We start from the raw sequence: 72089 nt of genomic DNA, 5'->3' as shown, positions 1-72089 counted from the left end.
TGAGGAACCCTGCAGAGCATTTCACCCTGACCGCCTCACGCCTCCCGTCCCTCTCTCTGATCTGCTCTCTGTACGTCTTATATCCAATGACTGTTATCCGTTATACGCACCTATGGTCCTGCATGATGCCTGGTTTACATGCACGCAGGGGAGGGCAATGAATTCTTTTTGTTACCCCCCCCTTCCCGCTAATCTGGTGGGGGGGGGGGGTAGAGGGAGGAGCAATTCAATACGAGGCGGAAACATTTCCTAGGGGAGAGATGGACAGCTGTCCCTTTAATACGCATCCCCCATCCTGGGCCTTTCATATACACCACAGTTCTATATATAGTATAGTTATATATATATATATATATATATATATATATATATCTCCAATGACACCAATCTGTTATGGATGCGGACTAAAAATTCTAGCATGCCAAACAGCCAAGTCACCCATGCTTGTAATAAAATGCATTGCCCTCCTGGCTACGGTAACCAATCAAAACTATGAATTCTATTGGTGCATTGAAGGCTGAAAGTCACAAAGCCTCACTCGCCGGTTCTACAATAGGCATGCAATTGCCATGTTTACACATTGTATCTAGTTTGCATTATTTGTTGGCACACATCCTTGCCTGCGGCTAGCGGCAATATTGCTTGAGTGCCAATTTACTTGAAGGTCAACTCCATTCCAAATCTCTATAAAAGGAGAACTCCAACCAAAAATCTTTAGCTTTGATACAGAAGGATCTAACCCTCCACCACCCCCTCCGCCCAAAACAAGTATTTTTTGCTGTCTGTGTCTCCTTTGGCGAGATTTTCTCTCCAGGTCAAATGTTGTTCTTCATACAGGGTAGACCTAATGGGGAAAATACTGCATTATGGCCACTAGATGGAGCTGGTGATACTTATTTAGTATGATCACCAGCTCCATCTAGTGCCCATAATGTGGTATTTGTGGTATTTTCCTGACTAGGCGAAAATACTGCCTTATGGTTACTAGATGAAGCTGGTGATCGTAAAAAAAAAAAAAAGAAAAATAATAATTATTTGCAGTGATTATCCGCTCTATCTAGTGGTCATAATGTAGTATTTTCCTGACTAGGGAAAAAATATTGCATTATGGTCACTAGATGAAGCTGGTGGTCACAAAAATAAAAATAAAAATACTTATTTACAGTGATCATCAGCTCCATCTAGTGGTCATAATGTAGTATGTTCCTGACAAGGAGAAAATACTGCGTTATGGTCACTAGATGGAGCTGGTGATCATAAAATAATAATAATTATTATTATTTGCAGTGATCATCAACTCTATCTAGTGGTCATTGTGGTATTTTCCTGACTAGGGGAAAATATTACATTATGGTCACTAGTTGGAGCTGGTGATCGTAAAAAAAAAATAATAATAATTATTTGCAGCGATCATCTGCTCTATCTAGTGGTCATAATTTGGTATTATATACTAGGGGAAAATATTGCATTATGGTCAACAGATTGCGCTGGTGATTGTGAAAAAAAAAAAAAAAAAAAAAAACTTTTATACAATGATCACCAGCTCCAGCTAGTGGTCATAATGTGGTATTTTCCTGACTAGGAGAAAATACCGCATTATGGGCTCTAGTTGGAGCTGGTGATCGAAAAAATATATATATACTTATTTACTATGATCATCAGCTCCATCTAGAGCCCATAATGCGGTATTTTCCTAACTCTGTAAAATACCGCATTATGGGCACTAGATAGAGCTGATGATCATAAAAAAAAAAAATTTAAAGGGATCATCAGCCCCACCTAGTGGTCATAATGCAGCATTTTCCTGATTCAGTCTACAGTACTCTGTATGAAGAATAACATTGGAGAGAAAGTAGCCTAGTACAATTCAATTTTGCCCCATTCACACAGAATAAATGTACATGCAATTTCACAGAACAAATAGCTCTAATTTTTTTTCTCTAAAACTAGAAATAATAAAGACTGCACACTAGGTCAAAATGCTATGTGGTGGAACGCCAGCCATATATGTTTAGCTTGGATAGAGAATGTTAGTCCTCCCCCATCAAGTATTTTTTTGCTGTGTCTTTGTCTTATTCTTATCTATTGGTCTTGGTCTTCACTCCATCTAGTGGCCGTAATGTGGTATTTTCTCGATTCATTCTGTATGAAGAGTAACATTCGACCTAGAGAGAAAAAGAAGATGTCGGAAGCCTAAGATACTTGATGGGGGGTCTAACACTTCTCTACACAAGTTAAACATATTCGCCTGGAGTTAGGCCATATTGCACCTCAAGCTGGTGTGTGATCTTTAATATGTACAATTATTAGAGACAGTTAAAATTAACTTTAACACTAAGGGAAGTATTATTAAAAAACGAATTAGCAGAGCTATGCGTCCTGTGAAACTGCTTGTATATTCACTCTGTGCGAATCAAGGCAAAAAATGAATGTTAGTAGGCTATTTTCTTTCCAAGTCAAATGTTCATTCATTTATTTAAAATAGTCTGGTTTAGAAAAATATTGCATTATTACCACTAGATGGCGCTGACGATCATAGTACATAAGAATTAATTTCTTACAGTTACCAGCGCCATCCAATGGACATAATGTAGTATTTTCCTGATTCACTCTGCTTTGTATGAGGAATCACTCCAGGCTGATTTTTCTTCATTCCCTTCACTAGATGGCGCTGACGATCATAGTACATAAGGATTAATTTCTTACAATTACCAGCGCCATCCAATGGACTTTTGTAGTATTTTCCTGATTCACTCTGCTTTGCATGAGGAATCACTCCAGGTTGATTTTTCTTCATTCCGTTCACTAGATGGCGCTGACGATCATAGTATATAAGGATTAATTTCTTACAATTACCAGCGCCATCCAATGGACTTTTGTAGTATTTTCCTGATTCACTCTGCTTTGTATGAGGAATCACTCCAGGTTGATTTTTCTTCATCCCATCCACTAGATGGCGCTGACGATCATAGTACATAAGAATCAATTTCTTACAATTACCAGCGCCATCAAATGGACATAATGTAGTATTTTCCTGATTCACTCTGCTTTATATGAGGAATCACTCACGCTTGATTTTTCTTCATTCCATCCACTATATGGCACTGACGATCATAGTACAAAATAATTAATTTCTTACAGTTACCAGCGCCATCCAATGGACATAATGTAGTATTTTCCTGATTCACTCTGCTTTGTATGAGGAATCACTCCAGGTTGATTTTTCTTCACTTCATCCACTAGATGGCGCTGACGATCATAGCACATAAGGATTAATTTCTTACAATTACCAGCGCCATCCAATGGACATAATGTAGTATGTTCCTGATTCACTCTGCTTTGTATGAGGAATCACTCCTGGTTGATTTTTCTTCGTTCCATCCACTAGATGACGCTGACGATCATAGTACATAAGAATTTATTTCTTACAGTTACCAGCGCCATCCAATGGACATAATGTAGTATGTTCCTGATTCACTCTGCTTTGTATGAGGAATAACTCCAGGTTGATTTTTCTTCATTCTGTCCACTAGATGGCGCTGACAATCATAGTACATAAGAATTCATTTCTTACAATTACCAGCGCCATCCAATGGACATAATGTAGTATGTTCCTGATTCACTCTGCTTTGCATGAGGAATCACTCAAGGTTGATTTTTCTTCACTTCATCCATTAGATGGCGCTGATCATCATACTCAATAAATATTTAATTTCATGTGATCATCTGCTCCATCTAGTGGCCATAATGCGTTACTGTATTCTGTATGAATGAATAACATTTGACCTGGAGAGAAACTATTCTAATAACATTCAATTTGCACAGAACAAAAATCTTTGCTTTTTTTATTTTTTATAAATACAACTTTTTTCATGGGATTCAATGGGGGGCTGTGGCATAGATCCGCCACACCTATTCAGTGCAGTTTTTCAATATTCCGCTAACGCTTTCTGGCCCCTTTGGAACCAGGATCCCCTCCCCCAGCTGCCTGTCTCTTCTGGCCTCGAATTTCTTCTTTGTATACTATTTGTTGTGGGGTGGGCTTCAGGGGTTATTGAGAATGTATTTTTATTACACTATGTTCCTTCAGGGAAAAAAAAGAAAAGAAAAAAAAAAAGACAACGACTAATTAATAAAAGGAGCATGTCATGTGAACCAGCGATGTTTGTATACTCAACACTTTTTTTGTATGAAATGAGCATGAAATGAAATAAAATATTTATGCATGAACTGGCGGTCTCCTGTAATGTATAGCGCCGGCGTTTGTCTGTACTTTTGAAGCTTTCTCAGGCTGGGAAAGATGAATAAAACATGAACGCCGCGGGCTCCGGAATCCTCAGAGACGGCGAGATGTAAAGGGGCCGTAGACTGCGCCGCGCCGCTGATTACAGTCATGTTGGGAAATAATGGTACGCCGAGTGACATTTTGTAATCTCGACAGGCAGCTACTTGGGCAGAAAAGAGCCGATCGCCACAGGTATATACATCAATCTGCTTCCAAATAAACATATATGGCATCAGATATACCTTTTTATTATGTTAGGTCCCTGCAGGCTAAGCAATGTGTAACACTTCCAGGTAATCATTTACTTTCACAGAGATCACAGTATTCCCCCTGACACATGCCATCATCTGCTTTTCTCTCTAGAAGCACAGCACCATCTTTGTTCAGGCATCATCCAGGGTAGGGGCGTAACTACAGTGGTTGCAGGGGTTGCAATTGAAACCGGGCCCCATGCTCCAGGGGGCCTGTGCGGCTCTCCTGTACACCTGGATAGGAGGAGCGGCGGGGGCAGCAGAGAAATCACTGTCCTCCAGTGTTGGCCCGTCCATTGGGGGCACAGGGGTGCCACCCCCCCCCCCATCCATGCGTTCGGCCCCCTAATCTACATGCAGGGTGCCCGACACATGGATTCCAATGGGGTTTTTTTTTTTTTTTTTTAAGCACGTGATTAGAGCCAGAGGCTCTAATTGGCTTCAAAAAAGGGTAAGCTCAGGGTGCAGAGCACTGCCCCCTGAGCCCCCCCCCTGTTGTGTGACAATAGCGAAAGAATATTCGCTATTGTCACACTGATTCTCCACCCAGCCAATCAAGAAGCTGGTCCTGAGACCCGTTTCCCAATTGACCGAAAGGAGAAGCCATGCTATTGGCCAAGGAGGAGGAGGGAGGAGACACAGGGGAAGCAACTGCCGCCGTGGGAAGCTGCCGCGGCCCCTGCTGCCTGCCCTCAATGTCAGTCCAGGGTAAGTGAGTCGGTGATGGAGAGGGGCGGGGTGATATGGTGTGCGGGCTGTAGCTGGGGTGGTCCGGGGGGAGGGGGGGGTTTGGTGTTGTCCGTCTGCCGCCCCCCCCCCCCCCGGCCCATGGAGCACCAGCCGCCACTGCTGTCCTCCTTTTTCCTCCTATAGCTGCGGGAGGAAAATGGAGGAGATTGGTTCCTATGTATGCTGCCCCCGCCACCCCTCCTATCCAGTTCACTTGTGTTCTGATGTCTCTGGGCCCCTGTGTGCTCTCCTGCCCCCCCTACTGTGCTGCCCCCCCCAACTTTGCTCCCTCCCCTCTCCTGCCGGCTGCTGCAGGAGATGGGTCACAATAGAGAACCAGGAAGGGGTCAGTAAATATGTAATTTACCAGCTCCTTCATTTTCTGAATGGACAGAGTCATAGTCAGTGACATTGTAAAAAAATTAAATAAAATGATAAAAAATAATACAATTAAAATACCAAAAAATAAAAACTACTGACACCAGTGGGGGAACTTCCAGGATCGCAAAGGTCACACTTGCGACCGGGCCGTGGCATTCCACCACCATGGGGAGGCCCCAAGATGGCAGGAAGGGGGCCCACTGCAGAACTTGTGAAAGGGTCCAGCTGCGGGACTGTAATAAAGAGCCCCCCACAACGAGAATAAAGGGCCCCAGGATCAGTGGGAAGAGCCCCAGGCTTGAAGGGAAGGGCCCCCGGCCAGGGGTCTGGGGGGGGCCTTCAGGTAACGGGGCCTGAAGGTTCTAGTTACGCCTTTGATCCAGGGTCATCAAGACTGAGATGCGGGCTCAGAGACGACACAATCATGTAGAGTCCGGAAAGTATTCACAGCACTTCACTTTTTCCACATTTTGTTATGTTACAGACTTATTCCAGAATGGATTACGTTCATTATTTTCCTCACAATTCTACAAACAATACCCCATAATGACAATGTGGAAAAAGTTTGAAATCTTTGAAAATATATTTAAAATAAAAAACAAAACAAAATCCCATGTACATAAGTATTCATAGCCTTTGCCATGACACTCAAAATTGAGCTCAGGTGCATCCTCTTTCCACTGATCATCCTTGAGATGCTTCTACAATTGGAGTCCACCGGTGGTAAAGTCAGTTGATTGGACATGATTTGGAAAGGCAAACATCTGTCTATATAAGGTCCCACAGTTAACAGTGGATGTCATAGCACAAACCAAGACATGAAGTCCAAGGAATTGTCTTTAGACCTCCGGGACAAGATTGTATAGAGGCACAGATCTGGGGAAGGGTACAGAAACCTTTCTACGGCATTGTAGGTCCCAATGAGTACAGTGGCCTCCATCATCCGTAAATGGAAGAAGTGTGGAACCACCAGGACTCTTCCTAGGGTGGGCAACCCGGCCAAACTGAGCAATGTGAGGAGAAGGGCCTTAGTCAGGGAGGTGACCAAGAACCCGATGGTCACTCTTACAGAACTCCAGCGTTTCTCTGTGGAGAGAGGAGAACCTTTCAGAAGAACAACCATCTATGCAGCACTCCACCAATCAGGCTTGTATGGTAAAGTGGCCAGATGGAAGCCACTCCTCGTAAAAGGCACATGACAGTCTGCCTGGATTTTGCCAAAAGGCACCTGAAGGATACTCAGACCATGAGAAACAAAATTCTATGGTCTGATGAAACAAAGATTGAACTTTTTGGCCTGAATGGCAAGCGTCATGTCTGGAGGAAACCAGGCACCACTCATCACCTGGCCAATACCATCCCTACAGTGAAGCATGGTGGTGGCAGTATCCTGCTGTGGGGATGTTTTTCAGCAGCAGGAACTAGGAGACTAGTCAGGATTGAGGGACAGATGAATGCAGCAATACAGAAGGATGCATCTTTTACACCCACCAGTGACCCCTGTCCCAGGTGCCAACTACACAGACATTTTTTTTTTTAATTCTTTATTTAGGAAAACAGGAAGGCATACAATAAGGCAACAGTAGGTATGAAAAAGTAACAACAGTCCAACAATACCATAGTACAAACAGTATAAACAGCGATTCTAAAGTCCAACAATCATCACCAACATGACAGTGTAGGAGATCGTCGAGAGGAGATAGACCATCGTTTGGACCCCAATGGTGGAAGGCACTATAGCTTGAAAAAATAAAAACGATCAGGGAGCCCAGAGGACCTAGCTAGGGAGATCCCCGCATCCACCGGTATCTATCTCATGGTCAGCTACTGGGAATTGGGAGAGAAATCCCCAGAGTCCCAGGTAAACATGGTAGTCACCGAGGGGCCTAGCGCAGGTATGCCCCCTAGGGGGAAGAGCACGATGCAGGCCTGGGAAACAAGCTAAACGTTGTAGAAAAGAGCTGGTAAACTGGTTAAATGGGGGTGATGGTGCGCTTCAAGGGTGTAATAAATTAAGTAATAAATTAGGTAGGAGTGTTTACAGGTGTTTGTGTTACAGTTTTTTCTTTGGGCTTGATTTAACTCTAATAGGTGATTAAGTGAATTTCATATTCTTAAAATACAATTTTACTCCAATACATAAATGTCATTAAAAATCATTAAAAAAACACGTGATAAAATTAAAGTGCTCAGTGCTTCCAGTGATGTGTCGCCTTAAAATAAACCAAAATCCAACAAAATGCTGACAGGTGTGTGATTATTAAAAACCTACATAAATAAATGTCCAAAAAAAAAATTGTCCAATAAACAGGTGTATCTTCAGTCCAAATAAAGATGATTCAAAAGTGCATTTGTGAAAGTAAATGGTGTGACTTATTTCCTCCACCTTGTGCCACTTCCAGGTGCACTAAATTCTCACCTCAAGTAAAAGGATAAAACGCCTGTGTTATATGCCTTTTCTCTAGCGTAGTATCTTATGGCTCCTGGGTCCTTCCTAGGGGATCCTGTGTGTGTTCCCGGTCACTGGTTTAACTCTGGGGCTCCTTACATAGGGTTCCTTGTAATGCGGGCTCTTTCTTTAATACCTCCACCTCAGGGGCTCATTAAATAGAAAGGGCCATCATGGTGCAGTATTACAAACTCTTTTTATTAAAGATAAAGTAATGCACTTACAATTTTCGTTCTTGTTTTCAACATAAAACCTGCATAAACAGCGCCATGGGGACACCGTCCCGTCCGACACGTCACTTCCGGTTTTTTGGGTACCTCCTACGCGTTGCGTCACGGGATCACGTGACTTCCTCAGGGAGCTGGTAAACTGTTGGCAAACTCCCAGGTCAAGCGAAAGAGGGGGAAGAAGTAGAAAGAGGAAAGATGTATAGAGCTGAAAGAAAGAAAAAGATAGGGGAGGGAGGCAGAGAAGGGGAAGGAGGAAGAAGAAAGGAGGAGGGAGGCGGCCTACCCCACCGCCGCAGCCCCCATCAGGCAATCAAATCTTTTACACAGACATTTTGAGCGATACCCAATTGAGCGCTGATCCTATAGATCTGATCTTCTCACATTGTACACTTGACCTTCTTTAACCCAAAGGCAAAAAGGGGAGACACCGCAATTACTTTGTGGGTCCTTGCGCACCCTGGTTCCAGGCCCATTCACTTAGAGGGTTCCTGCCGCTTGGTGGGATGTGCCTCATGCAAGGCCACCCTGCCTATGGAACCTCCATCATTGGCCACCACCACTCCCAAACGGGCTGCGCTTCCTACTTATCACTCCTTACTTCATAATCCAAAGGGTTGACTTGTAGTTGTACTCTTCATTTTCCAATTCACCCATACACTGTAGTAGTAGTAGTCCATTCTCACTCAAGTAAATCAGACCAGACGTTGTTACTTAACCAGAACTTCTTTTACTGAAGTCATTTCAGATGTATGTTCAGTTCTTTAGTAGTTTGTAATAAAGACACACAGAAGGGTATAATCTTCAGATAACAGTTCAATTTCCATTTTCCCCTTTTTTGTTAAGTATGGTGGCTGGTGTGTGCTGTGGTGTCCATACCTTAAGCTGTGCTTCCTCCCACTAAGTTAGTCCATAGTCCCATACCAGGGTACCGCTCCAGGGTGGCCCAAGACTTGAAATAACGAGCAAATCTCATGTGTTTGGTCTCACTCACAACTTCTCACTGGTTAGAAGACCACAAGGTCCAACCTGCTCCTGTGTATATCCCTCCTGAATGGGAAGTGACAGGTGCAGGGGGAAGTTACACCGCAGCACATAGCTAACCCGTGAATCACTAAACATTAACCCTTGGTACACAATACAAATAACATTTTTGGCACGTGCCTACAGGAGCAATGCCCTTCTTCACTGCTACATTCATTTTTGAACTCAAAGGATAACCCTAATACCCTTTAACCACTTCTGGACCGGAAGGATTTGCCCCCTTAATGAACAGGCCATTTTTTTGCGATTCGGCACTGCGTTACTTTAACGGACAATTGCACAGTCGTGCGATGCTGTACCCAAATAAAATTGATGTCCTTTTTTTTTAAATAAAGCTTTCTTTTGGTGGCATTTGATCACCTCTGTGATTTTTATTTTTTGCTCTATAAACAAAAAAGAGCAACAATTCTGGAAAAAAAAAAAAAAAAACAATATTTTTCACATTCTACTGTATATAACATTCCCAAAAAAAAAAAAAAGTTTTTAACATTTTAGGCCAATTTGTTTTCTGCTACATACTGTGTTTTTGATAAAAAAAAAAAAAAAAATTGCAATAAGCGTATTTTGATTTGTTTGCGCAAAAGTTATCGTGTCTACTAACTACTGGAAAAGATTTATGTCATTTTTATTGTTTTTTTTATTTTTTATTAGTAATGGCGGCGATCTGCGATTTTTAGCGGGACTGCGACATTGCGCCGGACAGATCGGACCCCGAACTGACATTTTTGACACTTTTGGGGGGACCAGTGACATCACTACAGTAATCAGTGCTAACAATATGCACTGTTACTGTAATAATGACACTGGCAGGGAAGGGGTTAACATTGTGGGTGATCAAGGGGTTAAATGTGAGCCTAGGGGAGTGTTTCTAACTGTTGGGGGAGGGGCTTTTAAAATGATCACAGAGACATGTGATCCTATAAAGAAGGATCACAGGCGCTCTGTGATCATTCCAGGGAGAAGAACGGTCAGCTGTGTTTTAGCTGACTGTCCTTCTCTCTCAGCGGGGAGCGATCGCGGGTGTCAGGCGGCAATCGGAGCCACCGACCCCGTGCATCGGAATCCCCGCTGCCGAGTGGGGGGGGGCGCCCTGCCACAGTAAGTTAAGGGCGGTCCTTAAGTGGTTAACTAAAGATAACTGTTATATCTACAGCTGGCCATACATGGATCAAAATGCGGCCGGTTCAGCAGGGACCGCCCAAATTTTGATCCATGCATGGGCAGGCTGGTTGTACACAAGTCAATCAATTGACTTTTGTATAACCAGCCTGTTGGAAGATGTTACCACAGAATAAATGAATATGCATAGATGGGAAGATAGTGGAATTGACCCGCAATAGCAGAATTTAGCCCTAATTTCCAGGTCATTATCATAATGATTACTTCCCCAGAATTTCTATTCTGAAGATATAAACAATGCACAATGATGACAAGTGATGTCATTTCTCTGTGTCACACAAGGTAAGCCCTGCATTTACTGGCTGCCTACCAGGGGGGGGGGGGGGGGGGAATAAGAGCTTTGCAGGGGCAAAGTGGAAGAACTTGGGGTGAGCAGTCCTCATTGGTTTTCCACCAGCAGGAACTGGGACACAGGGAACTAAAGTTGCAACACCACCAGAGAGGTAAGTGTTTGATTGATATGTATATGTATGTATGTGTATGTAATGTGTAGGTATAAATTTAATTTTGAGGCGCTGTGTAGTAGTGTAATAAATATACAAACCCAATTCCAAAAAAGTTGGGACACTGTACAAATCGTGAGTAAAAAAGGAATGGACTCATTTACAAATCTCATAAACTTATATTTTATTCACAATATAATATAGATAACATATCAAATGTTGAAAGTGAGACATTTTGAAATGTCATGCCAAATATTGGCTCATTTTGGATTTCATGAGAGCTACACATTCCAAAAAAGTTGGGACAGGTAGCAATAAGAGGCCGGAAAGTTAAATGTACATATAAGGAACAGCTGGAGGACCAATTTGCAACTTATTAGGTCAATTGGCAACATGATTGGGTATAAAAAGAGCCTCTCAGTGTGGCAGTGTCTCTCAGAATTCAAGATGGGCAGAGGATCACCAATTCCCCCAATGCTGCGGCGAAAAATAGTGGAGCAATATCAGAAAGGAGTTTCTCAGAGAACAATTGCAAAGAGTTTGAAGTTATCATCATCTACAGTACATAATATCATCCAAAGATTCAGAGAATCTGGAACAATCTCTGTGAGTAAGGGTCAAGACTGGAAAACCATACTGGGTGGCGGTGATATTCAGACCCTTAGACGGCACTGCATCACATACAGGAATGCTACTGTAATGGAAATCACAACATGGGCTCAGGAATACTTCCAGAAAACATTGTCGGTGAACACAATCCACCGTGCCATTCACCATTGCCAACTAAATCTCTATAGGCCAAAAAAGAAGTCATATCTAAACATGACCCAGAAGCGCAGGCGTTTTCTCTGGGCCAAGGCTCATTTAAAATGGTCTGTGGCAAAGTTGAAAACTGTTCTGTGGTCAGACGAATCAAAATTTGAAGTTCTTTTTGGAAAACTGGGACGCCATGTCATCCGGACTAAAGAGGACAAGGACAACCCAAGTTATTATCAGCGCTCAGTTCAGAAGCCTGCATCTCTGATGGTATGGGGTTGCATGAGTGCCTGTGGCATGGGCAGCTTACACATCTGGAAAGGCGCCATCAATGCTGAAAGGTATATCCAAGTTCTAGAACAACATATACTCCCATCCAGACGTCGTCTCTTTCAGGGAAGACCTTGCATTTTCCAACATGACAATGCCAGACCACATACTGCATCAATTACAACATCATGGCTGTGTAGAAGAAGGATCCGGGTACTGAAATGGCCAGCCTGCAGTCCAGATCTTTCACCCATAGAAAACATTTGGCGCATCATAAAGAGGAAGATGTGACATAGAAGACCTAAGGCAGTTGAGCAACTAGAAGCCTGTATTAGACAAGAATGGGACAACATTCCTATTCCTAAACTTGGGCAAATTGTCTCCTCAGAAGAGGGGATGCCACACAGTGGTAAACATGGCCTTGTCCCAATTTTTTTGAGATGTGTTGATGCCATAACATTTAAAATCAATTTATTTTTCCCTTAAAATGATACATTTTCTCAGTTCAAACATTTGATATGTCATCTATGTTGTATTCTGAATACAATATGGAAATGTGAAACTTCCACATCATTGCATTCTGTTTTTATTCACAATTTGTACATTGTCCCAACTTTTTTGGAATCGGGTTTGTAAATGTAAATCAAAAGGTGCTGAGAGCTAGAAAGGAAATTGTGTATATGAATAAAAACAAAGGTGCAATCAAAATAATCAAAAACAATAAAAATCAATTAATAAAAATCAATTGATAAAAGTCCATAACAATATTCGGATCAACAAATCACCCAAAAAATGCCAAGTGCTCAGTATTCATGCTTGTGCTTGGTGCTTCTCCACCCATTGATAAAAAGGGGCCACTCACCAGAAAGCTACACATAACGCTCATGACACGTAATGCTCATAAATCTGGGGGGGGGGGGGGGGGGTTGCAGATTGGCATTTTCGCCCTGGGTGAATATGTTTCGGCACTAATGGCAAGGATGCAAAAAAAAAAAAGGAATGTCTCCAGGTAGGCTGTCATTCAGCACCTCTGCCTCTGATGCAATGCAATTTATGAAGAGTAAACCTGGGCTCGGGAATAAGAAACAATTCGCAGGGTGCAATTCCACCTGGGAAGGGTTGTGCATTTGTAATACAACCACAAGATGGCAGCAAAGCACAACTAATATCTTCATGAGCTATAGCAGTGGTGGGCAACTTGGAAAAAAAAAAAAAAAAAGAGAGGGCTTCCAGTACGGCCCAGTCACTTCAAGAAGACCGCACAATAGCAGTGCATTTTTGTGAAATGAGGTGCATTGCATCAAGTTAGGCAGTGTATTCAAAACGAATGGGCTAGAACACACTTCAATGACCAAAAATGATTTTTTTTGCAACATATCACAATGCAAAGTGAAGAAGTTGTACTACAATAACCCCAGCATGGGTATCAGTGCAAGATTAACCCCTAGCATTGGTGTCAGCAAGTATATTGTTAACCGCGAGCATTGGTGTCAGTGGATGCAGTGATAACCCCCAGCATTGGTGTCAGTGGATGCAGTGATAACCCCCAGCATTGGTGTCAGTGGATGCAAATATAACCACCAGCTTTAATATCAGTGAGTTCAATAATAACCCCCAGCATTAATATCAGTGAGTACAATAATAACCCCCAGCATTAATATCAGTGAGTACAATAATAACCCCCAGCATTAATATCAGTGAGTACAATAATAACCCCCAGAATTGATATCAGTGAGTACAATAATAACCCCCAGCATTAATATCAGTGAGTACAATAATAACCCCCAGCATTAATATCAGTGAGTACAATAATAACCCCCAGAATTGATATCAGTGAGTACAATGATAACCCCCAGCATTAATATCAGTGAGTACAATAATAACCCCCAGCATTAATATCAGTGAGTACAATAATAACCCCAGCATTGATGTCAGTGAGTGCAATAATAGGCTGTAAAATTATTGCCGATGGATGCAATAATAATCCTTAGCATTGGTGTCAGTGGGTGCAATAACCCCCAACACTTGTGTCAATGAATGCAATAATAACTCCCATCATTAGTGTCAGTGAGTGCAATAATAATCCCAAACACTGGTGTCAGTGGGCTTAATATTAACACCCAACACTGTCTCAAGCACTGGTGTTAGTGCTATTAACCCCCCCCCCCCCCCCCCCCCCCCCCAGAAAATGAGCCTCCCATCCCCCTCATTGGTGATCACTTGCCTTTCTTTCAGTGCCAGGTGCTGGAAAACTCTACTGCCAAAATAGCTGACAGCAACACGCAAATGGCCAGTGGGCCACACACACAGCCTGCATTTCATATGTTAGCTATCAGGATCTAGAGGGAGAAAAGAGGTTAGGGGGTCATTTTGGGTAATGTTTAAACATACACTCTAATTTATAAGAATGTTATCATAGTTATATTGTAGCTTACCACTGCCTAGATGTGAGGGCAGCATTTGTTTTCTTTTTTTTTTCAGGCTTTTTTCTTTTGATCCAGTAACACACTTCCTGTCCTAGATTGATGACACTTCAATCCCACGTCTGTATCAGGACAGCAGAAACAAGATGGGACTACAGATCCCCACCCGTCCACTGTTGACTGTAATAAAGAGGGAGCATGGCTTTTGTGGTCTTCAGAGCTGACTAAGAACAATGAAACTAGTAAGAGTGCAGCACACACAGAGAGCACAGCAAGTTATCAACTCACAGGATTTCTGGCAGGATCAACAGCTATTTAGCTGAACCTACCAGACAGGTATAACAAAACACTTTTACTTCCATTTATACTGTATATCAGACCAAAAATGAGCAAATAAGAGAACATCGTTGTTAGAGTTTAGATACCCTTTAAGAACTGTTTATTGGATACAGCCTATTAAGATAATTATAGATGCTCAAAAAACACAAAAACGGAAACATAGGGGTGGGGACAGTAGAGGGGCCAATTTGGGAGCTGTCCTGTGGGGGGCACAGATGGGCGGGTAGTTGTTAGTTTACCATCTTGGCCCTTTTCTGAGTTCATTTATAAATGAAAGCCTTAATTGTAGAGAAGTTCTGTTGCCTTAACACACTTCCTGTCCACAGGTGACAACGCATTTACAAATATACAGTGCAGTGAGTGAGTGTTGTCACCATAGGATAGTACTGTGGAGCACCCCCACCCCCTCCCCCTTCATCTCCATAACATAGGGGGAAATACCTGGGATGAAAATAACTGATATGGATGCAGCACAGGAAGCTACCAGCTCACTGATTTTCTAGTAGGATTAACGGGTATTTATTATTATTTTTTTTATAAATTTCTTTATTGAAAGCAAAGTACCAAAAAACAGGTAGAAACATTGCCACATGAAACCTCTGGAATAGTCAACAGTCAATAGTAAGAGGCAGCTTAGTGTAAATACAGAGATTCGACCAGCAGTGTCAGGTGAGCAATGGCACACAACACATAAACCAGGTACAATGCAGACATAAGTTATAAAAGAAAAAAGATGCAGTCGGTGCAGATGCAGCGCTCGGAGAAAAACTAGAGCATGTCATCTGAGTAGCACCAAGTGCATCTAACATTCCGTCTCCCAGGGACGGATCCTGATATACTAAAAAGATATAGACAAGTGAACAATGCACAGTAGAGTGACTCTTTAACCACTTAAGCCCCGGAGGATTTTCCTGCTAAACGACCAGGGGGTATTTTGCGATTCGGCACTGCGTGACTTTAACGGACAATTGCGCGGTCGTGCAATGCTGTACCTAAACGAATTTGACGTCCTTTTTTTCCCACAAACAGAGCTTTCTTTTGGTGGTATTTGATCACCCATGCGATTTTTACTTTTTGCGCTATAAACAAAAAAAGAGCGTACATTTTGCAAAAATAACAATATTTTTCACATTTTTTTATATGAAATTCCCCCCAAAAAAATGTAAAAATCAAAATTTTTTAACATTTTCGGCCAATTTGTTTTATGCTACATATGTTTGGTAAAAAAAATCGCAAAAAGCGTATTTTGATTGGTTTGCGCAAAAGTTATCGCGTTTACTAACAAAGGGAAAGATTTTTGTTGTTTTTTTTTTTAACGCGTAATGGCAGCGATCTGCGATTTTTTTGCGGTACTGCGACATTGCGGCGGACAGATCGGACCCTTGACTGACATTTTTGACACTTTTGGGGTTACCAGTGACATTTCTACAGTAATCAGTGCTATACATATGCACTGTTACTGTAAAAATACACTGGTAGTGAAGGGGTTAACTTTATTTGGGAGGGAGGGGCTGTGTGTATCCCTAGGGGCGTGCTTTCTACTGTGATTGGCTGTGGCTTGAGCTGTAAGGACACTGATCAACGGATCTACATACTAGATCCGAGTGATCAGTGTCTTTACAGCGAGGAGAATGACAGGTGGCTTGTTTACACAAGCTGCCTGACTTTCTCCCTCTCCCCCGCCGATCGCCGAGTGACCGGCGGACATCGGGTCCACTGGTCACAAGCGCGGGGGGGTCCGTGACCGTGCGGGAGCGGGAGCGCGCCTCTGCGGGCGCGCGCTCGCTCCCCAGAGCCTCACAGGCGAGCGACGTAGACCTACGTCACTCTGCCTGTGAGGGGCTGACTGCCGCAGTAAATATACTGTGAGCAGTCAGCAAGCGGTTAAAGTAGAGGAAAGAGGGAATAAGGTGGAGTTGGGGCGAATAGGAAAGGGATAGGGGAAAGCAGGGAAAGGTAAAAGAAGAGGGGAGTGGGGGGGGGGGGGGCAGATCGGGGACGCCAGGGTGCAGGCCCTGCGGGTGCTAAAAATCCCAGACCAACTCAGCCCATAGCCTGTAGGTAAGCCTCCGTACCTGTGAAAAATGTCCAGGGTCTCCAGCAGTCCCAGGTTTGCTCCTCGGTGTTAGTCAGTTTAGCAGTCAACTTCTCCATGCGGTGAATTTCATTTATTTTGGAAAACATGGAAAACCATAACTTCCGAGTGGGGGGTTTGGTCTGCCTCCACATGGCCTGGATGCAGGCCTTCGCAGCGTTGAGAAGCTGGATTGTCAGGGACTTCCTATATTTCCGAATTGGCCTCCTCGAAAGGTGAAGTAAGCACAGTGCAGGATCGTCTCCCACCTCGACCGCGGTGAGTTGTTTAACGACCGATGCAACCCCATTCCAAAAGTCCCTCAGTGAGGGGCAAGCCCAAATGATATGCAAGATCGTCCCTCCCTCAGAGCCGCACCTCCAACACCGGTCTGGGCAATTTTTGTCAATTTTGTGGAGGACCGCAGGGACCGTATACCACCTTGTGAGAATTTTGTAGATGACCTCCTGAAACTTGCTGGCCAGCGAAGCCTTGTGGGCCAGGGTCAGTATTTTTTCTGTTTGCTGAGGTGTGAAAGTGACATCAAAATCGCGCTCCCATTAGCGCAGGAATCAACGGGTATTTTTTTTGTTTTTGCATTTATTGAGGAGATAGAACAAAAAAAAATAGATTTTTGACTTACCGTAAAATCCCCTTCTCTGATGTTCATTGACGGACACAGCTTCTGATCTTCTTAACCATTGGGTTATACTGCCCCCTACAGGAGTAGGACACTAGGCAGAAAAAAAGTCTGGCTACGCCTATGGGCAATCCCAGGTGGTATATTCCCTCTCTCTGCTATAGGTACTCCATTTTATGTTGCCTAGTCAGGAGTAAGGACCTAGTTCCTTGCTGGGATCTCTGGTCCTGGCAATTTTTTCTTTTTAGAAAGATTTTTTCTCCTGTTTTTTTTTCCTCTACAATCAACTGCCGGGCTGGGCAACATGCTGGATAATCTAGATAAAAGTCTGGCTACGCCTATAGGCAGTCCCAGGGGGTATACTCCCTCTCTCTGCTATAGGTACTCAGTTCAGTTACAAGCAGTGTCAGAAGAATTACAACTCCACAGAGGGGTGGGTGCTGTGTCCGTCAATGATTCAATGAACATCAATGTACGGTAAGTCAAATATTCCATTTACTCTTTTGCTCATTGACGGACGCAGCTCCTGATCTTCTTAACCATTGGGACGTCCCAAAGCAATGTTAAACATGAGGGGGGAAAACAGCTAAAAAGAAATGCCCAAGGCTAACTATAGCCAACCAAGTAAACAGGAGCTCAACCAAAACAACTGGAGCTCACCTGAAAAAAAACAATACACCCTCAAAGAGGACCAAGTCCTCTAAACAGCAGCCTGCAAAAACCTTGTGGCCAAAGGAAGCATCCACACATGCCAACACATCCACTTTATAGAACTTTGTGAAAGTGTGCACCGACCACTAGGTTGCCGCCTTGCAAACCTGCGTCACTGACGCCTGATGACGGAAGGCCCAGGAGGCACTGAGCACCCGAGTAGAATGCGCTTTGACAGGTAAAGGAGGAACCTGACCCTTGATGGAATAGACCTGAAGAACCCCTGTCTGTCTGATCCATATGGAAATGGTCGCAGAGGAAGCGGACAACCCTTTGAGGCCCATCCCTGAGCACAAATAGTGAGTCTGACTTCCTAAAGGACTCCGTAGCTGCCAGGCATACTAAGCAATTTCCACATCCAAGGCATGCAAGGCAATTTCCTTCAGATCTTTTGGCCTGAGACACAGAGAAGGCAACCCAATGTCTTCATTCAAATGAAAATCAGAGACAACCTGACAGATGATGAGGTGAAGAACCACCTTATCTCTGTGAACCACCAAGTAAGGTTAACGACAAGATAACGCCGCCAATTCTGACACCCTGCACTCAGAGGTGATAGCCACCAAAAAGGCCACCTTCTGGGACAGTGTAAGCAGGGGAATCTCCTGAAAGTTCTCAAAAGGAGGCTTCTGGAAGACTGAGAGCACCAAATTGAGGTCTCAAGGCGGCAACAGAGACCGCACTGGAAGGGTCAAGTGCCTAACTCCCTGATGAAAGGTTTGTACCAGGAAGTATGTGGCCAAGGGTCGTTGAAAGAAGAGCACTAAGGCTGACCCTTGATAGTACTCAAGGCCAGTTTCTACTCAAGCCCCCCCGTTGAAGGAAGGTCAAGATCCGAGCCACCGAAAAAGAGCGAGGATGAACCCCAAGAGACTCACACCATGCAATGTACGTCTTCTACATACAACGGTAGATTTTCCTAACTTTTAATAGCGTTGGAATCACTGACTCAGACAAACCTCTATCTATCAGCACCTGGCGTTCAACAGTCAATCTGTCAAAGCCAGCAACTGTAAAGAAGATGATAAATTGGTCCTTGGGACAGCAGATCCTCCCTGAGAGGAAGCTTCCAAGGAACGTCGGTGACCAGCTGCATTCGATCGGCGTACCAAGCCCAGCGAGGGCAGTCCGGGTCACTAAGATGACCGTAATCCTTTCTGCCTCGATCCTGCATAGAAGGCTTGGCAGAAGCTTGAGAGGAGGGAAGGCGTAAATCAGACGATACTGACCCCACGGGGCCACCAATGCATCTGTGGCCTCCGCCAGAGGATCCCGTGACTGAGCCATGAACCTCTGCACTTTTCTGTTGAGCTGGAATGCCAACAGATCCACCTCGGAGATGCCCCACCGGAGACACAACTGATGAAACACCTCAGGATGAAGGAACCCCTTGGTTCAACGCCTGCCGACTGAGGTAATCCACCTGCCTGTTTTCCACCCCCGGAATGTGTACAGCAGAGTGGGCTGGAACAAACCGTTCTGTCCATCTTAGAATGCCGGCTACCTCTAGAGCCACCAGGACACTTCTTGTGCCCCCCTGGTGATTGACATAAGCCACGGCCATGGCATTGTCCGATTGAATGCGTACTGGACATCCCTGAAGATGATCCATCCAATGTTCCAGGCACAGTCTGATTGCTCGGAGTTCCAAGACATTGATCAGTAGTCTGGACTCTTCCAGTGTCCAGATCCCCTGAAAATAATTTTGCTGAGGACGCCTCCCCAGCTGGAAATGCTATCATCTGTGGTGACTACTGTCCACTACAAGGGGAGGAAGGATTTTTCCAGCTGAAGTGCTGAAGAACGAAGCCACCATATCAGGGACTCTTTTGTTCCCCCGGCTCAGCAAGATCTGATTGTCCAGAGACTGCGGATTCTTGTCCCATTTGGCCAGAATCTTCCTTGCCGGGACCTAGTATGGAACTGTGCAAACAGAACTGCTTCAAAGGTAGACACCATCAGGCCCAGCACCCGCAAGTCTGGAGGGATGACCAGCTTGCAGCCTGCAGTTTCTGGAGTTTGTCTAGAGGAAGGAGCACTCTGGCTAAGGCCAGAGTCAGATCCAGATAGTCCAGCTTTGTGGACGGAACCAGAGCAGACTTCTGAAAATTCAGAATCCAGCCTAACTCCCTTAGGCTCGTATGGTGATTTCCAGGTCTTCAACCAGAGCAGTAGAAGACTTCGCTCGCAGAAGGAAGTTGTCCAAGTAGCCCAGTACAGCTATCCCCCATTGGCGTAACAATGCTAGCACCGGGGCCAACACTTTTATGAAGACCTGAGGAGGCGAGACCAAAGAGCAACGCCACAAACTGATAATGCTCCTCGGCAAAGCGAAGGAAGCGCTGGAGACCGACACATATTGGAATGTGAAGGTAAGCATCCTTGATGTCGATGGAGGCAAGAACAATCCCCCTGATGCAGTGCAGCCACCAGGATGCAAAAAAACTCCATTCTGAACTTCTGCTCCCGCACAAAGTAGTTCAGCGCCTTGAGGTCCAGAATAGGACGCACCTTGCCTTCCTTCCTGGGAACTGTAAACAGGTATGAGTAAAACCCCTTTAAGCGTTCCGAAGATGGAACCGGGACCATCCCCCTTTAAAGTAAAAGCTCCAGGTAGTTCCCATTTGACCAGATAGGGCTATACTCTATGTATCCCGTAACCCCCTGAAGATATTTAGCCTTATTCCACACATTTTGAATAAGATTGTACGTTGGGTATAATTTATGTGGTTTAGCCAGCGCCTGAGCTTCCAGAGCCAGGGAGAGAGACCTCGACTGCACCGTATGTAGCATCATATAGTGCGATGACTGGTTCGTTTCAAAGTAAGGGAATGCCCTCTGCTCTCAGAGGCCCTGTCCTGGGTGGAGGCACTGCCAAATTTATTATCAAACCCACTCTTCCACTTAGCAAAGGTTCTGGTTCTCTTATTTACCTGCAGGTTTAGCACAATATACTGTTTGGGGAGGGCCATTGGTCATAACCCCCCCAAAAGAGGGCTACACAGGCTAGCTCTTATAATCCATTGCCTGAGAGATCACACGTCACTTGCTCTCATGTATGACCATACTTATAAAGTCCTGATCCCCTTTTTCACTCTCATCCATTCCAGTCTGTGATCCAGCATGGTTCCTACTCCACAGATTTAGCTCCCAACTATATATGCACCAGGGGGTGGGCTTTCCTATGTTATCCCTTATCGTGCACTGCAGGGTCCACATCATTGCAGCTGCCATCCGGACACCCGGGAGCAGGAGAATTACCTTTTTTTTTTTAAGTTATACCTTTTTTTTTTAAATAATGTTTACTTATGTGTAACTTTGTAATTTTTTATGCACTACCCACCTAGGGGTATTAAATAAAAATGAACACATTGGTTTTTGATTCCTCTATAGAACACACAGATCTGAAGAGACTGTCCTCTACTAAAGCCTCGTACACACGCACTGATTGTCGGCCGAACGATCGGCCGTCTTTTGTCCAGTGCTGTCCTGTTGGTTGAAAAGTGCTCAAGACTGCACATGAATTTTGTCGGCCAACAATAACCAACTGCAGAAGTGATGTCATGTGATGGTTAACTTTCCGTGTGTATTATATCTTTTCTGAGCATGCCCAGTCTTGCTCATCTGGCTTTTGTTGGCCGAAATCTGTACTGACTGAGGAACAATCGGCCGTTCTGGTGTTGGCCTACAAAAATTTTATAGCCTGCACACCAGATTTTGTTCGGCCGAAAAGTCGCAGTCGGTTGTCGGAAGCATCATACTAACAAGCCGACAATCGGCCGATCGGACGTTGGCCAAATATTTACGGCCGACAATCGGTACGTGTGTACGGGGCTTTACTCTATAATTGGTATTTCCTGATTTAGTTAACTTTTAACTGCTAGCAAGATGTGTGTGTGTTCTGTGATGTCTGTGTGTCAGTTTGCTGGAGAGCAAAATCTACTAACTGGAAGTGTCAGGAAAAAAGTTTCTCACAAGAGTGTAATCTGAGTGGTGGCAGCTTGGATATTAGTGTATGTGTGGGAAAAAAGAGGGGACCTTTACCACATCCGGATATAACCGTATAGTACAAAATGTTTGCAAAACCACATCCTGCTTATGGTGGATTTTAAAGGCACTCGCATGAGACATATATCTTTTCTAAAAAATCATTTTATTTAAACATCATATAAAACATAATAGGCGCCTAAGGTGACTATATTAAAAAACACACATATACACATGTACATAGTGGTAAAAATTCTGTTGCATAGATATAAACACCTCTATACAATCAATGTCATGATTGAGGTATCCATTTGACGTTGCAGGTCAACGCGTTTCGCTTTGTGCTTCCTCAAGACCAACCACAGGTGTGCCACAGTCTACTAATTTCAAAACGGATAAAATGCTAGTTGTCGCCACCTTGGAGGTGGCCATGTTTTTGGTTACTAGCGGGCGGACTAACAATCTTCACTAATTATAGAATCTACTGGAGTGTAAAGGCTGCTGGTGTTCTGTGAAAACACCAAGGGGTCGAAATCTCCAAGTATTCCTGCTGTACGCTCACCGGAACTAACGTAGTTGGAGCTCTCGGGGCTGATGACCTCCCAGCTCTTTCTCTTCCTTAGTGTGGGATTAATTAATTTTCTGTTAGTGTGGGATTGCCACCCTTCTTGCAAAAAGGCACAGAAACACTTTAAAACGTTTTAAACAAAAGGGCCAGTTCACTGCCCTTTAGACCAGGGGTCTCAAACTGGCGGTCCTCCAGCTGTTGCGGAACTACAAGTCCCATCATGCCTCTGCCTATGGGAGCCATGCTTCTAACTGTCAGTCTTGCAATGCCTCATGGGAATTGCAGTTCTGCAACAGCTGGAGGGCCACCAGCTTGAGACCCCTGCTTTAGACATTAGGGGGGGCTGGGCTGTGGCAGTAGAAAATGGAATATAGAATTATATAATAATGGCCCAAAGGAAATAGTGTCCCAAGGGCCGGATAAAGGCTAGCAAAGGTCCAGAACCGCCCCCCCCCCCCCGGGCCGCAGTTTAGAGACCACCGGTATAAAGAATCCAGATCTTTACTATATAAAAAAGTTTCTATACACACGAGCATCATACTAAAACAGCATTTTCTGAGCCCGTGTCATGGTTGGTAATACCTTGCACACTGTCTGCCCTTCCTGTAATCCTCTATACCCTGATCTGTGACAGTAAGGAATAATCTAATGAAGGGGTGTCAAACTAAATTTCATCAAGGGGCCACAGCATGGTTGTCTTTAAAGGGCCGGTTGTATTTCAGGTGCGCTACGTACAGAGTTCAGGAGTGCATCATGTCCAAAGTGCAGAGTTCAGGAGTGCGCTAAGGGCAGGGTTCAGGAGTGTGCTACGGGCAGGGTTCAGGAGTGCGCTAAGGGCAGGGTTCAGGAGTGTGCTACGGGCAGGGTTCAGGAGTGTGCTACGGGCAGGGTTCAGGAGTGCGCTAAGGGCAGGGTTCAGGAGTGTGCTACGGGCAGGGTTCAGGAGTGCGCTAAGGGCAGGGTTCAGGAGTGTGCTATGGGCAGGGTTCAGGAGTGCGCTAAGGGCAGGGTTCAGGAGTGTGCTACGGGCAGGGTTCAGGAGTGTGCTACGGGCAAGGTTCAGGACTGTGCTACGGGCAGGGTTCAGGAGTGTGCTACGGGCAGGGTTCAGGAGTGTGCTACGGGCAGGGTTCAGGAATGTGCTACGGGCAGGGTTCAGGAGTGTGCTACGGGCAGGGTTCAGGAATGTGCTACGGGTAGGGTTCAGGAGTGTGCTACGGGCAGGGTTCAGGAGTGTGCTACGGGCAGGGTTCAGGAATGTGCTACGGGTAGGGTTCAGGAGTGTGCTACGGGCAGGGTTCAGGAGTGTGCTACGGGCAGGGTTCAGGAGTGTGCTACGGGCAGGGTTCAGGAATGTGCTACGGGTAGGGTTCAGAAGTGTGCTATGAGCAGGGTTCAGAAATGTGTTATGTACAAAATGCAACCCAACCCTCCCTAAAGCTTTCTCGCATCTCTCTTTCCTACCTGGCTCTAGTACCTCCCTGTATAGGTGGCTCTGCCTTGCCTTGCAAAGAGATCGTTCTCTCTCTCAAATTCTGGAGATCTGTCCCTGCTGTCAATGTGTGTAGGGATCTGTTTGTTCAAGGAGCCGCTGTGTCTGCAAGTGACAGCAGGGAGTGGGGGCTGAAGATCAGAGCTGGAGGTGGTGGAACTGGGTGCAAGGGCCTCTTGACAAGGCCTGGAGGGCATCCCTTTAATACACGCACATTTCCCCATGTTTTATACCTTAAACTAGTTTTAGACTTGCTGCATAAGCCCCAAAACACATCATCATTGTATACAGGGTGGGTGTAGCAGGTCCAAATTCTCTGCCTTGCTTCTGGGACCCACATCCTATAGTATACTGGAATTGTCAGCTTTGATTAATCATAGCATATCATTACTCAGAGGTGAAGTTGGCAGCTGCAGTGTTTACAAACAACACTGCTAATACTGTATAAGTTACATATTATTACTTTTGTATCTTTCTGTTCATTCATCTGCAGATCAAAGGGATGTACTTAGATCTGCAGATCATGTCAGTAAAAGCAACCTGACAAGTAAAAAAAAAAATATATATATATTTTTAAATAAAATTTTGCTCTGTTTAACCCCTTTTTAACTCTTAGTGTACTCTAATGAGCCCTAATTAACTCCTTATGCCTGTTATACACAGACTGAATATATTCAACAGAAAACAGCCGACATTCAGCCCATGTATACAGCAGCCCGTCCAACAAAAGCCAGGCGAACCTCTGGTTTCTGTCGACTGGCATGCCAGAAAAACATCTGACAATCGGCATCCAATCAGCACTCCCAGCCAGTGTCATCTAGTGCCCAAGGAGAAGATGACAAACTGTGCCCACTGATGTGTGAGCATCATAACCCTCCCTCTCAAAAAAAAAACAAAACAACACTGATCAGCATGCTTACCTCTTAAGCGTAAATTCCCTCTGAAAGCCAAAATTCTTCCCAAACAGAAATGCAAAAATTCCCCCTCCTAGCACAAATCTTTTCTCCCCAATACCACCTCCCAGCTCAAATCCTCACAATTACACCCTCCTAGCACAGATCACCCCCACCCAAAAAACCCCCTTCCTTGCACATATCCTTCCCCCCCCCCCCCACCTCAATTCCTCCGCCTAGCACAAATCCTATCACCAGAGTATAAATCCCCCCTTCTAACACAAATCTCCCCAAGTCCCTCCTCCTAGCACAACCCTCTCCAAATGACCTTTCCCAGCACAAATCTTCCCTCCCTACCCAAAACCCCCCTCCTAGCACAAATCCACCCAGCCCCATCTCTTATCCCAAAATCCCCCATCAAATCCCCCCGAATCCCCCCCCCCCAGGAATCCCCCATAGCACAAATTCCCCAAATACCTTCTCCCAACACAACCCCCCCCCCCCCCTCCCAAGCCCCCCTCCTATCACAAATTCTCCAAATCCTTCCTCCTAGCACATCCTCCTCCAAATTACCCTTCCCAGCACAAATCTTCCCTCCCTATCCAAATCTCCCCTCCTAGCACAAATCCCTTCTAACCCCCCATCTTATCCCAAATTCCCCACAATTGAAATCCAGGAGTGGGCATCCCTCCCTAGCACCCCCTAGATAAAGCCATGCCCCCGCCACCTCTAAGGCTGAGAGCCAAAGTATCAAAGACTACTGATCACTCCGTTTTTGGTCTTCACCAGTGACTGTCAGCCACCGCTTTCTGCTCTGCTCACTCCAGCGCTCACTGGAGTGGCTAGCTCAGGCACTCAGCAGCATGCTGAAAGGCTGAGCCAATTGCTGGTCTAGGCACCTGGGTGGATCCTGACATTAAAGTCTGATCCCTCCAGAGTCTGGACTGGCTGAGTGACGGCAGCTGAGAGCAGACTTAAAGTAGAACTACAGGCACATTTAGCGGAGGGTTATAACCGCTGTCAGATTTTTTTTCCCCTATCTGTGTCCCATTGTGGAGCTTTCCCTTCACTTCCTGTCCCATAGCCTAACAGGAAATGAGAGGAAATCCCTGCAAATGAGGGAAATTCCTTGGGGACCCCCAAAACTAGTGTCTCCACTGGAAGATTTTGCCTCTATTACTTTTCTGGGGACAACTCAAAATTTGGGATTTTCTTTTCAATGATAATGGTAAACAGGAAGAGATCGTGAACGGGGACACAGACCCCGAAAAATAAAAACTGACAGGGGTTCTAATTAGGGATAGACCGATATGTTTTTTTCAGGGCCGATACCGATATTTTGGTCACAACATATCGGTATCGGCCGATATGGGCCGATATTTTGTACATTTTATAGTTTTGAAAAATGAAGACCATTTTTGACACAAATCTGGTACTGAACATGTTAATTTTTGCTTAATGGCTGGCTTGCTGGCACCCTGTGGTGGGTGGCTGGCTTGCTGGCACCCTGTGGTGGGTGGCTGGCTGGCACCCTGTGGTGGGCGGCTGGCTGGCACAGGGGCTGTGGGCGGCTGGCTGTCTGGCACCCTGTCTGTGGGCGGCTGGCTGTCTGGCACCCTGTCTGTGGGCGGCTGGCTGTCTGGCACCCTGTCTACGGACGGCTGGCTGTCTGGCACCCTGTCTATGGAGGGCTGGCTGGCTGGCACCCTGACCACCTGTGGTGGGTGGCTGGCTGGCTGGCACAGGGGCTGTGGGTGGCTGGTACAGGGCCTGTGGATGTGGGTGTATGGTTGTGATACACTCCCGCGAGACTAGTCCCGACTCCAGACAAGGCTGTCCAAGGCGAGGGAGGCGGCCTAAGAAGGCGGAATGACGTCACCAAAATATCGGCTAGTTCCGGGACCGATAATGATATATCGGGAAAAGTGCATATCGGCCACTGATATATCGGCCTTGCCGATAATCGGTCTATCCCTAGTTCTAATCTCTCTCCACTCTATCCAAAATGGAAAAAAAGTTTTGCCTTTAATTATCCTGCTGTTGGCTGAATACGGGTCACAGGAGTGCAGAACGAAGTGCATTTCTGTGTCTAAAGCCCCGTACACACGTACCGATTGTCGGCTGAACGATCGGCCGTCTTTTGTCCGGTGATGTCCTGTCGGTTGAAAACTGCTAAAGACTGCACACGAATTTTGTCGGCCAACAACAGCCGACTGCAGAAGTGATGTCATGTGATGGTTAACTTTCCGTGTGTTTTTTCTTTTCTGAGCATGCCCAGTCTTGCTAATCTGCTGTTTGTCGGCCGAATTCTGTACTGACTGGCGAACAATCGGCCGCTCTGGTGACGGCCAACAAAAATTTTAAAGTCTGCACGCCAGATTCTGTTCAGCCGAAAAGTCTCAGTCGGTTGTCGGAAGCATCATACTAACAAGCCGACAATCGGCCGATCGAACGGTGGCCGAATATTTACGGCCGACAATCGCTACGTGTGTACGGGCCTTTAAAGGACAAGCAGAACCAGGAGAGCTTTGGCCATACTTCTCATTTAAACTACAACATAATTACTCATAATCAATTGCATTCATACTGACTTTTTGGGTGTCAGAATTAGTGCACCATCACTACAGAATTATAGTGGCATTAAACCAAAAAAAACTAAAAAAGTAATAGATTGCACCTTAAAAACCCTAAAATGTGATGGCTGCATTCATTTTCTTTTTATGTTGGCTGTTTGACCTTAATTTTGGATCTGGTGATCCAGCTAGTAACACACTTCCTGTCTAAGGGTATCTCTGGATGGAGGAGCAATGGAGACACAGCATTGTCAATATGGAGGGAGGGGAGTGTTTGATACCCTAGAATAGTGATGGTGAACCTTGGCACCCCAGATGTTAAAGCGGAGTTCCAGCCATTTACTCACCTGTCCAACGGTCCAGCGATGCGGCCGCCGGAAGCCTCGATCCTCTCCCACGGCGCCGGCATCACTGCTGTGGGCACCCGGCTGTTACAGTTTGCGGCTTCACAGCCGGGTGCCCACTGTGCATGCGCGAGTCGCGCTGCGCGCCGTGATTGGCCGGCAATCTTCTGGGACCTCTGACGTGTCCCAGAAGATTGCAGGGAGGGAGGGGGAGAGGAGAACTTCCGCTCAGGGCGCCGCGGCGCTCCGAGCGGAAGTGGGAGCGGGTACCTGTCAAAACTAGGTACCCGCTCCCCCCCCCAAAAAATGACATGCCAAATGTGGCATGTCGGGGGGTCAGGACTCCCTAAAGCGGAAGTTCCACTTTTGGGTGGAACTCCGCTTTAAGGTTTAGATAGACTCGGCTAATAAATTGAGACTGAACTAAAGCAAGCACTTTATAAGCAGTTACAGCAACAGCTTTTTTTTTTTTCTTTTGGGATAAAGGTTTTATATGAATGAACAAAAGCTGGCCATTTTAAGCACCCCTGTCAGTGTTAAATGAATTGTCCCAACCCTCTAACTGCCACTTTGTCTGGAAAGCTTGGTCTATTGAAAAAGCAGACTGGCTGGCAGGATCAACAGATGAAAATAAAGGGAAAAAAAAGCACCAAAAAAGTAAACTAATGAGGCCACCATACCTAGAAATCGGTAAGCTACCATATATTATTTTGGTTGTTGGGTTTAATACCAGTTTAAGGTCATAATAAAATGTTTTTATTGAACATCTATAAAAGAAAAAGGTTTAGATATAAAAAAAAAGATAAAGGTTCCTTAACCACTTCAGCCCCGGAAGGTTTTACCCCCTTAATGACCAGGCCGTTTTTTACGAGTCGGCACTGCGTTGCTTTAAATGACAATTGCGCGGTCGTGCGACGCTGTACCTAAATACAATTGATGTCCTGTTTTTCCCACAAATAGAGTTTTCTTTTGGTGGTATTTGATCACCTCTCCGTTTTTTTCACTTTTGCGCTATAAACAAAGAAAGAGCGTCAATATTGAAAAAAAAAACAATATTTTCTACTTTCTGCATTAAAACATTCCCAATAAAATTTAAAAAAAAATCTATTTTTTTTATCAGTTTAGGCCAATTTGTATTCTGCTACATATTTTTGGTAAAAAAAAAAAATCCCAAAAAGCGTATAATAATTGGTTTGCGCAAAAGCTAGAGCGTTTACAAACTACAAGATAGATTTATGGACTTTTAATTTATTTTTTTTATTAGTAATGGCGGCGATCAGCAATTTTTATCTGGATTGCGGCGGACAAATCTGACACTAAGTGACACTTTTTGGGGACCAGTGACATTAATACAGTAATCAGTGCTAAATAATATGCACTGTTACTGTATAAATGACACTGGCAGGGAAGGGGTTAACACTGGGGGGGATCAAGGGGTTAAATGTGTTCCCTAGATGTGCTTACTAACAGTGGGGGGTGGACTGAACAGAGGCAAAGAGAGATCGGTAATTCAGCTTAGCTGAATCACACTATCTTTCCCTGCCTCTCTGACAGGAGAGCCGTCTTACATTGTTTACATGCCAGATGGCTCTCCTGTCAGTTTACCCGAAGATTGCGGGAGGCCGACGGCGATCCTCCCGCGGTCTACCTCCCGCTGTGTCTAATCACAGCAGGAGCGCGACTCCGGCGACGCACCCTGCCAAAACCGTGTGCATATAATCACGTGATTATGCGCAGCCGAGCCACCCTGCCGCAGTAAATCTGCATGGGGCGGTCAGCAAGTGGTTAAATGGGTGCAACAACAAATACACTTTCATATCAGAAATGAGTAATGGTCTATTTATTCGACCACAAGAGAGAATAAAACTGAAATTCATTGTTTTTAAGAATCACATACGATTACAGAAGTGCTACACGACTGAACTGTTGCCCTAAAGAGTTAATGATGAGTAATGTACAACAAGAAATTTTTCCCGCCACTTTTCAGTTCCTCCCCCATGGCGTCTGCAGAGCTGAACGCTGAGCTTTGTTGCTCTCTATGCCAAAGGTTTTACACCGATCCCGTCACTCTGAAATGTGGACACAACTTCTGCCAGGGCTGTATGGAGAAAGAGCTGAAGGATCAAGATGAAGGTGGATTTTATACATGTCCTACATGCGGGAAAAGGTTTTCTTCAAGACCTTCTCTACAGCAGAACCGAGAGCTCAGTGGCAGGTTGGCGCGTGAGCAGTTTGCGCGGGAAATGGTGCTTTGTATGTACTGTTCATTACCAGCTGTTAAAACATGTTTGCTATGCATAGGCTCTATATGTGACGGACACCTCGCAGCACACCAGACACACAGATTAATCGATCCTACTTCTCTGGAGAACAGAAAATGTCATCCACATTGCAAACTACTGGATTATTATTGTAAGGACGATGGTACATGTATCTGTCCTGACTGCTGCGTGTTTGGGGTCCACAAAGGACACAGCGTGGAGTCACTGGAAGAGGCTTCTGAAAAGAAAAAAGAAAGAATGCAAAAAGTTCGGGAGAATTTAGTCTCTAAGAGAGAGGACATTAAAAAAAAGATCAGGGAACTGAGCAATCAAGAGAGCAAAGAGAAAGAAAGGGCTGCTTTACAAGAACAGGTCAGTGCCCGTTTTAAGCATCTCAATCAGCAGATACAAAAGTACACCTCTTGCCAAAAAGAGCAGGCGGTACAGTCCATCTCAAAACAAATGAATGAGCTGAAGGAAGAGGACCAAGAACTGGCCGCGAGGATACAGTCCATTGAAGAGCTTTGTAATATGGATGACCCACTATTCATCCTACAAAGTTTGGAATCAGATACGTCCCAAACAGGTAAGGAAAATAATAACTGTTCTGATGTTTTGCTTGCAGGATGGAAGCTTGAGGAAGATCAATCAGCAGTGGCTAAAGCTGGCCATATCAAACAAAACCAAAGAAAATTCCCAGCTCAAGTTACCAACCAGCCTGCAACCGACCAAATGATCCTGTCTAACAGTTTGCATTAAAAAAAGGGGTTTCGTTTGCAACCATTTGCAAATACACGCGTAAGCTGCAGAGCCACTTTGCGGCACCCCAGTATTATTGCAAATGTGTGCAAACTAAGCCCCTGTTTTTAACACAAACTGCTAGACAGGGTAATTTGGTTGGTTGCAGGCTGGTTGGTAAATTGAGCTGGGAATTTTCTTTGGTTTTGTTTGACATGCATCACACCTTCTATGTGCTCCTTGCTGCCAAAGTTATGAGTGAGGGAAGTGGTTATTTGTTTGTACTGTTGAAATGCTGGTTAGGGGGATGCACCTTTGCTGCCATTCTGCTATATGCTGGGTGTCCAGTGCACCCCTGTGCCTTTTAGGAGGGGGTTGGCTCCCTCCAGGCTTACCTGCCCTCTATCTATCCATTATTCTATTTTATGCACCCAATTTACCTGTAAAAGCCTTCTTTGTGTAGATGTCCAAAAGCCCCAAGACTATGTTGAATGGGTATGAGCAGGGCTGCTAAGGCAGTACAGCCAGCCCTCCTGTACTGGGCCCAGGTAACATCAGTTCAAAAGGGGGGCCCAGTCACCTGCTGAGCATAAGGGCTGGCTGTACGGTCTTATTACAGCCACTGATCCTCTTCTGCCTTCCCCCTGCAGCACTACCAGCTTCTCTTCCTCTTTCTCCCTCCGGGTGCACTGCAGGGGGATAGGTCATAGCACATGTATTCACTGTGCTGTGTTCCATTACTTAGAACTGCATGAATAATTGTGCAAACTGTAATAGTTCTAATTTTGTTGTAATTTAACCACTTACCCACTGCTCACATTGCTGCTACTGCAGCAATGTGGCTCGTTATCGTCCAGCGACGTAGACCTACGTCGCTGGACTCCTCCCCCTGTAGCCGGAGGCGCGCTCCCGCTGTTTTCAGTCACAGCGGGAGTCGGGACAGGGGAGGAGCGGCGGCGATCGCCGCCGCTCTTCCTCGATCATCTGAGAATCGAGTGAGGAGATCCGCTCGCTTGTGTAAACAGAGACATCCGATCTGTCCTTGAGTCACTAAGTCACCTCCCCCCCCCACACATTAGTAAGCACCAGGCGTACATTAACCCCTCCCTCTCCAATAAAATTAACCCCTTCCCTGTCAGTGTCATTTTTACAGTAACAGTGCATATATATAGCATTGATTACTGTAGTAATGTCACTGGTACCCCCAAAATTGTCAAAAATGTCAGTCAAGGGTCCGATCTGTCCGCAGTCGCAGTCCCGCAAAAAAAAAAATCGCAGATCGCCGCCATTATGCGTTAAAAAAAAAAAACACCAAAAATGACAAATCTTTCACTTTGTTAGTAAACGCAATAACTTTAGCGCAAACTAATCAAAATACGCTTATCGTGATTTTTTTTTACCAAACATATGTAGCAGAAAACAAATTGGCCAAAAATTTTTAAAAAAATTAGATTTTTACATTTTTTTGGGGGGAATTTCATATAAAAAAATGTTAAAAAGATTGTTATTTTTTCAAAATAAACGCTCACTTTTTTGTTTATAGCGCAAAAAGTAAAAATCGCACAGGTGATCAAATACCACCAAAAGAAAGCTCTTGTTTGTGGGAAAAAAAGGACTTAAATTTTGTTTGGGTACGGCGTCGCACACCCGCGCAATTGTCAGTTAAAGTCGCACAGCGCCGAATCGCAAAAAGTGGCCCAGACGTAAGACAGCAAAATCCTCCGGTGGTAAAGTGGTTAATATGTTATTTATTCACAATCTGTTATTAAAAAAAAAAAAAAACTTTTGAATCAAAATGTTGTCTTTTTTTTTTTTTCATTCTATATTTTAGGCTTAAATGGTAATTCTTTTCAAGATGACGTTTCAGAGGATAAACCCTGTAATGGACACACTGACCAGAAAGATGTAATGGATGCTGTGCATAAGGTAATATATATTTTTTTTATTTTGTATGTAGCACCCTCCTAGGTAGGTGCTAGGAAAAGCATACATTTGGCCCTGTTCTGCTTATCAGGAGGGCCTGATCTGTAGGTTAGCCTGTCACATGTTTCCAGGTGTGTCTGGGGAGTCTCCCCACTGTATCCAATGAGGGATCTTGTTGGACAGTGGAGGAAATCCAGCCTATAGCACACCTGGGTTTATGACTGTCCCAGTGGGTGGACATTGCTGCAATGCATCCTGGGATTGGGAATAAATCCTGAGGGGGATGTGACATGGTGTCTTTTGGCAGGAGCGAAGTCCCAGGAGGAGGTGACGGCTGTCTCTCCTCCTGCTGAAGTCAGGAAGGTGGTCTGGGCAGTCAGCCTAGTGACCAGGGGTTGAGCTGCGCTGCAGGAGATCCAGTGTGTGCTGTCCGAGTGGAGCTGCTGGGCAGAGAATTTCTGGAGAAACAGTGTCGTGAGTACTCAAGGATCTGCCCAGGCGTCTGCTTTGGAGAGGGGACCACTCCAGAGAGGTCAAGGGGATCAGAGAGCCAGCTAACCCAGAGTGTATAGTAAAGGGGGTGCCAAGTTGTGAAACCCTGAAGATAAGGGAGCAAAGGGGGTGCCAGGAAGGGCCCTGAAGTGTCTCAGCAGTACAGTCTGACTGCACTACAAGTCAGCTACCTCAGGAAGGAGTACCTTAGGAAGCTTAAAGAACTTTATCATAGTCAAAGGTGAAGCTAAAGTAAGCGGCCTAGCCGTGACCAGCGTCAGTCAGCGTTAACCAGCGTCAATCAGCAGTTCTATATAGTCTCTGCCTATTTTGTGCATAGTTCAGTTGATGGAGTATCCCACTCATCCCTTCTCCCAAACAAGTTCTCAATAAACACTAAAAACCAAAGAAACTGGACAGGCTCTTGTCTGAAGAAATCACACTTGGAAAACATGCTTAAATACTCTGCTGTTGCTAATGGTAACCCAGGGGGACCCACACTTAGCAGCTCCCATGGCAGTAGTGCTACATGTATGTAGCCAAAGTGTGTGGGGTATCTATGGGGAACAATGATGCAACGTGTGTAGTACACTAGAGCGACACACCGCGCTGACATAGTTGAATAGGATATGTGCCTGCTTGCTTTACACATGGCATAAATATGCCACAGTACCTGTACTCAAAAAATATATTTTTAATTACTGTAAAATTATTTCAGACACACACAAACCTCAGCACAATCATTAAAAAAAAATGAAACCTCCATTATATCCTTTTCTGCATGCAGAATATAGACACACCTGAAGGTCATAGAAGCACAGCTTTTAAGGGGAGGATAATTTCTTATCAAATATACTGTATAACACTAAAGAAGAAGTAGGTCCAAAGCTCTTTTAACCCTACTACTTCTGTGGGTCACAGGAGTGCACTTAGTTCTGAACTTCTGTGACCCATATTTAGCCAAATAGCGGGGTAAAATCCACTGTTGGTTGAATTTACTCAGCCGGTACAGACTCTGGAGGGATCCTGACTTTAATGGAGGGATCCATCCAGATGCCTGAGCGGCAACTGGCTCATCCTCTCAGCGTGTCACCGTGAGGCTGAGCCAGCTGCTCCTATCCCCTCCACAGCCCAGTGATCCAGTGGAGGGGTAGAGCAGAGAGTCTTTGACTCACAGTCACTGGCTCTCTGCTCATTGAAGTCCAAGAACTGAGTGATTAGTGGTGTTTGATCGATCAGTTCTCAGTCTTAGAGGTAATGGGGGACAGATGCAGCAATAGACCGATGCTGCATCCACCTAGGTAAGTATGGATTGTTTGTTTTTTCAATCCCACACTTCCCTTTTAAGGGTTACATACCAAACAGCAGATTGTACACAGTATGGCAGTCAGGACTATGTAATGTACACCGTATATTCCATAATTCCGACCACTGTACCCTATATGCTATAACTAATATTGCATACTCCTTACAACTACACTCTGTTGGCTGAGCTATATATTATATAATCCTGACCACTGAACTCGGTGTGCTGCACTGTTGCACACTTCTGACTGCTGTGTTAGTTGTAATAACCCCTGCCGGGGGGGCAGGGGGTGGAGGGCATGGACAGAGACAGGGGAGGATTGCAACTGAATGAAGATGAATCAGCACAAGGGACACATCCTACTGACTGTAAGTTATGTCCCTAGTGCTGATTTTTTCTGTTTTTTTATTTTAGCTACATTTAGGCTTTAAGGTTTAAAAATAAATGATCTCCTTGCATTCTTCAAATACTAGACATTTCAGTTAAATTCATTCTCTTGGTGTTAACATGCATTTTCCTTTTCTCCCTTGCCTGAAGCATCAAGATTCTACGTTAGTGAAAATGGACCCTGTCAGAACTGAAAGGACTTACAGGTAAGGATAATAATCACCAAGCATTTAGGTCTTTTAGGCTTTTGAGGACAGCCTGTCATGTGAGTTATCAGACAACCCTCATAGCTATCTGCTACATGCTGTTGAGCAGTCTATAACCTAGTAAGATTTCTGACATTCTCACTTGGTCAATGGTGAAAGGAAAAGCAGGTAAGTGTGGAGGAAGAGGCATATTAAGCTTTTCTAACCTGAGTTACTATTCAGCTGGGAGATGTTATTGGGAAATGTTTGGATGGCCGCTTGTGTCTCCTCTTCCATTATACCTGCAAAGAAATGTTTTCTTTATGCATATTCTATCCACATTGCTATGCATTTGAAAATGAGCAAATTTTCAATTCAATAAAGGCATTGTGCCTATAGGGTCTGATGAAATCTACAACACCATAACAGAAGGTTTAGTCCAGTTGTACTACTGTAAGTGCAGATAGAAACTGATGGAACTCAGATGTTGTCTTAAAAAAATCTGCATACATGTATAATGATAATAACTGTGAATTGAACTATTAATAACTTAATGAAGATACAAAAAAGTGGGGGGCTTAAACCAATGTTTTGTGGCATGTTTTCTTTCCCTAGGTTGGACGTGAAATCTGTTGGTCTATTAGAGTGCAGCAACAGCAAACTTCGATTTTTAGTGAACTCTCCACTAGTCATTGAATATGAAATGGTTAGAAATTGGGGTGATCTTATGCCGGATAATTCCAAAAACAAATATGACATTAAGAGTCCTCTGTTCAACATAAATATATCAGCACCTCATGAAATATCAGCAGTGTACCTACCTCATTCTTTGTGTCCAAAAGGTAAGTTAGAATTACAGTTTGCTAAACATGATAAATGAGTAAGTTGTAGCGACAAAGACTTTGACCTACTGCCATGGCTTCCCACTGGATGCCCCCGAATTCATCCAGTTCTTGTCATAAGTTTTACAACTTTATCACTTCAATACAGAATTTAACACTTTGCCCTATTTATCATGTGTGTGAATATTCTATGCATACTGCATCCTTTTCCCTGAAAAGGAGTCTGTCCAAGACTGTCCAGTTGTAAGTAAAGACCCATCACATTGTTACAGTAACTTATCGCTCTAGCTTAACCATGGTCATATGCAGTGGCGTAGCGTGGGGGGTGCAGGGGGGGCCGGCCGCACCGGGCGCAACATCTGGGGGGGGCGCATCTGCAGTGTCACTCTGTCTGTCTGACTCTGACATACACAGTTCACACACTGTCTGCGGCTGCCTCCATCTTTATGCTGGGAGATGTCCAGCGCGGCCGCCCTATGGCTGAAAATGGCGGGTCGGGGCGGGGCTGGACTGTGCCTCACCTGTCCATTGGTGTAGGGTGGGGTGGCGTTGCAAGCCTATGCCGCCTCTCCTCACTGCTCAGTCAGTTTAGCAGCGAGTGAGTCAGCAGCCTGGCGCTGTCACAGAGTGGGTTTTTTTGTAATCACCTGATTAGAGCCAGAGGCTCTAATAGGCTTCAAAAAAGGGTGGACCCGGGGCGCACTCCTCCCGAGCCCACCCATTGTGTGACAATAGCGATTGTCACATGGATCCTCCTCCTGAGACCCGCTTCCTGATTGGCTGAAAGGCGAACGCATTCCATTGGCCGAGGAGGAGGCGGGAGGACTCGAGGAGACAAGGGGAACTGAGGAGAAGCTGCCCCTGCAGGTAAGTCTCTCTGCATTGAAAGAGGGCACGCTGGTCTGTCTGCATTGAAAGGGGGCAACTGGTCTGTCTGCATTGAAAGGGGGCACGCTGGTCTGTTTGCATTGAAAGGGGGCACGCTGGTCATTCTGCATTGAAAGGGGGCACGCTGGTCATTCTGCATTGAAAGGGGGCACACTGGTCTTTCTGTATTGAAAGGGGGCACGCTGGTCTTTCTGTATTGAAAGGGGGCACGCTTGTCATTCTGCATTGAAAGGGGGCACGCTGGTCTTTCTGTATTGAAAGGGGGCACGCTTGTCATTCTGCATTGAAAGGGGGCACGCTGGTCTCTCTGCATTGAAAGGGGACACGCTGATCATTCAAACTTGTATTTAGATGCATTTTACTTTAATTACATTCGTATTTTTCATAACAAACAATGCATGTGCTTAGGGGTAAGGGTTTATTTAACTAATCTAGTGGAAGAGACTCAAGTGCTAAAATCCCACGGGTTAGGGGGCGCAATTACTTGCCTTGCCCCGGGTGCTGACAACCCACGCTACGCCACTGGTCATATGCATATTGAATTTTCTTACAACAAACTGCTTAGTCCAGGGTTTCTCAACCTGGGTTCCATTGAACCCTTGGGTTCCTCCAGAGGTTGCTAGGGGTTCCTTGACCAATGAGAAATTTCCACCTTTTAGATAAGTTCCCACCGACACCAGTGATCTTTTTAGCTATTCTTCCAATAACCTCAAGTGTAATGATCATTCTTTCCACTGACCATCACCCTAATATATCAGGAGTTGTAGATATAGTAATTTTAAGCAGGGGTTCCCTGAAACCGAGAAGTTTTTTTAACCACTTAAGCCCCGGAAGATTTTACCCCCTTCCTGACCAGGGGGTATTTTGCGATTCGGCACTGTGTGACTTTAACGGACAATTGCGCGGTCGTGCGACGCTGTACCCAAACTAATTTGACGTCCTTTTTTTCCCACAAGCAGAGCTTTCTTTTGGTGGTATTTGATCACCTGTGCGATTTTTTTTTTTTTTGATCATGCGCTATAAACAAAAAAAGAGCGACAATTTTGCAAAAATAACAATATTTTTCACATTTTTTTATATGAAATTCCCCCCCAAAAAATGTAAATCAAAATTTTTTTAAATTTTTGGCCAATTTGTTTTCTGCTACATGTTTGGTAAAAAAAAAATCACAATAAGCGTATTTTGATTGGTTTGCGCAAAAGTTATTGCGTTTACTAACTAAGGGAAAGATTTTTGTCATTTTTGTTGTTTTTTTTTTTAACGCGTAATGGCGGCGATCTGCAATTTTTTTTTTTTTTTTCGGTACTGCGACATTGCGGCGGACAGATCGGACCCTTGACTGACATTTTTGACACTTTTGGGGGTACCAGTGACATTACTACAGTAATCAGTGCTATACATATGCAGTTACTGTAAAAATGACACTGGGAGGGAAGGGGTTAACTTTATTGGAGAGGGAGGGGTTAAGTGTGTCCTTAAGGGCATGTTTCTAACTGTCATTGGAATTGGCTAGTGGTGTAATAGCACAGATCAACGGTCCTACATAGCAGGACCGAGTGATCTGTGTTTTTACACAGGGGAGAATGACAGGCGGCTTTGTTTACATTAGCCGTCTGCCTTTCTCCCTCTTTGCCCGACGATCGCGAGTGACCGGCGGACATCGGGTCCGCCGGTCACACGCGTCGGGTACGAGCGGGGGAGGGAGCGCGCCTCCGGCGGCACGCGCTCGCGCCCTATTCGCTCCCAGGCTAGTGACGTACCGGTACGTCACTTTGCCTGGGAGGGTCTGACCGCCGCTGTATATAGTCGGGCGGCGGTCGGCAAGTGGTTAAGGGTTCCTCTGTGTTGAAAAGGTTGAGAAAGGCTGGCTTAGTCTAATCTTTTTAATCACTCAATATCTGAAAAGATTGGTGCAACACAAATGGTAAATAATAATTATTTTTGTACTTACCATAAAATTATTTTCTCTGAGGTAATTGAGAGACACAGAGTTGATTGAAGATTAGCCAGATATAAGTGTTTTATGCTGCCATTACCAGGAGAACACTTGCATAAAAAAAACTAAAGGGACAACTAGGAGGACAGCTCCTTTGGGTAGTTTACCCCCCCCCCCCTCCCTAACTGTCAAACTGAACTCTCACTCGATGCTCTTTGGTGAACCATCCATTGAAGTAGGGCCACTTGGAAGAAAAATTCAGCACTCTGCCCAATTATAGAGGACTTTATCTGTTGTCACAATTGTACAACGCGGGAGTAAATTCAGAACCTTCAGAATCAGGGATGTTAGCCACCAATTAAGGTGAATTTGAAGAGCTTTGACATTGGAGATTTGTCCCATTTCCAGAGAATTTCTAGTTGTAGAAGATGAATGGAATTAGGTAACGGGAACGGCTTAAATTGTGGCTAGTTTGAGGCCCAATGTTCGATTGTTGGGAAGGACCAGTGATCCATTTGCAGCGGCTGACACTGCCTTGAAACTTCTGGAGCTTTTGCAATGGTGGTAAAACCTTTGAAAGGTTAGGTATCCAAAATTAAATCTAGGCTCTTGAGCCAGAGGTATGAGCGATGACAAGACTTCTTGATATTTAGAACGCAAACAAATTCTCCTAGAGTATTCAAAGTTACGTTCAGGATGGCAACCAAGGCCTTGTATAAATATGCTCCCAAGAGCAGATGGCTTAGATAACCTAGGATGGAGGTCCCGTCTTTCAAAGGAGAGGTAGCACCAGAGCCAAAAATGTTTGAACAATGTAAGAAAAGATGATGGACCAAATGAGGGGTACAAATTAATAATGATCTCGGCTCTATCTTTAATTTGGAAAAGCATTAGTTGAAGTGATTAGTTTGAAAGGTGTAAGTATGCATCCAGTATGGATGCCAGAAAATCTCCTGGATGCAATAACAACATGAATGGATTCCATGATTCCATTTTTAACTTACAGACCCTTTCAAATGCAATAAAGTCCAGAATGGGATGGACTCCCACTTATTTCTGAAGAGTAAAGAGGTTTTAATAAAAGCCTTTAAATCTTTTCATAGTCGGAACAGGAATCACCCTTATAGGAGCCCTTTGATGGCCAGCCGTAGGTCTGTCAGCTTCTGGGGGGTCAGTTGGACTTTGGATAGGGAGAACCACTTCAGAGGAAATTTATTTTGTAACCTGAACAATATCTAGAACCCCAGGGGTCTGAAACACAGCTGATGCAGTAGCTAGCAAAATACAGAAGCTGTTCCTCCACCTTGCAGGACATAGGTAGGGGCATACCTTCATGCTAAAGATGATTTATAAGCACTCTTTATGAGGACATTTGTGCCTGCAGTTGCAGAGGTCTTAGAGTTCTTGGAAACCTTTTCTGAATTCCCTGAAGGACAAAAGCAGTGTTTGTGGGTCTTAGAGGAAGGCCATGACTTAGCCTTCCATCTTTAGACAAACGAGTAAGGCAAAAAGGTGCTCTTTCCTCCTGTAAGGTTTTCAATTATTGCATCCAGCGTTGCGCCAAAAAGAAAATTACCAACAAAGGGCATATCTGTCAAAGTTTTCTGGAAGGCCTGATTGCTCAACTAACTCTTTAAATATAGGATCCTTTGCAGAACCACTGCAGAAATTCATGCACATTACTCTGGAGTGTCAATTCAAATAGGCCTAAAGGTTAAATCTTGTAACAATAATATGATCCATTGTATAATTGTTCTGGAAACTAATATTGATGCTTCAATTGGTCCCATCAAGAAACCTGTAATGGTATATAAGAAACACGATTTCAGATAAGAAAACAGATTTCATCTTATGAGTAGTTGAGCCTTAAAAGAAGTTTCTTTATTTCTTGGAGCGAGGAGCTGGGTAAAAAAAGATCCTTACTCCTTTGAACACTAGTAAAACTGATGCTCTCTAACATTTGGGGGGGAAAGTGTCATGCTTACCCCTATTGCAGGTGGCCACACAGTATAGCTGGCTTCTGTGTTCTTCACCTATAACAGCCCCCTTTCCCATAAGGCAAGCAGGCCTACCGGTACTCAGTTGTCCCCAGGACTTATACATAATGCTTTAGTGCCTGGCTACTACGCCAGGGCAGGCGTGAACTGAGCAAAGCAAACAGGTACTTGCAGTTCAAACAAAACAATTACCACAGTGCGAAACAGTGAAGTACATACTTATTAACTGTTAACTTAACTCATAACTCTTAGAGCCCATTCACACTGCCGCGACTTGTCAGACAACTTGTCAGCCTGACAAGTCGCGGTCAGTCGCAGTCCATTGACTGCTACAGGACCCTTTCTAATAGGAGCGACACAAGTCGCTCCGACTTAGAAAAAGGGTCCTGTACTACTTCGGGGCGACCTCAGAGCGACTTGCATAGACATTCATTATATGAAATCCGTGCAAGTCGTGCCGAAGTCGCGGTGCACAACGGTGCACGCGACTTCACAGGTCGCCCCCCGAAGTCGTGCCGCTTCAGTGTGAACCGGCACTTAAGCTTAACTCCATTTCTGTCAGTAGTCACATAGTGATATACAGCAGCATCAGTTTTCTGAAGAGATAGATACATAGTGCAGGGAGGACGATTGTCCAATAATTCTTTAGGTAATTGCAGTTGGCAGACAGGCAGAACGGTTCAATCCAGTCCAGGTACAAGGTAATGTTCAGAATAATCAGGGTCAATCCGTAGTCAAAAGGCAGGCAGAGTTCAGAGAGTAGTCAATATCTGATCTGAGGTCATCAACGAGGGAATCCAAACAGCAGAGCAGGACAGACAAACAGAGGGCTTGGAGCATGTGATACAAATGCAATATCAGAAGCATGAAACTGCAGGTTTGGTTTCCACCCAGAGACTGGCCACATCAATCACCTTGCAGGTGAACAGAGGGAGACAGGGATGCATCATAGCCAAAACCAGCAGCTATGATGGAGCAGAAGCATTACAAGCTACTGACAGAAATAGAGTTAGGGCTCTTTCACACGGGCTTTCCGTGTGAAAGGTCCGCTGCGGGACTTTTTTTTTTTTTTTTTTCACGGAGCGGATGACATTTCTGTCATCCGCTCCGTAGGTTCGCATATCATCCCATCCGTTTGCGGATGATATGCGGACCTAATGTAAGTCTATGGGGGATTGCGGATGTCAGCGGATGACACCGCTGACATCCGATTTTCCTTCCTTTCCGTTTTTTGAACGGAACAAAAATAGGATTTTTTCTGTTCCAAAAAACGGAACAGAACTGACAGGAGGAAAATCGGATGTCAGCGGATGGTATTCCGCTGACATCCGCAATGCCATTCACTTACATTATGTCCGCAAATCATCCGCAAAAAAATAGGATGATTTGCGGACATACGGAGCGCCCGTGTGAAAGGGCCCTTAAGCTACCTGAGTGAGCTGTCCTTCTAGTTGCCTGTTTAGTTTTTGTGCACCTAGCATCTTTCTTCTGGAAATGGCAGCATAATTAACTTGTATCTGGTTGGTGATACTTAGCCTTTTTGACTGAAAGAACTGAAATACAATGAATAAAAGGGGTAGCCCAGGGACAGTCAGGCTGGGGAGGAAAGGGGTAAATGATGGAAGTCCTCAAGCCAGGAAATGAGGAGGGCTGTATCTGACTTACTGCAGCTTATAATGCACATTGTGAGAAGCTTAGTGTGAATGCACAGTGTTAGGTGAAATCAGAGTAAGCAATTTCAGCACAGGAAAGGCTCATGAACAACTGTGCAAGACTAAAGGGGTAAGGTTGGAGTTGTGCTCACAATAAAAATCTAAATACCAATATTTTTCACATGACCTCTGTTCTCAGCTGCATAAGGGGCTTAGAGAGGTGGGGGTGGAGACTCTGTGTGACTATAAAGGGGTTGGGTCGGGGACATGGCTGAAGCAGCTTGAGCAGAGCACAGAATGGGGCAGTTTAAAATGAAGAGACAGAAACAAAACTGTGACGAACTGGCCAGGGGGCGTGTCAGCATGAGGCAGAGAAACAGCAGTACACTGATCTTCCCAGTGAAGAGTTGGGGGAGTGTATTAGCACAAGTCAGGCCACTGGAGTACATGCAGGTTGTAGAATGCAAAGAAGAAAACTGACCATGCTGGGATGGATGTGCTCTCATGCCTAGTGTGTTCAGTTTGAAATAGGTAAGCAGGGGGACTGACAGGTATTCCACACAAAGGAACCTATACAAAGAGAACAGGATACTTTTTAGTACAAGTACATGGTAACACAGACACAAGCTAGAAATATTAAATAATACTATAACATATTCTATAACCTTTTTTTACTCCTGATAATTATATCTGCATTATTGAGCTAATAAAGTTTATTTACTGTCATTCCTCATGTACAGAGTTTGAAATAAACAAGCCATACCTTAAATGTGCCCATTTTGAAGATGGAAAGTGTCACTTTGTATCACCAAGTAAAGTGGAATCATCCCATGTTGTCCTTGAAGGTGCTACTTATAAATCAGTTGGAGTCCTTATAGAAAATTCTCAGACGCGTAAAAGGAAGCAAGCTCAATCACGGGGAACGGTGCTGATATACTGCAAACAAGTTACAAAGGCTTTCTTGATCAATATTTACTTGGTGCCCATGTCTAATAAGCAAGTAAAAGATGTAAGTCTGCTACAAAATTAAATGGAACATCAATTTCAATGAGTCTGCTTGTTTCCCAGATCATAGGCTCTGTATTGGCCCATGAGCACAGCAGCAGAGTAGTTTAAATACTGATATGGATCTGTTTTATATTGAGCCTTTAAATGTGAATAGTAGAGAAAGATGGAAGGACGTGAAAAAATGATTGCATTATGAATTTGTGACACTGTAAATTGCAGCTAGCACTCATAAGTTGTTGGACCTTCTTTAAGTGTAAGTGGATCTACTTGGGTTAGATCCACCTAGGATTCCTGTTTAAATTTGGCTATCACAAACTGATTAAGGTCTATTATCGAAGAAACACATGAAGGGCTAGGCAATGGCATGGGGGACATGTACCAAAGCCAAAAATTAGAGGGTGCTCTTTTTTCATGGGGCTTCGAGGACGACATGGAAAAAACACAGAACTTTTACATTTACAGCATGGTTGCCAACAGTCCCAGAAAATTGGCTTTGCCCCAGTACGGCTGCAGCTTCCACCCATAAAAACATGGCCGCGGGCCGGCTTTCGAACTGAACATGCGTTGCTCGGGCTTGGGTAAGCTTGACCTAGTTTGGCTGCTTGGGCAAGCTCGGCCAATAAGGATTGGGCAAGCTCAGCCATTTGGGCTTGAGCAAACTCAGCCTAGCTCGGCCGTTTGGGTCATCGTGAATGAAGTGGGCTTGCCCCCCCCCCCCCCTGGAGACACTGGTGAATAGAGCGGCCGGGCTGTGGGCAGAGGAGACCAGGGACCAACCTGGAGAAGATGGGGTGATAATCACCTTCAGTCCTGTCGTGTCCTGGTCCGTGTGACCGGGACACAACAGGACTGAAGGTGATTATCACCATATCCTCTCTGTACACCTTCTCATCTCTCTGTGCTGTCAGCTGTGTCCTTGGTCTCTTGTCCACAATCTCTGACCCCATCTCCTGTATCATGTCCGTACACTTTCTTACCATCTTCTGTAGCATGTCTGCACACTCTCTGACCATCTTCTGTAGCATGTCTGCACACTCTCTGACCATCTCCTGTAGCATGTCTGCACACTCTCTGACCATCTCCTGTAGCATGTCTGCACACTCTCTGACCATCTCCTGTAGCATGTCTGCACACTCTCTGACCATCTCCTGTAGCATGTCTGCACACTCTCTGACCATCACCTGTAGCATGTCTGCACACTCTCTGACCATCTCCTGTAGCATGTCTGCACACTCTCTGACCATCTCCTGTAGCATGTCTGCACACTCTCTGACCATCTCCTGTAGCATGTCTGCACACTCTCTGACCATCTCCTGTAGCATGTCTGCATACTCTCTCACCATCTCCTGTAGCATGTCTGCACACTCTCTGACCATCTCCTGTAGCATGTCTGCACACTCTCTCACCATCTCCTGTAGCATGTCTGCACACTTTCTGACCATCTCCTGTAGCATGTCTGCACACTCTCTGACCATCTCCTGTAGCATGTCCAAACGCTCTCTGACCATCTCCTGTAGCATGTCCAAACGCTCTCTGACCATCTCCTGTAGCATGTCCAAACACTCTCTGACCATCTCCTGTAGCATGTCCAAACGCTCTCTGACCATCTCCTGTAGCATGTCTGCACGCTCTCTGACCATCTCCTGTAGCATGTCTGCATGCTCTGACCATCTCCTGTAGCATGTCTGCACGCTCTGACCATCTCCTGTAGCATGTCCAAACATCCTGACCATCTCCTGTAGCATGTCCAAACACTCTGACCATCTCCTGTAGCATGTCCAAACACTCTGACCATCTCCTGTAGCATGTCCAAACACTCTCTGACCATCTCCTGTAGCATGTCTGCATGCTCTCTGACCATCTCCTGTAGCATGTCTGCACGCTCTCTGATCATCTCCTGTAGCATGTCTGCACGCTCTCTGACCATCTCCTGTAGCATGTCTGCACGCTCTCGGACCATCTCCTGTAGCATGTCCAAACACTCTCTGACCATCTCCTGTAACATGTCCAAACACTCTCTGACCATCTCCTGTAACATGTCCAAACACTCTCTGACCATCTCCTGTAGCATGTCCAAACACTCTCTGACCATCTCCTGTAGCATGTCAGAACACTCTCTGACCATCTCCTGTAGCATGTCCAAACGCTCTCTGACCATCTCCTGTAGCATGTCTGCACACTCTCTGACCATCTCCTGTAGCATGTCTGCACACTCTCTGACCATCTCCTGTATCATATCCTCACACTCTCTGACCATCTCCTGTATCATATCCGCACACACTCTGACCATCTTTTGTATCACATCTGCAGTCTCTGACCATCTCTTATATTTGTTTGAGTATCTGCTGATTATTAAACTTTATTGCATACACATACTGCTATTGTGGTATAGGATCTGTTCCTGCTGTCCCTCCATCCCTCTCTTTCTTTCCTTCATTCTTTCTCCCTCCCTATCTCTTTTTTTTCCTTTCTCTCTCCCTCCATCCCTTTTTCCCTCTTTCTTTCTATCTCTCCCTCCATCCCTCTCTTCCTTCTTCCTCCTTTTATCTTTCATCTCAGACTCTAACCACACCCCCTTTAAGCCACGCCTAATATTTAGCATAGTTTAAACCAAGCCTGTTTTTCTGCCACATTTTCCACTCCAACTAGAGCAAGCCTACAAATGAATGCCCTGTCCCTAATTAAATGCAGCAACACACCAATAGCCCCGCAACAGAAATGGGCATGACCTAAGAGGGTGCAGCAGGTGAATTTATCTTTTTGAGTTCCAAGATGCTGTCCCGCAGTGTGGTCTAATGTAAAAAACAAAAATGGCTGTGGCACCTTCAGGGAGTCTGTGCTCTTGCTTCAGTCACAGTGGGAACTCAGTGTCAGTGGAAGCGTCCTCCCCTGCTCCACTCATCACTCTTCCTCCATTCCCTTTACTCTGAGCTCCCGCTATATATCATCTGGTGAGTGAGTGTTGCGGGGGCTCTTTGGGGTTCTGTACCCAGAAGGGGATGGGTGACGAGGGGTGTCTGTACTGGGGAGGTGGAAGGGTTCCTATACTGAGGGATCTGCACTGGGAGGGGGGGTGGGGTGTCTGTTCTGGGTAGAGGGGCGTCTATGTTGAGGGGTCTGTGCTGGGGGGGGGGGAATATTTCTATACTGAGAGTGATCTCTGCTGAGGGTGTTGTGCTGGGTGGGTCGATCTGTGCTGAGGGGTCAGTGTTGTGGGGGTTGGTCTGAGTTGAGGGTTCTATGTTGACAAAGAGTCAGTCTGTTCTGGGGGGGGGGGGGTTGGTCTATGAAATGGGGGCACAAGGGGGGGAATCAGGAGCAGGCAGAACAGGGAAGGGGATCGGTATTGGAGAAGCAATTACAGGAACAATGCCCTGTGTCTCTCCCTGCAGCAGCTGAAAGCTGGCAGAAGGGGGAGAAACTGGCTTTCAGCTGCTGCAGAGAGCCGCACAGGGCTTCCTTCTGTAATTTCCTCTCCGCCCGACTGCACAGATTCCCAGTGCTATTGGGGCCCCCCCTGTGTGCCCGGGCCCCCTACAGGAGGACTGGTGGTCCCCCCCTATCAGCGGCCTTGGCTGCCTGTGTCTAATTTCGATTTTTATAGAGATGTACATGATCTTTTTTGTATGGGGGCCATAAATCTATTTTAAGTGACTTTGAGGGATAATAATTACATTTATTATATAACTGCTTTCCTAAATTAATAAATAATCCTAATCCTTATTGTACTTTCAACCAGGTTATAAAGACAAAGCAAATTCAATCGGGATTTCGGTGGATTGACAAACCTCCATACATCAAGTTTGTTAAAAATGACATCACATACACTCTAAGAGCATCAGAAGGAGTAACATTAGAAAGTGAGGTAAAATGCCAGCCCGTGTGATTTCATATACACAGTATGTATAAACAGTGTATTCATTGTTCGAAACCTTGGTTGAAAAATTCAGCAAACCTGACCTTAGAAGCCAATGCCATTGAAGTCTATGGGAGGAGAATCAAGTTACTATGTTCTGGCCAGGTCTATTAGGTAGAAATAGGGAAAACCGGGGAGGCTCCATAGGGACCCCCCAGAAAAGTAGTTAAGGAGAACCAACAATGGTGTGGGAATGCAAAAAAATTCCTTTATTGAGAAAATCTGTTTACAAAATTCAATGGTAAAAATCCACCCAGACACCTCATGTAAAACCACACAGACAACGTTGTCTCCGTGAGCACATTCAAAAGGGCCCCATTCACTCTCTCTAATGAACCACCGGTGTGCAGCATCAAATCCTATTGTAGTAAATGGATAGATGGGGATTAGATCAATTATTCCATGTCAAGGAGCAACCTCTATTACTATGGAACCAAATCCCCCAGAAAAATAATCCAAAAACATACATTTTGATGGAGTCAATAATTGGGAAAACGCCCATGGCCAATTCTGGATAACTGAAAATGGCAGATGAGTTGCCTCCAATGGGGATAATCCGCTGTTGCTGAAACGCAAGTAAAAAGGTTCAGGCTGCCGAAGATACAGTAAACGGGGAACCCACAATGACACCACAGTGTAAAATGGGCCAGCAGCAGCACAATTTTAATGAGTGAGAATTGGTTGCAGTGTATTCGAGAAAATTGCTACAAGCAGGCATTTCACTACAAGACGAGATCGCAAACAACACAGCTATGTAAAACTGGCCAGCAGCAAGATCATTTTAATGAGCAAGGCTAGGCCCAAATTTACTTGAAACAAAAAGCACAGGCTGGGGCTTTACCATGGGCGTCCGCAGGTAAAGGCAAGGGGGGGCAAATGCCCCCCCATGGAATCTCAACTTCCCCTTTCAAGTGGTTATTAAGCCACTTTATACCATCCTGTCTGTTCTGTTTGATAATCCTGTGTGTCTGTGTTTTTAAAAAAATAAGCCGTTCTTTACCAGTTTTCAGAGGGCCAACGCCGCTCACGTGACCCGTCGTCTCTCTCCTCTCCCCATCTGAAAGCTGCCTGCAGCAGGCAGAGCGGAGGATTCCTCACTGATGTCAGTCGGGAGGGGAGGGGGAGGGGAGGAGAGAGGCGGCGGGTCACGTGAGCAGAGAGTGACGCTTTGAAAACTTGTAAAGAATGGCTTATTTTTATAAGACACAGACACAGGGGGCACACAGGTGTAGTGTATTAACACAGACAGGCTGTACAGGTTGCTTCTTTATTCACTGCACATCAGCATGCAACTAACTTCAGCCACACCCAGCTCCCAGACATATACATAATTGTAACATTTTGCAGACAGCAACTTAACCCGTTGCTTACCATACTACATTCCCTCCTCTCTTTGAATAAAACATAACATGCACAACGTATTAATAGGATTAACAAAATGCATGGATGAACAACTAAAAATGTAACCTATAAACTCCTGACTATACACATAGTCCTTAAGGTAGGCCGGTGGATTTGTTGCTCGTTTTTCTCTTGGCCATTCCGATGTGGATGGTTGTGGATTGAAGTCTGGATCACTGGCAGTATCATCACTACTCTTTGCCTGTTCGCCATCTTCCGATACTTGACCTTCTGACTCAATAAATTTCTTCACAAATGAGGAATTACGCACTTTTGTGTGTCCATCTAAATCCTCTAAAACCACTTGAGTACCTCTTTTCTCCTTTACAACATAAGGCTCAGGTTCAAAGGACGGAGCCAGTTTGTTAAACCGATCACTTTGAAGCAACACCTTATCACCCTGTTGAAGGCCACTAGGTTGACAATGGCGGCGGTGGTTTGCATACTGTTCAGCCCGGATCTTCCTTTCCTCATCAATATGCCGAAAAGTTTTCTGACTTGTAGGAGGACCCCCAATGTCTGGCAATTTTGTCCTGAATTTGCGACCACAAAGAAGTTCCGCAGGACTAACGCCAGTGACAGTATGCGGAGTTGTGCGATAAGCCAAAAGAAAACGCCACAGTTCTTTTTTCCAGTCTCTTCTCTCTAAATGAGCAATCCGCAAAGCTTTCAGCAAGGTTCGATTCTGGCGTTCCACTTCCCCGTTAGCCTGTGGCCAGTATGGAGTTGTACGATGATGTTCAATAGCATTTGATTTCAGATAATCCTGAAATTCCTGAGAAGTAAATTGGGCACCATTATCACTCACAATCCGTTTAGGCAACCCATGAGATGCAAAAATGCTCTCCAACCCCTCAATTACAGTTGATGATGTAGCTTTAGTGAGAACTACCACCTCTTGCCACCTTGAATAATAGTCCACAACAACTAAAAGATGGTGTCCAGATGGAATGTCGCACAGATCAATGGCTAAATCTTCCCATGGTCCCTCAGGTAGAACAGTGTGAGTTACTGGTTCTGGTTTAGGTTTGCTGCCCACCAACTGACATGCTCGACATGAAGAAACCAAACGTTCCACATCCTTGTCAATTCCTGGCCACCAGACTTTCTCACGTAATCTTTGTTTGGTGCGTACAATGCCTTGATGGCCCTCATGGGCTAAATGTAATGTACGTTTCCGTAAATCTTTAGGCATCACAATACGATTGCCACGTAGAACTAGTTGTCCTGCAATACTCAGCTCTTGTTTGATTCTGTGATAGCTTGGGTCACAATCCACCCAAACCCCTTGTCTTACACATTTTCTCAACCGAGCAATTTCCGGATCTACAGATGACAATTCTTCAACCTCCCGCGGTGTCAATGCCTGAGGCATGGCGTTAGTAGCCACAAAACGAATGTACTCTTCTGCCAGGTTATGAACAGGTGCAGAAGACTGAGGCAATCTGGAAAGTGCATCTGCCGCATTAGTCGGTCCAGGTCTGTACCGCACTGTAAAGCGATATGGTAACAATCTGAGAACCCATCTCTCAATTCTGGCGGATGGTTTTGAGCGTGGCAAATATATCACTTCCAGAGGCTTGTGGTCTGTGATGATTTCAAAATCAAGGCCGTAGAGATAGGTGTGAAACCTTGCACATCCCCAAACAACAGCCAAAGCTTCTTTCTCGGTCTGAGAATAACGTCTCTCTACATCAGTGAGGGATCTGCTTGCATACTGAATAGGCCTGTAATCGCCTGTGCATTGTCTCTGAACCAAGATGGCGCCTAACCCCACAGGGCTAGCATCGACAATAACTTGGGTGTGTGCAGTAGGATTGAAATAAGCCAAAGTTGTAGCGCAAGTCAGCCGTCTCCTAAGTTCATCAAATGCACCTTGTTCCAAAAAGCCCCACTTCCACGGGACTGCTTTGTGAGTCAACACTCTCAAAGGTTCACTGACAGTCGCCATATCTGGAATAAACTTGGCACAGTAATTCACTAGCCCAAGAAAACTGCGTACTTCTGCAGGGTTTTCAGGATTTCTGGCATCAGACACAGCTTTAATTTTACATTCCTCCGGACCAATGCCCCTGTCAGACAGCACATGGCCCATAAAAGTCATTTTATTCATTTGAAATGTGCATTTCTTCTCATTTAATGTTAACCCTTTCTCCTTCAAGCGATTTAGCACTGCACGGAGACGTTCGTCGTGCTCCTGTGTGTTTGTTCCCCACACAATTATATCATCAGAAATGTTATGCGTGCCTTCACAACCATGTAGCACTTGCTGAATCACATGTTGATAGGCCTCCGGTGCGGACGATACGCCAAACATCAACCTCTTGTATCTAAAAAGACCTTTATGGCTTGCAAATGTAGTGATGACTCTAGATGCTGGGGTCAATTCAATCTGATGATAACCCCATTTCAAATCCAGTTTACTGAAGACACTTGCCCCATTCATTGCATGCAGAACATCTTCAATAGTGGGAATTGGATGTCTCTCTCTCTGCACAGCTTGGTTAGCACATCTCATGTCCACACAAATCCGAATATCTGTGCCCTTTGGTACAACAACTAACGGCGATACCCACGGAGTGGGCCCTTCCACAGGTTCAATAATGTCAAGGTCTAGCAGCTCTGCCAGTTTGTGCTCAACAGGTGATCTCAGGCTATAAGGAAGTCTGCGTACTGGCTGTGCAATAGGCTTTACATGTGGATCAATGTGAAGCTCCAACTGAAAATCCTTTAATTTTCCAAACCCAGAGAAGCAATCTTTAAATTCCTCTTTCAATGCAGAAATAGCAGGAGACACCATATTCACTCTTGCGCTGCCTACATCACGGCCAATCTGTAACACCCCTAGTGCCATTGCGGTTTGACGACCAAGCAGAGGCGACCCTGTGCCATCTACAACATAGAATTCGGTCTGCAATGGAGGACCAGTCTCATGTGTTTGAACAGAGGTATAAAATTTGCCTTTAAGTTGCAGTGGTGTACTGGATCCATAAGTATAAATCTGTTTAGTGGTGTTACACAATTTAAGGTGATTTTCTCTGCCATTAAGACTGTGCCAAGAAGCCAAGTCCATAACATTGCATGTAGCTCCAGAGTCAATCAACACTGACACATCTGTATTTCCAATCTTAATGGTTAATGTCCCAGCTTGCAGAGAACACAGGGAGAATATAAATTCACAGTCAGGAGCACTCTCTTTATCCTCAGCTATAACATTTACTTGTGCAGATTGTCCTTTGGTTTTGTTATCTCTGGTTGTACTTCTACACACAGCTGCAAAATGACCTGTCTTTCCACAAGCATAGCACATTTTATTCTGTACCACAGTGCAGTCCTGACTTGTGTGTCCCGCCCTGCCACATTTATTGCAGGTGATATGTAAAGTCCTCTTTGGAAAACTCTCTTTCCTACTCCAGATATTCCTATTATTATAGGTAGGTTTGGAGACTGTATTGACAGATGCAGTGTTCTTGGTTTCAATATGCAGAGCCTGGAGCTCAGACAGTTCAATGGCTCTTGCAATCTCCTGCAGACTAGTAAGTGTGAGACTAGGTTCTCTCAATAATCTCCTCCTGAGGTGCACAGATGTGCATTTCTCTATGACCTGATCTCTGATTATCTCCTCAGTTACAGTCCCAAAATCACAAGACTTTGCCAGATATTTCAGCCTAGTCACATAACTGTCTGTGGTTTCTCCCAGTTCTTGCACAGCCTGTCTAAACTTATATCTTTCATAGGGAATATTTTTCTTTGGCTCAAAGTACTCACTCAGTCTATTCATGGCTGTCTCATAGTCTGAATCTTCCCCTGTTGCTCCCAGGGTTTCAAAAATGTCCTGAACTTGAGGTCCAGCTAGATGCAGCAGCATGGCTCTCTTCTGAGCAGGTGCAGTCACTCCTGTGGCTATAACATAGAGCTGAAATCCCTTCTTCCACTTGTCCCAGCGCTGTGAGAGACTAGTGTGGTCTCCAGACACATCAAACGGTCCGATAGCCGGTAAATCCAGAAAGCTAGCCATCCTCGTCACCAAAATGTAGTGTATTAACACAGACAGGCTGTACAGGTTGCTTCTTTATTCACTGCACATTAGCATGCAACTAACTTCAGCCACACCCAGCTCCCAGACATATACATAATTGTAACATTTTGCAGACAGCAACTTAACCCGTTGCTTACCATACTACAACAGGGTTATTAAACAGACTGCAGACAGGATATGAAACTTTAAATGAAACTACAGCGGCAGGAGGGGAGGGGGATGGGTACTGACACAGGAGCAGATGGGGAGGGAGGGGGGAGAGAAGGGAGGACAGGAGGGCTGCAGATGATTGAGACACATAAACTGACCACAGTGTGAGGGCTCAGCAACCATGGTATACCGTGGTCCGATTACAGAGGGGGGGACATAGCTAGGCAGGATCACCCAGGTATTTTAAGTGATACGGGGGGGGAGGGGCAACTTACTCAGCAAAGCACTGTGCTGTATAACATGCTTTAAGGGAACAGGATACATTTTTTTTAGGTTAACAAATGCTTTAAAAATAAATACTCAAAATAAGTTTAATGGCTAAGCCCCTCCTTCATGACATTGTTAAAAAGGGCGGAGCATGGTGACCTTAAAAATTATGCTCCCTCCTGAAAAAAGTCCTGCGGACGCCCATAGGCTTTAATACAAGATTTAAGGAGGTGTAAATTTGGCCAGTAGCAGGACAGTATTAATCAGGGATAATACACTTTTTGCTGCTTGTAGGACTTCTGTATGACATCTCTTACCTTTTTATTATACATTCCTTGACAATGGACAGCAGTCTATCAATATATTATGTATAATTTGAACATCCTCATAATTTCAGGAACTGCACTTTCTGCGCTCAGGCTCAGAACATTATCCGTATGCTACAGTCCGCGTACCTGAAAAGTGCACTACGGTAAACTTACAGATCTCTGAAAAAGGTGAAAAAGAAGATATCTGGAGCTGTGTGTTGACTGAAGGTAAGACTGACTATTATATTAATTACAGCAAGAACTATAATAAAATGACATGATATTTGAACTGTATGCAAAATGGTTATGTTGGAGTATAGAACAGACTTTTTTAAAACCAAAAGGTATATACATTGTCAGCGCTTCCTATAAAATCGAAAATTAGTGCATGTTGTTTTCTTTATGCCTCTGTGGTTAAAGCGGAGTTCCGGGCAAAACATTTTTTTTTTGATAAAAATAACCCTAGGACAGTCAGGGCTAGTGCATTTAAGCAACGATAGCCTCTGAACTGTTCCCTGCTTAGTGAACCTGTAAGAAGAAAAACTTACCTTGAAAATTTCTTGTCCAGCGCTGCCGTCTGCGGTGTGGGCAGCTGAAGCCGGAGCGTCCCTCATCGCGTACCGCATGCAACGTAAGTTTGAGGAGGCATGAGCTTCTGAGTTCTCTGGGTCACTAAGGATGACATTGTCAGGATCAACCTCCCCTCAACCAAGTACAACTCCTGGAGTTTCTGGGGTATGAAAACCCTCCCTTGAAGACTACTGTACACTATCCTCTACATCCATGCTGCAACAATACTCCTCCTCCTCTTTCTCTTCCTCCTGTGTGTTTTGTGGCCTTTCAGGAATGTTATCTGCGTAAAGGGGCCCTTATGAAGAAAGGAAGTCCTCCTCTTCCTCTCTCTGTTCTGCCTCATATGCCCTGTCCATGATTCCACGAAGCATGTGCTCCAGCAGGAAGACTAGAGGGACAGTATCACTGAAGCATGCATCGTCGCGGCTCACCATCCTTGTGGCCTCCTCAAATGGTGACAGAACAGTGTATGCATCCTTTATCAGCAGCCACTGGTGTGGCAAAAAGAAGCCAAGCTCCCCTGAGCCTGTCCTTGTGCCATACTCACACAGGTACTCATTGATGGTCCTCTGCTGCATTTGCAGCCACTGCAGCATTGTTCACTTTAAGGTCAACACAGAGGACAAGGGGGCACTCTTTACGTCTAAAGGAAAACAGATTTAGTCTCCAAATAAGGAAAGGTTTCTTCACAGTAAGAGCTGTGAAAATGTGGAATAGACTCCCTCCAGAGGTGGTTCTGGCTAGCTCACTAGATTGCTTTAAAAAAGGCCTGGATTCTTTCCTAGGTGTACATATTATAAATGGGTATTAAACATTTTTTTAGGTAAAGTTGATCCAGGGAATATCCGATTGCCTCTTGGGGGATCAGGAAGGAATTTTTTTCCCCTGCTTTAGCAAATTGGATCATACTTTGCTGGGGTTTATTTTCACCTTCCTCTGGATCAACAATGGGTATAGGATTGTGTATATGGGATTGTATGGTTGGGTTTTCAATACTGTTTTTTGTTTTTTTTTTGGTTGAACCCGATGGACTTGTGTCATTTTTCAACCTGACTAACTATGTAACTATGTAGCATTGCCAATGTTGAGTTCCATCTGGTGGGCATGTCACAAATGAGGCGGTTGGTGGGAAGGTTGAATTCCCGTTGAATGTCAGCCAGCCGAGCACTGGCATTGTAGGACCGACGGAAATAGCCACAGACTTTTCTGGCCTGCCTCAGAAAATCTTGTAAACCCGGGTACCTGTTCAAGAAACGCTGCACCACCAAATTCAGGACATGTGCCAAGCATGGAACATGTGTCAAGTGTCCCTGTCGGAGGGCAGAGAGAAGGTTGGTGCCATTGGCGCATACAACCATTCCTGGCTCAAGCTGCCGTGGCGTCAACCACCTCTGAGCCTGCCCCTGCAGAGCTGACAGAATCTCTGGCCAGGTGTGGCTCCTGTCCCCTAGACAGACCAACTGAAGCACTGCATGACATCTTTTAGCCTGACTGCGTGCGTAGCCCCTTGAATGCTTAGGGAGCACTGCTGGTTCACAGGACAATTCAGCAGAAGAGGCCATAGAGGAAGAAGAAGAGGGGGTGGAGCAGACAGATGTGGCAGAATCACCACCAAAGTTTTGGAGTCATGGGGGCAGAACAAGCTCCAGCACTGAACCCTGTCCTGCATCCTTCCCAGCTGCCAGCAGAGTTACCCAGTGTGCTGTGAAGGAAATCTAATGTCCCTGACCATGCCTGCTGAACCACAAGTCAGCAGTAATGTGAACCTTCCTGCTAACCGCTCTGTCCAACAAGGCCACAACATTGCCTTCCACATGATGGTACAGAGTTGGAATGGCCTTACGTGAAAAGAAATTTAATTTGAAACCTTCCACTGGGGTACAGCACATTCCGCAAATTCACGAAAGGGGGCAGAATCTACCAGATGAAAAGGCAGCATTTGTATTGCTAGCAATTTGCCCAAGCTAGCATTTAGACGCTGAGCATGTGTATGGCTGGGACAGTATTTATTTTTTTTTCTTTTTACGGTTAAGCAACTGGGGTAGCGAAGTTTGCCTGCTGGTCAAATCAACAGGTGGTGTACTGCTAGCAGATTGGGTGGAAGTACCTGTGGCACCCATTGCTATACCATCATCCCTCTCAGTGCAGGTTTTTGAGAGGACTTGACGTATAGTAGGGGTAGAGATTCCAGATGAGCAAGGGGAAGTCTGCATTTTATTAGGATGTGAGTCTTTCAGGTGCTGTTGCCAATGGACTGCATGGCAGGTCGTCATATGTCTTGTCAAGCACCTGGTGTTCTGGCCACGCTTTATCCGCTTCAGACAGAGATTGCAAACAGCAACACTGCAGTCTGCTTCACATGTGTTGAAAAAAGTCCACATCAATGAACTTTTGAAAGTCAACAGGGAGTTAGCAGCGCCCTGCACCTGTGGAGCTCTGTGGCGTGATGCAACAGGGTGGCTGTCTTTAAGCCGGCCCCTTGAGTACATCCTGCCTCGTTGGAGTTGTTCTGCCTCCTCCTTCCCCTCACTTTCTTCCTCTATTCTCTCAGGTACCCGAGTATGGTCACTGACCTCATCATCCCCTCCCTCCTTGTCACTGGAGCAAACTTGTCAGTATGTTGCAGCTTTTGGAACATGACTGCTAGTTTCTTGTCCGTCATTGTCACCCCCCTCTCTCCAGGCTCACGTTATTCCGTTCCTCAACCTGGGAACCAAAACATCAGAGTATTAAAATTGCTGCGCATCCTCCAGCATCATGTAACTGACACTATGATCTAATAATTCAGGTAATTCCTCCATGCATGGTGGTGAGGCTACGGAGGGGGTAGCTGTGGACAAGGAGCCCGTGGAATGGGCCACTTTGGCAACTGCGGTGGAAGGTAAACTAGTCTGAGCCTGGGTGACAGATGATGAGGAGGATGAGGATGGCCTAGTTATCAACTCCACCAACTGTTCTGCATGTTGTGCCTCAATAACACGACCAGCACCGGAAAAAAGGACAAGCGTGCCCCGCCTGCAAAGGATGCACCATGTCCACGACCACCACTTTTCACTGTGGACACAGAGGCTGCTTGCCCTCTTTTAGTGGCCTGTGAGCGTCTGCCTCTCCTTGTTGGCCTTTCGGACATAATGGGGATTTTTGGAGGGGTTTTTATAACTTTTTATTACAGAATGTGGGAAGGGAATATGGTGCTTGGGTGCAATACTTTTGCACTTAGTGCACTATAAACCATTTTATTATATATTTTTTTTAATAAAGAAAAACATAATAAGGCAAAAAAAAGAAAACCACTGCTGATGCAGAAGGAATAGCACCTACGACGCAAAAGGTTGTACAGCAATTATGCCCTAAAAAAAATTACTGATGCTGCGCCAAAAAAAATCACTGCTGACGCACAAGTAATAGCACCTGAGACACAAAAGGATGGACAGCAATTATACCTTAAATAGAATTACTGCTGCTGCGTCACAAAAAAAAAAAAAATCACTGCTGACACACAAGTAATAGCACCTGCGACATAAAAGGGGGAACAGCAATTATACCTTAAATAGAATTACTGCTGCTGCGCCACAAAAAAAAAAACTGACACAGAATTTACAGAACTCATAGCACCTGCGACACAGAAGGGGGAAGTACTAATATTGCAGCAACAGAACCTGATGCTGCAAAAAAAAAAAAAAAAATTGAAAAGGAAAAAAAAATGGGATCAGTGGGGTGACACAGACAAGTTGTGTATACCAACACTTTAGTGGCCCCCACTACACAAAAAGCACAGCACTACATTGACTGCACTACATTGTGTTATACAAAAATTGGCCCTACACTACACTACACTGCACTGCAGTACAGTACAATGTGTATAAAAAAATTAGCACAGCACTACACTAGGGTGACCAGGGAAATCGGGGACGTCTGGACTGAACACCAGACCGTATTTGTCCCCGCTTTTCAAGGCCGATCCTAACCTGGGCGGCAGTTTCCTGGGGGGCGGGGGCTGTCAGTCTCAGAGTGTGAGAGGTGTCAGTTCCAGCTCTGTGCACTGTGTGCTGCTTGTGGAATGTAATGCCGTAGCCGCCACTCCTCCTCTACATTTGTCAGCGCAATACCACCCAGGGGGGTTGTGACTTGACCGCCCCCTCCTCCTAGCATCCCGCCCCTCTCCTCCTATGTCTGCTTCATCCTCCCATCTCTCTTGGTGCAGCAGCAGTAGATAGGCGAGAGAACAGAGCACAGTGTTCCTCCCTCCCCCTCCCTCCTGGATGATGTACTGCAAGGAATTATGGACAATGTAGTCCAGAGGGGCCGGATTGCCTTTAATGAATTGAGCTACAGACTGAGTGTAATGGCCACATGCCAGGAGGAGAGAGTTTCTGATTCAAAAATTAGCAAAAAGGTAATTTTTCTCTACTGATGGGCACTGATAGGCTGCAATGATGGGCATTGATGAGGTGGCACTGATGGGAACCGATAGGCTGCACTGATGAGGCCGCAATGATAGGTTGCACTGATGGGCACAAATGAGGTGGCACTGATGGGCACTGATGAGGCTGCACTGATAGGCGGCACTGATGGGAGACTGACAGGTGGCAATAATGGGCACTGATAGGCAGCACTGATGAGGAGGCACTAATTGACATATATCATTTGAGGAAAATATGCTTATAAAATAATTTACCATTTGCCAATAATATATAAAAAAAAAAATGTCCCCGGATTTCATTTTGAAAATCTGTTCACCTTACAATACACTGACGGCCCTACACACAAGAATCAGCACAGTACTACACTTAACTGACTGCAGTACACTGCACTGACTGACTGAACTAAGTATAAAAGTACAATTCACAAACTGCCTGCCTAATCTCCACTCCTAATCTTCACTAACACACTACACACAGCTGCTGTGTAAGCAGCCTTTTATAGTGTTTGTTCACTTGCTTGAAGGTGGATGCTGCAATACATGGTCTCATACGAACCTACATTACTGCCAAGATCTCCCAGTGTTTTGTGGGTTCCAGCTGTCCCCACTCAGCTTTCTGCTGACGGGCACACATGAGCAGGAACGTGCCTACATGATACGTCTTCATCCAATTCTTCCATTTTCCTGATTAAGGCACCCCAATGCAGGGATGAGAGCAATCCAGTTTCTTGTTTTTATTGTTATGGGCAAGCTCACAATCTAAAGTGTCATTCGGCAGATACTACCGCTATACAAAGGTAGCCCCTGAAGAAGGAATTCTGAGTTGTGTCTCTGAAACGCGTCGGGCATTTACCTTCAACACAGCGACCGCTATACAAAGGTAGCCCCTGAAGAAGGAATTCTGAGTTGTGTCTCTGAAACGCGTCGGGCATTTACCTTCAACACAGCGGTATCTGTTTTTTACCCCATGACACCATGATTTGTATACAGCTTGCTACTTGTTTTTAATATACAACTTTTTGTATTTATGTCTTTCAATAAATTTATCTAATTGTATATAGTGTTTCAAGTTATATATATATTCAGTGCCTTTAAAGTCCCACCCCCAGGGGAAAAATCTTCTTTCGAATTTCTGATCACGGGATGTGGCACACTCTGGGGTGATTTCACACGGGCATACTATATGCCTTTTATAGTGTGGAGCGTGGACTAAGCCCCTGAGCCATGATTGGCTAAAGGCATCCTGCCTTTGGCCAATCATGGCTCTGACAGGACATTGTGCTGTGATTGGCCAAAGCATACAGGTCAGGTGCATGCTTTGGCCAATCACAAGCACTTAATGCACTGCAATTGCGCAGTGCATTATGGGGCGCTCATCGGCGCACAAACTTCCCACCGAGCGCCACATTTGTTTGTGTGTTCGGCAAACACACGAACACCCAATGTTCGAGTCGAAATTGCGTTCAACTCATACATTCAACCCATCCCTACTAACCACCAATTTAAAGGGTCATTTCTACATTGACGTCTAATGTTAGAGGTCCCCGCAATTTTTACTGTCTGCCTTTCTTTTTTGTTGTTACAATTTTTTTGAAGAATATTGAGGAAAATATATATGTGGGGCATTTGTAACAAAATTAGCAACCCTCATTGTCAAATATGATAGATACACCAGATTACTTATTCTTTTATTTAAAACCTTCTTCTACCTATTGATCACATTAATTTTACCATGAGCTGTAAGTATATTCAGTTATGGTAAGGGTTCCCCTGAGAACCTGAAAATTATTTTGAGGGTTCCTTAGGGTTAAAAAGATTGAAAAAGGCTGCAGTAGGCACAAAATATGCAAGTTAACCCAATTTCGATGATGATTGTATAAAAAACTTTCATAAGAGCAAAATTGAAATGTGCTCGATTGCACACAGACAGATTCACATTGCAGATAGATAGATATTACATATGGAGAAGAAAGCATTGTGAGAAGACGATTTCACATTCTGTCAGAATATAAAATATGATTTTTTTTTTTATCAATTTTTAGAAGATCTATATGGAACTACTGGGACTCCATCAGCCTCCAGTTCTCCATCTGATTCAGGTATGTTGCATTTGGTAAAGTCTTAACCTATGGAAAGGTAAAACGTTTTTCTTGGACAAAGCAGTGAAGGGTTTGACCCTCTTCCAAGTTTTTGTTGCTGTCTGTTGTCATTGGTTCACCCCTTTATTTTTCCTAATGACCATTGTCACTGAGAAAAAGAGGGGAAATCCAAAATGTTATAGTTGTCACCAGAATAAGAGGAAAGGGTAAATCTTCCAAAGTGACACCTATCTAAAAGGGATATTCCCTTCACTTTGTAAGATGGTAGCTACAATCTAGTAAACTTTGCACCAATGGTCTCCAAACTGCGGCGCAGGGGGTAGATGCGGCCCTTTGCTTGCTTTTATCTGGCCCTTGGGGCACTATTCTTTCCACTGACACCAATGATGGGATGGGGCACTATTCCTACCACTGACACCAATGATGGGGCACTATTCCTCCCACTGATACCAATGATGGGGCATTATTCCTTCCACTGACACCAATGATGGACACTATTCCTCCCACTGATACCAATGATGGGGCATTATTCCTTCCACCGATACCAATGATGAGGCACTATTCCTTCCACTGACACCAATAATGGGGCACTATTCCTTCCACTGATACCAATGATGGGGCACTATTCCTCCCACTGACACCAATAATGGGGCACTATTCCTTCCACTGACACCAATGATGGGGCACTATTCCTTCCACTGACACCAATGATGGGGCACTATTCCTTCCACTGATACCAATGATGGGGCACTATTCCTCCCACTGACACCAATGATGGGGCACTATTCCTTCCACTGACACCAATGATGGGGCACTATTCCTCCCACTGACACCAATGATGGGGCACTATTCCTTCCACTGACACCAATGATGGGGCACTATTCCTTCCACTGACACCAATGATGGGGCACTATTCCTTCCACTGATACCAATGATGGGGCACTATTCCTTCCACTGACACCAATGATGGAGCACTATTCCTTCCACTGATACCAATGATGGGGCACTATTCCTTCCACTGACACCAATAATGGGGCACTATTCCTTCCACTGACACCAATGATGGGGCACTATTCCTTCCACTGACACCAATGATGGGGCACTATTCCTTCCACTGATACCAATGATGGGGCACTATTCCTCCCACTGACACCAATGATGGGGCACTATTCCTTCCACTGACACCAATGATGGGGCACTATTCCTTCCACTGACACCAATGATGGGGCATTATTCCTTCCACTGACACCAATGATGGACACTATTCCTCCCACTGATACCAATGATGGGGCATTATTCCTTCCACTGATACCAATAATGGGGCATTATTCCTTCCACTGATACCAATGATGAGGCACTATTCCTCCCACTGACACAAATGATGAGGGCACTATTCCTTCCACTGACACCAATGATGGGGCACTATTCCTCCCAATGACACCAATGATGGGGCACTATCCCTCCCAATGACACAAATGATGGGGCACTATTCCTTCCACTGATACCAATGATGGGGCACTATTCTTTCCACTGACACCAATGATGGGGCACTATTCTTTCCACTGACACCAATGATGGGGCACTATTCCTTCCACTGACACCAATGATGGGGCACTATTCCTCCCACTGACACCAATGATGGGGCACTATTCCTTCCACTGACACCAATGATGGGACACTATTCCTTCCACTGATACCAAAGAGGGCACACTGTTTACTTCCAGTGACCCCAGGGCACAGGCCAGCCCCCCTAAAGCCCGAAGGACTGTAAACTGGCCCTTTGTTTAGAAAGTTTGCAGACACCTGCTTTACACGATAGATAGATATGATATATAGAGAAGAAAACATTGTGTGCAGACATTTCACAATTCTGTCTAATTAAAATTATGTATATTTTTAATCAATTTTAGAAGATCCAAAAGCAATGAACAACACTCCTTCAACTAGCAGATTTCCATCTGAGTCAGGTAAGTTTCATTTAGTAAAGTCTTAAAGTGTATATAAGGCAAAACATTTCTCCTGGACAGAGTAGTGAAGAGTTGTGAAGATGTTACTGCTGTCTATGTCCCCACTGGGTACATTCACCTCTCTATTTTTCTTGGTGAGCATTGTCACTAAGAAAACAAAAAAGTGAAGGGAAATCCAAGATTTCCCACCAGAACAAGAGGGTAAATCTTCCAACGTGATGTCTCTCTAAAAAGAGGTGTTCTATTCACTTTAGGGGATTTCCTTCCAGTAAGCTGACATGGGTTTTAACACTTCTGCAAACTTAAGCCGACCATAGACAGATCGAAGTTTGGCCCGGAACTGGCAGAATTTTGATCCATCTGTGGTCAGACTGGTTGTACTGATGTCAATCTATCAATCAACTTCAGTACAACCAGCCTGTTTTTTTTTTTTTTATATATGATTACTGCAAGTGGCTGTCAGAATACAATAGTGGGTGTGAGTGGTTCCTCCCATTAACACTCACTGTGTTGATGGGGGAGTTAAACAATTTTCTTTTCTTCAACTCATGATCGAAGGAAAGAAAATTGTATGATCTATGGCCAGCCTTTTTTTCTGTACACCAGGGGTCTCCAAACTTTTGAAACAAAGCCCCAGTTTACTGCCCTTCAAACTTACGGGGGGGGGGGGGGGGGGCTGGACTAGGGCCAGTGGGAGTAAAAAATGCCCTAACATCAGTGGAAGTAAACAATGCCATAGGCTTGGTGTCAGTAGAAAAAATGGTATCATTGAGTATCAGTGGGAGTAATAGTGCCCCATAATTAGTGAGAATTCGTTTCCCATCTCTGGTGTCAGTGGTAGGAATAGGGCCCCAACTTTGGTATCCGTGAAAGGAATAATGCCCAAAGGGCATATTATTGCCACCAATTCAGTTAATATATAGAGTAAAAAATTACAGTCAGCATTTAACACTAACAGTGTTTGGGTTGCATTGACCACATGCAGAGAACTGACCTAACAATATACAGTAGATATTTCACTTGCACACACATGCAAAACTCATGTTTCGATTCATGTTGAATCTATAGTCCTCTACTATAAGCAGTAGAACAGACAAAGAATCAAAACACTTAAAGGAATCTATTAACTGATACTTTTGTTACCCACACTTTTCTATCTTCACATTCGGCTAATTCAGAGGTCTCCAAACTGTGGCCTGCGTGCACTATTTTCATTCACTGATATCAACAATGGAGAACAGGCCTCGCCATGGTGGACCAAAGAAGTTGAGTGCACATGCTCAGCGTCATATCCAGAGATTGTCTTTGGGAAATAGATGTATGAGTGCTGCCAGCATTGCTGCAGAGGTTGAGGGGGTGGGGGGGGGGGGTCAGCCTGTCAGTGCTCAGACCATACGCCGCACACTGCATCAAATTGGTCTGCATGGCTGTGGTCCCAGAAGGAAGCCTCTTCTAAAGTTTATGGTAATAAAGATATAATACTGCGCTAAATAAACAAACCCTATATCAACAGAAAAAAGCAGCTTGCACCAATCCTGAAATGTGGATATAAATCAGCTTAAAAAATAACATGCAGCGCTTTTGATATTAAAATCCACAAAAAATCAATTGGGGAGTAAAAGTTCATAAGAAGTCCACACACATATGAATGAATGGGGAATCCCGGGAACAGACAGAGTAAAAGTAGTAAGATATGAATCCAGAAGCCACCACCAGCAAACACCAGGTGTCCAAGCCTCCTACCGGATCCGACAGATCCCCATTACAGAGATCAGTCAAGCGTGCCCAATAAACAATCACTCATGTGGAGCCGATCCCAGATCCAAAAATCTTCCAAGTCAGGCAGCCCAGTCTCAGTGAATGACAGACCTCAGATCAGAGATATAAAGGGAGACTCCTCATGGTATTGTACATCAGACTAAGGTTTTATTGAAAGTAAAATTGGCCACTTACACATTATCCAGTAAAACACAGCATGGAACGATATGTATGCAGATCAGCAGCTCTGGACCCCAAAAAGATGGCCGTCGGATCCTCCTCAGCAACAAGCACCATGCCAGCCAAGCTCCGCCTACATGTTTCGTTTTACACAAACGTCATCAGGGGGGCATGGCCGCCGACGCCAATCACATTCTTATATACCAGAGGAGGGAGGGGTGCACAATCACAAACAGGAACAGGAAGCGGAGCGTGCTGCATTCCAGCAGACAGGAAGTGTACGCCCACACACCAGGGACACCCCCAACTATCGCCCGCAAATCCAAATAATATAGAATTGATAACAAACCCATAAATAATCCTTGCCAAACTTAGATACAAATGTAAAAACATATCAAGGATCAAAATATGTGCAGGGGAATTAAGCATTACATGGATGCCGATCCATGGATCTGGCGGCCATCTTTTTGGAGTCCAGAGCTGCTGATCTGCATACATATCGTTCCATGCTGTGTTTTACTGGATAATGTGTAAGTGGCCAATTTTACTTTCAATAAAACCTTAGTCTGATGTACAATACCATGAGGAGTCTCCCTTTATATCTCTGATCTGAGGTCTGTCATTCACTGAGACTGGGCTGCCTGACTTGGAAGATTTTTGGATCTGGGATCGGCTCCACATGAGTGATTGTTTATTGGGCACGCTTGACTGATCTCTGTAATGGGGATCTGTCGGATCCGGTAGGAGGCTTGGACACCTGGTGGTGGCTTCTGGATTCATATCTTACTACTTTTACTCTGTCTGTTCCTGGGATTCCCCATTCATTCATATGTGTGTGGACTTCTTATGAACTTTTACTCCCCAATTGATTTTTTTGTGGATTTTAATATCAAAAGCGCTGCCTGTTATTTTAAGGTTCTAAAGATTATGCACAAGAAAGCAAACAGTTTGCTGAAGACAATGGAGTAAAGGCTGAGGGTACTGATTTTGAGATTACCCAGCCATTTTGCACCTGTTCGTTATTTGGTGTTGATATACACTATTAGCGCTGCTAGTGTGAATTTCTGTACTTATAATTAATCCTATTAAGTTAATTTCTTTGCACCTGTTTTCAACTGTTTGACTAAATAGTAAAACATGGTATTCTCAACTTTATATAAATAACTTTATGTAAGTATATAAAAGAGTTCCGCTTTACTAAGATTTTTTTCTAATAAATTGGAGGATTTTTTACCTGTGATTTGCATTCTCATTGGGGAGATTTCTTCCAAATTCATGTCCTGGTGGAACTTGGAAGGAGTCACTTTTTCCGTAAAGAGGGGAAGGATTAGATCCTCAGTGTTTTTCTCCCTCTCTTCATTTCTGCTGGCATCAGTTCCCTCCAGACAACAGTAAAATTCTAGCAAAGGTTCTAACTCTTCCCTATTCCCTGCAGAACTACTGTAGTGGGAATCTAGTGCTTTGTGACCTGGTAATGTTGTAGTCAGAGTTGTATAAAGTACTCGAAAACCCATACTTGAGTAAAAGTACAAGTGCTCGATCAAAAAGTGACTTGAGTAGAAGTACTAAAGTATTCAACAGTTTTTGTACTTAAGTATTGCAAGTAGTTTTTTAAATTTTGCTACTCAAGTACTGAAAGTAAAAGTACCAGTACTGTGTTGTGTAGTTATTAAAGAAAGAAGTCAAAAGTTTGAACATCATATTTTTTATTATTTCAAATGCAGCTTTTATTTATACATACAGTAGCATTTATTTTCGTATGCGCTGATAATACACATGTTTTGAGCTTCATGATACCTGCCATCTACTGTTCTGGCAGTGGTAATTTTTATAATAGTAACGAGTAACTATGCAGCACAAAAAAAAAATATCGGAGTAGAAGTATTGAAATCATTGAAAAAATGTAGTGAAGTAAAAGTGGAATTAGGAGAAAGAAATTCTACTCTAGGAAAGTACAGATACCACCTTTCCGTACTTAAGTACAGTAGTGAAGTAGTTAGTTACTATACATCTCTGGTTGTAGTGCTACCCCCATAGGGGCCACTGGTGTATGTGGCGGTCGTCTCCCATCCTGCACAGCCAGGCACACAAATTTCCACTCACTGCAGAGACAAGGAGCAATCCTTGCAGCTTTTTTGTTTGTTTTGTTTTTTTTTTTTATTAGGGGAATTGAACTTGGATAGGGAAGACAACAGTAAAAACCTAACAAAGATTCTAATCCTTCCCCCTTCTATCAAGAACAGTACAGTAATAGAATCTAGTTCTTTGTGACCTCTTAATGTCTTGCACCTACATCTATCAATGTATACTCAAGTTTTAGTAATGTAATCTGTGTACACATTTTTTTTTCTAGGAAAAGCAAAGACTTTTCTACAAAAAAACTTTGAAAACCTCTGTAAAAGATTGGGACTTCTTGAGCCTATATTGCTTTCTCTTAATGAAAAAAGAATTATTACGGAGCATGAGGAGCAGTCAATTAGAAGTCACAGCCTGGGAATACAACAACGCAGAGTTTTGCTAAATATGGTCACATCAAAGGGAGCAGAGGAAGAATTCTACAAAACTCTGAAGGAAAATGACCCCCCCCTTGTTCAGTCCTTGGAAAAACCAACTTGAAAAGACTAAAAAAAAATGGTTGTTATAAAGATATATCTGAAAAAAAGCTGAGTTCACCAAGCTATTACAATTATTTCCCAAAAGCATGATTATTTACAGCAGTGAGAGCCACCAAGAGCTGGAAAGAACAGTGATTACATCAAGCAATGCATGCAATGTAGCTTGGTGAATGGAGACTAATGTGAAAAAATAACAAGGTGTTTATTACTGCTAACTCAGGGACAAATCTTATACTGTAGATCTCTCCAGATAATTCCACCCACTGCACTAATTGGGGTGGACCTCTATTCCTAGGAACGTTTCCATAAAAAGGCAAACTTCATGGAACCCAGCAGACTGCACTTTGACCTTGACCCACTGGAGTCGTCCCGGAAGATTGGAAATTGGCAAATGTCGTGCCCATTCACAAGAAAGGTAGTAGGGAGGAATCGAGCAACTATAGACCAGTGAGTCTGACATCAATAGTAGGCAAATTAATGGAAACCCTATTAAAGGATAGGATTGTGGAACATCTTAAATCCCATGGATTGCAAGATGAAAAACAACATGGGTTTACTTCAGGGAGATCATGTCAAACAAATCTTATAGATTTTTTTTGACTGGGTGACTAAAATAATAGACGGTGGAGGTGCAGTAGACATTGCATATCTAGATTTTAGTAAGGCTTTTGACACTGTCCCACATAGAAGACTTATCAATAAACTGCAATCATTGAGCATGGACTCCCATATTGTTGAGTGGATTAGGCAGTGGCTGAGTGACAGACAACAGAGGGTTGTAGTCAATGGAGAACATTCAGAACAAGGTCATGTTACCAGTGGGGTACCTCAGGGATCTGTACTGGGACCAATTTTGTTTAATATCTTCATAAGTGATATTGCAAAAGGCCTCGATGGTAAGGTTTGTCTTTTTTTGCTGATGACACAAAGATATGTAACAGGGTTGATGTTCCTGGAGGGAAACGCCAAATGGAAAAGGATTTAGGAAAACTAGAAGAATGGTCAGAACTGAAATTTAATGTGGATAAGTGCAAGATAATGCACCTGGGGCGTAAAAACCCAAGGGCAGAATATAGAATATTTGACACAGTCCTGACCTCAGTATCTGAGGAAAGGGATTTAGGAGTAATTATTTCAGAAGACTTAAAGGTGGGAAGACAATGTAATAGAGCAGCACGAAATGCCAGCAGAATGCTTGGATGTATAGGGAGAGGTATAAGCAGTAGAAAGAGAGAAGTGCTTATGCCGCTGTACAGAACACTGGTGAGACCTCACTTGGAGTATTGTGCGCAGTACTGGAGGCCATATCTCCAGAAGGATATAGATACTCTAGAGAGAGTTCAGAGAAGAGCTACTAAACTAGTACATGGATTGCAGGAAAAAACTTACCAGGAAAGGTTAAAGGACCTTAACATGTATAGCTTGGAAGAAAGAAGAGACAGGGGATATGATAGAAACTTTTAAATACATAAAGGGAATCAACTCGGTAAAGGAGGAGAGCATATTTAAAAGAAGAAAAACTACCACAAGAGGACACAGTTTTAAATTAGAGGGGCAAAGGTTTAAAAGTAATATGAGGAAGTATTACTTTACTGAGAGAGTAGTGGATGCATGGAATAACCTTCCTGCAGAAGTGGTAGCTGCAAATACAGTGAAGGAGTTTAAGCATGCATGGGATAGGCATAAGGCTATCCTTCATATAAGATAGGGCCAGGGACTATTCATAGGATTTAGATATATTGGGCAGACTAGATGGGCCAAATGGTTCTTATCTGCCGACACATTCTATGTTTCTATGGTGTCTTAAAGGCCCACTGTATCAAAAAATATTGCATTCTGATGACTATGTGATACTGTAGTAATGGGCAAAGTACACGCTATGCATTTTTATATTAAGAAAAATAGTTTTTCAATTATGCATTTATCCAATAAACAACAAGTGGTCATTGACCTCTGTAGCTGCAATCACTGTTGAGAAATTCAACTTGAAAGTTTATAAAAGATCCAATGAAGTTGTTTTAGAGATGACAAGGTCAGAAGGCTGCCAAGCCTTGGCAATCACGGTTGTCCTTGTATTTAACATTGTAAAGCGCTGCGCAAACTGTTGGTGTGATATAAATTCTATATAATAATAATTATTACAGGTATTTATATTATTGGTCAATATTTTCGGACATTAATCACTTAAGTCCTGGAGGATTTGGCTGCTCAAAGACCAGGGCCTATTTTGCGATTCGGCACTGCGAGACTTTAACGGACAATTGCACGGTCGTGCGACACTGTACCCAAATGAAATTGACGTCCTTTTTTTCCCACAAACATAGCTTTCTTTTGGTGGTATTTGATCACCTGTGCGATTTTTACTTTTTGCTATAAACAAAAAAAGCGACAATTTTGAAAAAATAACAATATTTTTCACATTTTTTTATATGAAATTCCCCCCCCCCCCCAAAAAAAAAAGTAAAAATCAAAATTTTATACTGAACCCACAAACCACGCTGACCGTAGCTGTCATCCGATACAATACTTAACATGTTGATCCCTATTTCGGTTATATGTCTTATGAGTGCTATGTATACATGTGAGAGGATTCCTTGCTTATTCTGTTATTGAGACTTATGGGCCATACACACTATAAGATTTTCTGAAGACTTTTTCCTTTAGATTTACCAAAACCATATAATATGAGGTCAAACCTAAACACTTTCAATTTGTATGCAATCTGGCAGGCCCTTGCACTACATAGAAAAGATAAATCTGAAGGAAAAAGTCTTCAGAAAATCTTATAGTGTGTATGGCCCATTAGTCTCTTGCACTTTATAGTGTTCATGTTTGCTGATTTTTTTAAATGTTTCGATGCACTTTGTATCTTTTCTATGTTTTAATAAAGAATTTGCAAAAAAAAAATCAAAATTTTTTTTAACATTTTAGGCCAATTTGTTTTCTGCTACATATTTTTGGTAAAAAAAAAAAAAAATCGCAATAAGCGTATTTTGATTGGTTTGCACAAAAGTTATTGCATTTTCTAACTACGGGAATGATTTATGTCATTTTTATTGTTTTTTTTTTAACTAGTAATGGCAGAGATCTGCGATTTTTTTTTTTTTTTTGATTTTTTTTTGCGGGACTGTGACATTGCGGTGGACAGATCGGACCCTTGACTGACATTTTTGACACTTTTGGGGGTACCAGTGACATTACTACAGTAATCAGTGCTATACATATGCACTGTTACTGTAAAAATGACACTGGCAGGGAAGGGGTTAACTTTATTGGTGATCAGTGGGTTAAATGTATCCCTACGGGCGTGATTCTAACTGTGGGGGGGAGCGTGGCTTGTGATGTACCCACAGAGACATATGATCCTGCATAGCAGGATCCTATAGTCTCTGCAGTTACACCAGGGAGAATGACAGGCGGCTTTGTTTACATCAGGGGTTTGTTTACTAAAGCTAGAGAGGGCAAATTAGTCACAATTCTGCAGAGGAACCAATCAGTTTCCAGGTTTTATTGCTAAAGCTTAATTAAACAAGCTGAAATAATCCCCCCTATGGGCAAAGAAGACATCAATGATATAAAAAGGTCATACAAAATTTTTTACATTTAATAAATCACATTAAAAACATAGAAAACATGCCATGTAGACACAAATACAAAAATTGATTACAAAACAAAAATCATGTAACAAAGAAAATTGTACCACAATAGATATGTATGTGAAATGCATATGAACGCACGTTACACCCCTGATGAAGGGTATGAACCTGAAACGCATTGGGTGCTATGGAGACAAGTGCACTACCATTATCTTAAACCATTAGGATGTGCTATTTCACATACATATCTATTGTGGTACAATTTTCTTTGGTACATGATTTTTGTTTTGTAATCAATTTTTGTATTTGTGTCTACATGGCATGTTTTCTATGTTTTTGGTGATTTAATAAATTATTATTTTTTTTTTTTTACGACATTTATGTCATTGGTGTCTTCTCTGCCCATAAAGTCCCTATTTGTAGGGGGGATTATTTTTGCTTTGAACCTTTTGGGATGTTGGCTATTAGACACCAGACTCTCTAATGGTGAGATATTACTGTAATTAAACAAGCTGAGGTTAGAAGCTGATTGGATTCTCTGCAGAATTGTGACTAACTCTGCCCTCTTTAGCTTAAAGCCTCGTACACACGCAACGATTGTTGGCTGTGAATTTTCGGCCAACGTCCGATCGGCCGATTGTCGGCTTGTTAGTATGATGCTTCCGACAACCGACTGCAACTTTTCGGCCGAACAAAATCTGGTGTGCAGGGTATAAAATTTTTGTTGGCCGTCAACAGAACGGCCGATTGTTCGTCAGTCAGTACAGATTTCGGCAGACAAAAATGTGATGAGCAAGACTGGGCATGCTCAGAGAAGAAAAAACACACGGAAAGTAAACCAGAACATGACATCACTTCTGAAGTTGGTTTTTGTTGGCCGATAAAATTCGTGTGCAGTCTAGGCACATTTCAACCAACACAACAACACTGGACAAAAGACGGCCGATCGGTCGGCCAACAATCGGTGCGTGTGTACGAGGCTTTAGTAAACAAACCCCAAGGTCTCACATTGGATTACTGCACAGATCTGAAAGGCCAGCATCTGTACTTGTGGCCATAGGGACAAGGTGGTGTATAGGCCTAGGACTACCATTTTTTTACGCTAGTACCCAGTTTACATTGCC

At 44.2% G+C, this 72089-nt stretch overlaps 1 protein-coding gene across 1 annotated transcript; it reads left to right on the top strand.

The window, feature by feature from the left end:
- Positions 1-30055: 30055 nt before the first annotated feature.
- Positions 30056-67370, top strand: LOC309558520 (NACHT, LRR and PYD domains-containing protein 1b allele 5-like; the record flags this gene model as incomplete). The annotated part of the gene is made up of 10 exons (XM_082261600.1): positions 30056-30905; positions 32889-32983; positions 35316-35371; positions 35966-36192; positions 43406-43674; positions 47413-47538; positions 53844-53982; positions 60793-60849; positions 62760-62816; positions 67108-67370. The coding sequence occupies 10 exons, from the start codon at positions 30056-30058 to the stop codon at positions 67368-67370; spliced, it is 2139 nt and encodes a 712-aa protein (XP_082117726.1).
- Between the last annotated feature and the right edge of the window lie 4719 nt (positions 67371-72089).

The sequence above is a fragment of the Pelophylax lessonae genome (assembly GCF_965119305.1).
Source record: "Pelophylax lessonae genome assembly, chromosome: 6".
Classification (NCBI taxonomy): Eukaryota; Metazoa; Chordata; class Amphibia; order Anura; family Ranidae; genus Pelophylax; species Pelophylax lessonae.
This window is presented reverse-complemented; position numbering and strand designations above follow the sequence as displayed.